This window comes from Alosa sapidissima, chromosome 17 (assembly GCF_018492685.1).
Source record: "Alosa sapidissima isolate fAloSap1 chromosome 17, fAloSap1.pri, whole genome shotgun sequence".
Classification (NCBI taxonomy): Eukaryota; Metazoa; Chordata; class Actinopteri; order Clupeiformes; family Clupeidae; genus Alosa; species Alosa sapidissima.
In genome coordinates this window covers 310,330-382,418 of record NC_055973.1, presented here as the reverse complement: position 1 = coordinate 382,418, position 72,089 = coordinate 310,330, and the positions used below count along the sequence as shown (strand labels likewise).

Genomic DNA, 72,089 nt, shown 5'->3' with positions numbered 1-72,089 from the left:
ACTCCTCTGGATGGTGAATTCTTGATAGGGCAGTATTACCCTAGTATTACGTGATCCAGGTCTGTAGCTGATAGTGAAATCGAAGCGAGTGAAAAAGAGGGCCCATCTGGCTTGGCGGGGGTTGAGTCGCTTTGCTTCTTTAAGGTATTGGAGATTCTTGTGGTCAGTAAGGACTGAGAATGGGTGTTTCGATCCCTCAAGCCAGTGTCTCCACTCCTCCAGGGCTAGCTTGATGGCAAGTAATTCACGATTACCGATGTCATAATTACGTTCCGCTGGGCTAAGCTTCCTAGAGAAGTAGGCACAGGGATGAAGACGAGGAGGATCACCTTGGTACTGAGAAAGGACGGCGCCAACTCCAGTGGTGGATGCATCCACCTCAACGATGAACTTCTTCTCAGGGTCTGGGTGGCGAAGGACTGGTGCAGATGCAAAGGCCCGTTTCAACTTCTGGAAGGCCTCTGAAGCTTCAGGAGTCCAGGATAGGCTTTTGGGTTTGTTCCGGAGTAGAGAGGTGAGGGGTGCTACGGTCAGACTGAAGCCGTGGATGAAGCGCCTGTAGAAATTTGCAAACCCTAAGACGCGTTGGAGTCCTTTGACTGTGTGTGGAGCATCCCAGGAGTGGAGCGCCTTCACCTTCTCGTCATCCATACTGATTCCGTGGCTGCTGATGTTATAGCCCAGGAATTGCACGGAGGTTTGGTGGAAGAGGCACTTCTCAGACTTCGCGAAGAGCCGGAACTCCCGCAACTTCATCAGGACCAGGGAGACGTGCTTGACATGATCTGTGGGGTTGGCTGAATATATGAGTATGTCATCAATGAAAACCATGACAAACAGATTGAGATATTCTCTGAACACTTCATTGATAAACCCCTGGAAAACTGAGGGTGCATTAGACAAACCGTAGGGCATTACCAGGGATTCGTAGTGACCAGTGGGGGTGACAAAAGTAGTCTTCCATTCGTCGCCTGGGCGAATACGGACTAGATTGTAGGCACTTCTCAGATCCAGTTTGGAGAATACCTTGGCATCACGCAGTTGCTCAAGAGCTGCCGGAACAAGTGGAACGGGATATCTGAACTTCACTGTGATCTTATTCAGTGCACGGTAATCGATGCAGGGTCTAAGTCCACCATCCTTCTTAGCCACGAAGAAGGAAGAAGCCACTGGTGATTTTGACGGGCGTATGTATCCCAATTGTAGAGCTTCCTCAATGTAGTTCTTCATTGCCTCTTGCTCAGGGACGGAGAGTGGGTAGACCTTTCCTCGTGGTAGGGGCTGACCAGGTTCCAGGTCGACTGCACAATCCCAGGGTCGGTGTGGAGGAAGGTGAGCTGCACGGCGTGGACAGAACACATCGCTGAAGGAGGAGTATTCAGGTGGGACAACTACTGGACGACTCTGCCCTGGACTTTCAATGGTGGTTGCATTGAGTGACAACCTTGGTGAGAGAGTACAGGGGCGAGGGAGTTTTGGGAAACAGTTGGTATGTCATTCCTTTCCCCATTGAAGGATTTCTCCAGTGGACCAGGAGATCACAGGTGCATGTTGGATAAGCCAGGGGCGTCCTAGAATCAGATCGACTGTGGAGTCTTCAAGGATATAAAAAGTTACATTCTCCACATGTAGACATCCAACACGCATCACTAGGTTATTAGTGTGATATTGGACCTGCTTGCGGGCTAAGGGCTTACCCACTATTGAGTGGACGTTGAGGGGGGCAGTGCAGCGGGTCCTCGGGAGCTGGAGACGCTGGACAAGGGACCCGGAAATGAAGCTCCCGGTTGACCCTGAATCCAGGAGAGCAACGACTGTGTAGGTGGACATAGCATGGGACAGGGCAACTTCAATGAGTAATGGTTTGTAGTGCACAAGAGGAGTACTCACGATACCGACCATGGGTCGTGGTGGGCGTGTAGGGTATCTAGTGATGTAGTGGCCCGAAGTCCCACAGTACAGACATAGACTTTGGGTCATGCGTCGCCGGCGCTCTGCTGGGGTGAGTCGCAGGGAATCTACTTGCATTGCTTCTGTTCCAGCAGCTGAATGTCCGTCATCGAATTGGGGAACAGAGGCTGAAGTGGTATGGCGGAGGTCCTTGAGGCAGCACTCTCGGCGGTTGGCTACTCGAACGGCAAGCTGAATGAATCTCTCCAGTCCTATGGCGTCATCATATGGGGACAGCTGAAGACGGAGAGAGGGTTCCAACCCTTGTCTGAAAACGGTGAGCAGTGCTGGTTCATTCCACCCACTGATAGCAGCCAAGGTTTGGAATTGGATTGCATACTCGGACACAGACCTCCTGCCCTGCCTCAGGGCATGCAGTTTTGCTTGGGTGGAGGAATCGCCCTCAGGTAGGTCGAACACTTCCTTGAAATGAACCACGAAGTTGTCCACCGAGGCTACTGTGGGGCCATTTTGTCTCCAGACGCTTTCAGCCCATTGCAAGGCACGCCCCGAGAGCAGAGAGATGATATAGGCTACTCTCGATCGGTCTGTAGGGAATCTGTGTGGCTGCATCTCCCAGGCCAATGAGCATTGCAACAGAAATCCCTTGCATGCCTCTGGAGTTCCAGAATATGGTGCTGGATTCACCACTGCGTTCCCTGGAATCATGGCTGGAGGTGCTACTGGAGCTGCTACGGTTGCAGAGTTGGGAAGTGTTAGCCGTGCATTGTCCACCATTCCCTGGAAGGGATCCACATGTTCAGCTCTTAATGGTTGAGGCTCCATTGCCTGGTCTGGCCTTCTGTCAGGGCACACAGACTCAGGAAACAAGGCTCAATCAAGTCGTTTTAATTTGAAAACAGCAACCAAGGCAGGAAAATTTAAACAAGGTCTTGAAGTGAAGTTAACGCTCAGAAGAACTTGACTTGACAAACAAGGCAGTCCTACATAAAGGCTCCAATTTTGCAAGAGGATATCGTCCAACAGAAAAAGTCCAATAGAAAATGTCCAACATAAAAGTTCTACAACCTGGGACGTAGCAGGAAATTCCAGAAACGAGGCGCTGGGCTTGGAAACAAGGAGCAGTCCGTGCGCTGGAGTAAGTGTCTCCGTTGAAGAGGCCAGACAGAGAGAGCAGAGTGACAGGGGTTTATACGGGCAATAGGAGATTGGCTACAGGTGCTGGGGAGTGGCAAACGGGAGATTGGATGATTGGGTAATCAGTAGACAGGGGAATTAGATTGGGAGATCGTTGGAGCAGAGTGACGAGGAGGAGAGACTGGTGGAGAACCTGGTGGTGTCGTGACAGGGAGGGCTTGAAAACGAAATTATTTTTCAAACGTTCCGTTCCGAACGGTTCAGGTAGGCCTATGTTTAACGTTTTCGTTCTTGCATGCGTTCCGCCACAAACATATCGGTCCTGAACCGGTTCGGAACGCAAAATATCGTTCGTTCTTAAAGTTCCGGCAGTGTTTGGCGGGCCTATCAAGTCTATTTTTGTGGACTTTACCTTAGATGAGACGTAGGGGAGAGCCGGGACGATTGAAACACGGGACGAATGAAACAATCCAGTTTTCTCCGAGTGTGATGATGATAGACAGACGTCCTTCTGTCAAAACATAGAGCATGTTAACCTCCTTCTATCAGCCAAATATCTTCCTGCTATGTGATTTTATCACGGAGTTACTGGCGATAAACGAGTTTTGATGCGCAAAAGTAAACTTCATTAGTGGTTAAATTTTTTCGATTATCAATGAGGTTAACTTAAAGGTTTGACTTAATGCTTATTCAGTAGACCATTTAGTGTTCTCCACAATCCCAGACTTTCATATCGCATGCTTGTTTACATGGAAAGCAAATCAAGCTGTAGTGACATGTGTCTGTGTCGGGACGATTGAAACACGTGTTTCAATCGTCCCGACCAGGCTGTAACTCCATGTATTTTAATTAAATGCACAAATAGGTGTGTTTAAACAATCATTTAGGGAGGTAAGACATAGAAAAACAGTTTTAGGAAGATGAAAATACATTTGGGCCCACCAGATAGGGGGTTGAGTTTCCCCATGTTATCCTATGGAGACTGACGGCTGGTGGGTCGTTAAGCCTACTTATTTGGATGTGCATTGGCCTAACCCACCTAAAAACCTAGTGAAACGACATTTTCAACAATATAAACATGATATAAATGGGAAAGCTTACCGTTCTAGCTATAAACATGGCAGAATCATCCACAGGGCATGATATTTCAAAAACCGCTTCATACACGCTTCATGATGATGGCAATGAGTTGTTAACAGACATGCACAAAGACGTATAGCCCTGCAACAATATATCTAAAATAAAACCTTTTGGGAGTACCATTCATGATATGTAGTAAAATTTCGAAGTTGTTGGACGTTTATATGGCTTAAACTGTATGTTTCATTCGTCCCCTTATGTTGTTTCAACTGTCCCGACCAGGAGGGACGAATGAAACATTACGCACATCCCACTTTTGTTGTAATAATTCCTGAACAGTTTTGTTCAAAACTGAAAATGCATCTGTATTTGACAGAGGACAGATGTAGGTTACTAGTGACCAAATATTAGCTTTCAGTGTGGTACGATCGCTATGTAAATTACGTTTAATTAAAAAGTGTTTCAACTGTCCCGGCTCTCCCCTACTCATTATTTCCCCTTGATTTAGCCTACCGTAGCTATGCCCAAAAATAATAAATCACAGGCGGCATCCAAAAACATTCAGATGGGCTATCCATCTCATAGCCAGACTTACTGTAGGCCTAACCTATGCCTATAAATAATTTCTTATCAAAAATATTTCTGGATACGTGCTAAACTCCTTACCTGATTGTAGCCTAAGTTGGAGATCTTCAAAGGCTTGCGCTATAATTCCAACCCTGTTTATAAACGAACCTGTCTGTTGCTGACAAGGCCTATCTCATATTTCCCGTTTAACTCTTCTACATAGAATAGGCTACAATTGCGCAAACATTTCAAATCCCGACTTTAAAACAACAAGGCGTGGACAGGCAAAATAGGCTATTACGCATAGGCTACAAACAATTTCCAAATCAGTTTCAGTAGCCTACGCTACGAGCTGGCCTAAGATCCGAAGTGGCAGACGGATAGGTTACATTACAACAGCAAGACAAAATATACACATTTGGACCAAAGGTCCATTTATTCATTTTTTTTTTTTTTCAAACTGCAGAAATCAAATTATTAAGCTGTTCGCCTACAGTAGTTGGCTACATAGCGGCTTGTTAGCTCACATTAACAGTGTAGATGCGGGCTTGTTTTTCGCACAACCGGAAATAGTCTCCCTGACATAGGATATGCTTTTGTGAAATTTTATAAAATATATAGAGAACAAAAAAAAACGTTATTAACCGGTTTTGTGGATTTCAGAATAATGTTTCTGTTCCGGAACAGTTGAAGACCATTTTGTTTTCGTTTCCGTTTCTGCTCCTCGTAAAATTCCGTAAAATTCCGTTCGTTTTCGGTTTTCGTTCCTTGAACCGGTTCGGAGCCCTGGTGACAGGATACACCATGGACACGGGGGCCTGCTACCTCTACTCCCATCAAGCCTGTTCATCCAAGGCCAGCTAGAAGACCTCGGGTTGATCAAGAGGAGGAGGAGGATGAAAGTGACATCTCCACAATAACACCTGATGGCTCCACCTATGGCCCAGCGCAATCAATGAGCAATGTAATGGAATCATCACAGCCAACGAATGTGTTTTGTGTGTTGTCCCTTCGGATACCCAGGACAACACAAGCCGAAACAACAACTCAGACCTTTTTCCCTAAATAATCCCAGCACCATTTTACAAAGGATCTGTAGGCCAGATGTCTGCATCGTCTGGCAAAAAGAGGACATTGTTCATTCTGTGCATAGTTTGGATGTTCTTGTTTTGTGTTTGCATTATTTTAATAGACTGCAATATTACTATTTGTCAGTGTTTCTAAAACTTTTTCAGACCAAGGACCACTTAAACAATAATAATTTAAACAAAACAAAAAAAGATCACTGACCACCTAGCAAAAAAAAAAAACAGTAGACCTACTTCAACAGTATATTACACAATAGGCCTTCTCACTAAACCACCTTGCTTATTGTCTTTGCACCATGCTTATGCTGTCAGAGGATTCATATGATTTAAACTGGCATACTGTAGGTTACATGAGTGTTGCAGAACTGTTTGGATTTACTGTACATACAAGTTGGCTCAATATTGCAAACAACTCATCTATTATATTTTACCACATCTACTTGTGGAACACTTGAGAGTTTGCGGACCACACTTTGAGTACCACTGCTGTATGTAAATATAATAAAGCTATTTATTGAAAATTGACCTGTTTTGTATATTAGTTTTAGGAGTTGCATCAGTTTTTGTCCCTTTTAGGCTAAAGGTTTATCTTACCTTTCATATCTTCTGTCTCACAGGGGGCCATAGTCGTCATAGTCGAATGTTTAGTGCATTTTGAAGGGAGTACATTATGTTAAGGCAGACTGGTTCTAATCCTGGGTACAGGGTCATACAGACAACAGGGGTACTGGTGTTGCCCATTTTTCTAACCACATGAGCAATCCCCTTATGAAAAAGTTGTATAGGAATCTTATAGTATTTTGGGACATACTGTAGAAGTACTACTAATAACTCTATAATATCCTATAACTGCTATAGTTTTTCTATAGTAGTCTTATACTATAAGATTCCTATAGTACTTTTTCCTAAGGGTCATACGTGACAGAAAACAACTTGAGTAGGCTAACCTCTGCCAATGTAGGCTATCAAAGCCATAGTTTATACTCATTACTGGAGAAGTCTTGCAGCACACGTTGTCTGCTTCTGTAGGCATTCTGGTGCAATTCCAGCGAAATATAGCTAGGAGTAGGTAAGTGTGTTTGCATTTAGATCTATATATATTGAGCTATAACCAAGTGGTCTTTCAATGATAGTATCATGGAATTCAAACCATAACTATCTATTCCGATAGCATACAATTAGCAGGCTAGGTCAGTGGCTGAACTGCATTTAGGGTGCTTATAACCTGTGTTGTGAAGTAAAATATCTACTAGGAAGATTGCAAAGACTTTTGACTGTGTAAAGAAATAGGTCTTTATTTTAAAACGTTTCCAACTGTTTATTACTTGAATGCAAGATGACAATTGCCACAAACGTTTACCTCTTTTAGGAGAAATTTTAAGCTGACATGCAATTGTTACCATTCTATTAAACCAACGTTCACTGACAAACGATCAGGAAGCGGTTCTTCTTCCTACTCGGATACTAGGATCAAACACATGAAGTTCTTTCTCCGAAGACATTTTGTGCAACAGTTTTGACTCGAGTTTTAGCCAGGTTTTAGCACTGTAAAGTTGAATATGGAGCATAGCACAGGCAGAATCGGATGAGGACGCACTGGAGGGAACGTCACAGTACTGTTAGCCAATCAGAGGCGAGGTCATTAACATGTCATGAATATTCATGAGCAAGAGGCAAATCCTGTCGTTCCTCCCCTCCCACCTTCCCCACCAAACTACACTCAAAAAAATGAAATCTCACTATTGTTCATCTTAATAAATCCTCTTTCGTAGGATTTACAAAACAAAATTAGGTTTCTAAGGTGAAATTGAGTTGGTTGTGTTATTTCAAATCAATAATGCATTTTTGCTGATTAACTTAACATGTTTGCATTGGATCTACACAACTTTCTTGAACAAAATGCATTAGATTAGATAATTTGTCCCTCTATGGTTGCCGTAGCATTATTTCACAACTTATGAGGACCATGGTGAGGACAAAGATTGTTAAGGCGGAGCAAGATACTTCGTCGTAGTTCATGTCTATGGGCGCGAAATGGGGATCGAATCCTGTCTGCATAAAGAGGCGTGTCGATGACGTATTGACGAGCGTACGTTGCAACCGGCCAACAGCAGCTGCATAAATAACCGGCGCACACCTGATATAAGGTTGATTTTCTCCAGACTGGAATGCTCAAAAATGCTAAAAATGTACCTGAAATGTTCAGAAGGGTTTGAGGATCATGAAAACGTGCCCGAAATTCACATTCCTAACTCTATAGAACCAAGACCTTAGCATATGTGGTGAAATTCTGAGCTATGCCCATAGACTTCAATGGAGCAGTCGCTGCCTCTGCTCTGCATAAAGGGGGATTTTGACCCCCCCTCGTGCGATCCGGGTTCCCGGAAGTGGCTCCTGATGAAATATCTTGCTCCGCCTTAACAATCTTTGACTTAACGTTAGCTCGCCAGCCACCATGACAGATTTAGTAGCTAACATTAGCTGCTCGAGTTTAGTAACACATTTACACTTACACATAAGATCTACTAAAATGATTATTCAAGTTGTTGTTACGACAAACTCGCTAAACTCAAAACAAAAACACTATGAACAGCAACAAATACATACCTTGCAATTACAGGATCCATGTTCCGTGAGCAAGCGAGGAAAAAATGGCGGACCTTCACTTTCTCAACGGTCTCTGGCGGAGTCCTCACCAAAGATTGTTAAGGCGGAGCAAGATGTTTCATCAGGAGCCACTTCCGGGAACCCGGATCGCACGAGGGGGGGTCAAAATCCCCCTTTATGCAGAGCAGAGGCAGCGACTGCTCCATTGAAGTCTATGGGCATAGCTCAGAATTTCACCACATATGCTAAGGTCTTGGTTCTATAGAGTTAGGAATGTGAATTTCGGGCACGTTTTCATGATCCTCAAACCCTTCTGAACATTTCAGGTACATTTTTAGCATTTTTGAGCATTCCAGTCTGGAGAAAATCAACCTTATATCAGGTGTGCACCGGTTATTTATGCAGCTGCTGTTGGCCGGTTGCAACGTACGCTCGTCAATACGTCATCGACACGCCTCTTTATGCAGACAGGATTCGATCCCCATTTCGCGCCCATAGACATGAACTACGAAGAAGTATCTTGCTCCGCCTTAACAATCTTTGGTTAAGTCATCTCAGGCTAGAATTCTATCATGTTTCCCAGGTTAGTTTTGCTCCCTACTGAAGATAGACAGGGGTGGTGCCTTGATGGGGTTATTTCATATAAATCACAATTGAATGTTCATAGAAGTGCCAAGGTCAGGATGACTTCATGTATTTAACTGCTAAGATAAGCTAGCAGCTAACGTTAGCCCCATACAAACCCTGCCTGGGTTTATGTGAATACTAATAGTTGGATCAGTATCTGAAAAATGTAATGTTTAAACGTAGGTGCATCCCACTCTGTTTGACCAAATTATCCTTCTGTGTCATGAACAATTAGCTAGGGTTGATGCAGACTCTAAAGTCCGTCAAGAAACATTTGAATCATTTTAATGTTCGTGTAGCAAACTCTGCCATCTTGCCTAGTCTCTCTGTAACATTAGCCACGTGTAGCTGCAATCTTTGAAGGACAGCAGTCGCAGGAACATCAGACTTGTCATTATTTTTGTATTGCTATCATAGGCTACTTGGCTCTCATCCGGCTTATATGTCAGTTAAAAGAGCAAAGCAAATGGCAGTTTCTTGCATGGAAACTTGCCCATTTTAAGCACACACATTTGTTGTCAACCACTATATTCAGGAGGTAAATAATTTTAAATTTTACATGCTACATGCTAAATTTTACAGGCTGCCTACTCTTCAATGTTTGAATGATTTGTTAAATCACAAACAAGTAATTAATTAAATCACAAACAAGCCAATCTAATTAAAGGTTTTCTTCCTAGTTCAATTCTATTACAATTCTGAATTGATTCTGTGATCCAATATTATTATAGTTTTACACATTTTAGTGTAAATTTGTTGAGTTTTATATACTTTCTCATCTCCCCACAGGCCTTTATGTGGCAGTGCAAATGTGGAGCGCAAGACCGGAGTGTCATCAAGGTCTCATTTATTGAAGTATTAAAGGTTAGCTCATGGTTACTTTGGTCGCAGACACCCATACCATATGCTAATTGTAATTCTTTCTGTATTTCCAAATGCTGGGTTGTATTGTTAGTTGTTCTTTCTATCTCCTCTCCCCTCATAACGTTGTCAGAATGTCAGAACTCGACATCATCTGCACAAGGCTGTCTGCTGTGTGTGCGTAGGAAGGGAGGAGATCATGGCTGCCATTGACCAGGTTAGTGAGAAGTTGTTTTGTGCCTCCCACTTTGAAAACCTGTGATCCAATATTAGGCCATGAGCTAACGGACCTTGTCATGCACCTGCTAACTTTTTTTGAAAGGTCTTACCTTGTTGACATGACATGAATTTGAAATTTAACATTGACATATTTGGGGTGCACTGCCTGTTTCAACCCCATGAATAGATTTACATTGAAGATCAGTGCGTTCTAAAAATCTCTTTTAACATTTAACAAAGGGGGTTGCATGGTAAGGCATGGTAAACGTTAAGATGCTTAATTTGTAAATGTAAGTAAAGTAGTGTTCATTTCCCTATTTTGCAGAATTATACCATTGGCTTGTTGAGAGCTTGCAACCTGAAAGCACTTGTGTACTTAAATGAAGGCTCTGAGAAACTCATAAAGGAATACCTGGTAAGTGTAAATGAATATAAAAAAAAACAGTAAAGCATTACAGCAGCGAGAGTAGCAGTGGTACGTCTAGTGGAAAATGGGTATGAATGAATATGGCTTCTTATATTATTTTAGTACCCATGGACATTTCCTTGTTCATGTTTCGGTGCTTGTAATGTTTTGTTAAGGCTGTCTATATGCATGTTAAAGCAGAACAAGTCACCATCGGTCTGTTTGACCACGCATAAACCCTTTACAGACAAAGCTTCCTAGTCTGTGTTGGTAAAATGTCACCCAAAGTTTTAATCTTTGGTTAACTAGCTTTTTAGTTAAAAGAAATCATAGATGTTAGAGGGATTTTGGAGAGCAGAGAGTCTAAAGCAATGGTTCGGAGTGAATTTCACCAGAAGTGTATCTCATAAATTACCCCACTAATAATGTCCGGAATATTACCAAACTTCTACAGTAGTACAAAAAGGGTCTGTACTCATAAACAACACCTACTGCAACGCTAGTTGACGTCACTTTGTGATTTGGTAAAAGCCCGTAAAAGTCCTGGCAGAAAGCGATGCATAAGTTTTATAAATGCTTGTATTTTCAGGTCAACACTTATTGACCTGAAAATACAATTTAAAATATCATCCAGTTATCAATATATGACTATGGAGTGTTGAATTCACTAGCTTTTCTCTTACACTTGTGAGTTTTGCAAAGGACTTTTACGAGCTTTTCACAAATCACGGAAGTGATGTCGACGTAGCGGTAGCAGCAGAGAGTAGAAGCTATCAGGCAAGTGTTATTTAAATAAGCTCCTGGTGTAGGCTACTTACAAACTTTCCAATGCCTCGTTTAATGAGTACAGACTCTTTTTTGTACTACTGTAGAAGTTTAGTGATATTCCGGACATTATTAGTGGGGTAATTTACGAGATACATTTTTGGTTTTGGCAAGCCATTGGGCTGATACATAGACTGACAGTGCAAACTCGACCAGGAAAAACTCGACCAAAGGAAAAAACCTACTGGGGGGGGGGGGGGGGTTTGGAGCTCACGATGATCATGCAATGACCCAAGGGTGAAATTCACTCAGAACCATTGCTTTAATTTAAAGGAGATGGGAGATGCGAGGTTAATCCACTGAATTCAAACATATCTAAAAACATATACTTTTGTTTGAAAAGTCATCAATTAAATGTATTTTTTTTGGTCTGTGGTAAAGGACTGATGCCCAGAGCCAGATGGAGAAAACCACCATTATAGTTGAATCACTAACAATGTAACAAAACTAAACATGCTGTGTTTAGCAGAGATATTTTTCTGTTCATTGCATTTCTATTTTACTAAAAAATGTCCCTGATGGATTGATGAGAATGGAGACAAAGGTTGCTGCTAAATAAATGCAGATTTGTTTTGAAGACCGTGTGTCTGTTTGCTATTTCAACACATTTGTTCAATTTTAGACATTTTATTTTATTTAGAAATGTTATGCAGAAAAAAATTCAACTTGTTTACTTTGGATTTACTTAAGAACTTTGTGTTTAGGATAAGTTTACTTAACAAAGTTTTGTCAAGTGTGGTTCCACGTAACTGTATCACTTAAACGTAACTTAATGTGGATGTGTGCTAGATATCTTTTTAGCTTAAATTAATTGAACATAACAATGTGACTTTGATTGAACAGGACAGTATTAAGTTGAGTCAATGTAAGAATGCTGAATTAATTGAACATAACAGCATTAAGTTGGTTGAACACAGCCATATTAAGTTGGTTCAATGTAAGAATACTAAATAAAAATAAAAGAATTCAATTACTTACCATCTACTTTATTCACTCTTGTTCAGTTAATGTTATTTATTTGAGTCAATTGTAAAGAATATAGTATCTTTAGAGTTATTTAATACAGTTTCGTGGAACCACTTGACAAAACATTTTTAATTAAATCCAACAAGATATTTTTTTGAGTGTAGAACAGCATGAAATAGACGCAGGAGAGCATTTTTTTCACCAAAACCGGCTCACAGGGCATTCATTAATACTAGAGACCATGGCAAAATTAATGAAAAAACGGTGAGATGAGACCTTTAAGATCAAGGTGGTGTCTGTAAATAGTGTTTGGACCCAAGCTGCTGTTGAATAGGCTCTTTGTATATGTTTTCTTGCATTAGTTGAGGTGCAAGCGGCCCTCTCAAAGTCCATCTTAAGGGCATTACTATCGAACGCAGCAATGTGCAGGTCGTCAAATGTCTCCATGTCTGTTGATGGTTTGAGACATTTGACCAAGAATGTGTCTGCCATTTGTGTTGCACTTTGTTAGCTGTGGACAGTTGACATTGAGAACCAGAAAAGAGTTGTCTGGTTTGTGGACAGTGTTCAGAGCTGCAAGTTTGGTTGATATTTTGCTGGTTGTACCGCACCCAGTCAGCACATGTAGTGCTGGGAGACACTGTGTAAGCTCGTCTCCCAGCGCTATGCAGATATGATGAAGTGGTAATATTGATCTTTTCACTCCTGAGTTGCGGATGAGCCAGAACAATTGTTATGTGGTATAATAGGCACACAAAGACATCTGTGTCACCTGATGACAGTGTCAGTGATGTAGATCCATAAGTTGTTCTCTCACTTTCTCCAGATCTTTTGGAATTTTGTAAAATAAGGTTTCAAATATGAGTAATTGGTATGTACCAACTTTCTTTGTGAGGAATAACTTCATAGATAGATAGATAGATAGATACTTTATTGATCCCTAGGGGAAATTCAAGAATGTCTTCATGACATGAAGACATTGTAACTTTATCAACTTGTCTGAGACAATCTGGTGATGATATTTTCCCCATTTTGCAAAAAAACACAACAAAAACACTAGCAGCTAACTAGCTAGATACAGTACACACCAAATTAATTAAAACTGATACAAATTCATTATAATTATTTAAATACACAAAACTACAACTCATGATAATGACACGTAAGAAGACACATGCCAACACAAAGAATAAAGAGTAGATTTCCTTACTTTTCTTGATCTCACAAGTCTTGCTTTACAGCCATGCGCTCTGCTATGACCTTAGGTCACTATGGCTGCCAAGTAAACTTTTGTTGGAGAAAAAAAAGTTGGAGGTGCTGGCGTGATGACAGCAATATTTAGAACAGGTAGGAAATGTAAGCTTTTAAAGTTTAGGTTGATAAATAACTGGCACTTCATGTATGTCACTAGTTCTATGCAACGTCACGAAAACATGCGTGCGCAACCAAGAGGCAGAAAGCACCATAGAACAGCATAGAGCAATGCAAAAGAGCAAAAGAATAAAATGAGTTTTTGTGCTGAAAACTGCACCAATTCGAAATCACGATGGTTAGAGAATGTTAAATATGTTCAATATCCCTAACGGAATGCATGTCTTCGCCAAAAATGACAAAATACGATGTTATATTAATAATGCAAATGAACGGCAAACTTTCAAATATAGTCTGAAATGAGATGTTATTATCATTGAGACAACAGGGGAATACAATAAAATCCGAAACAATTGTAGCTTACAGCAGCCGACTATTTAGGTTAAGTTTATAATGTTGTGGACGGCCACCAAGCGTCTTCTGCCCCACGGCTGCGCGCGCATCTAGTTTTGTTGGTAAACAGGAAACCCATGTGTAGGTTGACTGTTTTTTAGCCATTTTCTAAAATCAGAATGCTTACACTCTCTTAAGACCTTATAATTATGGTCACTGTGAACATTGTGATCACCTCAGAAAATCTGTAGCATCAGGGTGAGTAGAGCATTTTCATATGCACGTCCTTCATCTAAATTGTATACAGTGTCTACGCATATTTAATGAGATATTGCCTCATTTGCATATTTTGTTTTATTTTTTAGGCAAAGTGTAATAGGCCTACAAAAATTATTTCGCTTAATATGAAGATTAATCTGGTAGAAATGTATGGGGATATCTGTAAAGGGGACAGAAAGTCCCATTCACCTGTGGTGTGATAATAGTGTCATCTGTTGTAGATAGATAGATATATAGATAGATACTTTATTGATCCCCAAGGGGAAATTCAAGGGGAAATTGTGGTCATTTTCAGGACTTTCGTCCCGGGTAGAGATTTTGGCACACATCCAACGTTGTTCAGTGGGGTCATATAGTCTATAACAGTTGAGATATTCTCCGCTAAATGAAGTGCATACAAATCTTACCCAGGACCTCTAGGCTACTTATCTTAAGGTTATCTCCCCACGGTGCGACGGGCATATCGACGTCATGTACGAGGTAGTTGAGCCTGTTTTGTCTTGTATTGTTTAATGTAGATAATACAGAAGCTACAATGTTGGCACAGGATATATGTTATATGAAGTTATGTGATTTCAGAAAAATCCTAAATGAATGGGCGTTCTATGGGGTTAGCGAAGAGTTGATAACCGCAGCCTCCATGGGTGTTTCAACTTCCGGGAATTCCCCTGCCCCCTTGGCCTGAACGCACCATTTGGCCCTATCGCCAGTGCTTCCCATACCGTTACGATCAAATAAGAAAACGCCACGTCATATGCGCGACAATGACTTAATAGTTTAGCGCTAACGTGTACAAATATTTAGCAAGCCCTAGCTCTCTCATATTAATACAGATTCCCGAAAAAGACAGTGGAAAACATCGGCTGGTTGCGATGTCGACTGTCGAAGAACTCAAGCTCCGAGTTCGTGAACTCGAAAACGAACTGATTAAATGTAAGCAGAAAAGTTACGAAGACACAGAGCAGGCATGTTCTCGACCTAAAATCGACCAGATGAGCGCAGAAGTTGTGGACTCAAATCCATACAGGTAACGTTAACGCTAATCTTGGCTGCATCCTTGATTTAACATGTCTTTGCTGTCTAAGTTAATTTAGTGAGGTCCCTGGATTATTTTAACAGTATTTCCTGATCACCTGTACAATTTAAATTGTGTTGCTTGCATTTCAGTCGTCTTATGGCTTTGAAACGTATGGGCATTGTTGAAGATTACGAGGTGAGCAACAGCTATTGTTACTGCTATGTTAAATTCATTTCACGAAAACATTGAAGCCGTGGTTACGGATCCTCTAGGAAGTATCCTCTAGTTTACCTTCATGGTACAGCCCAAAATGTATCAGCCATACACTTGAATTACAAATGGTCCGTTCATGCCACCTGGGAATATCAGGGACCGCACGTCATTGCGTTGTTTTTCCCACTGCGAGTATTCATGTGCTTCGCCGGCGGAATGTGTGAACAACATTCCACAACAAAGGTTAAAACATGCGCTCACTAAACTGTATTTACTTAAAAATATGGTGTAAGACGCTTGTGAAAGAAGGATATGCAGCTTTCAAGTGACAAAAACGGCAAATTCCCAATTTTACATTAAAACTGTTGGGCACGAATGCCACATGGACAATGTGATGACAAACGTGATGACGAGCCCCTTACTGGGCAACTCATGGTGCATTCATGGCACTTCGGAATAAGGACCGCCCCCGTGGCTACTTTGTTTTCCCCACAGCAAGTGTTCATGTGCTTTGCCATTGGAATGTGTGACAAACACGGATGCCACAACAAAGGTTAAAACATACACTCACTAATCCTAAATAAACAACTGTATTTGCTTAAAATATAGTGTAAGACGCTTGTGAAAGAAAGTGATGACGAGCCCCTAACGGCCTCTACACACAGCTGCGTGCGTTGCAGTGCTGGAGACGCATCCCATTCACTTTATATGGGCTCACGTCATCCGTTGCCGAACTGAATTGTGGGTCCATTGCGTCGCGTTTCTCCCGTCGCTCACGTTGCTGCACCGACAGACGGCACCGGCCAATCAAGCCAATCGACGGACGGCACCAACCAATCAAATTACGGTTATACTTCAAGTAATTTGCATCTACCGTCGGTAACACCCACTGGCATGCGTTGACGGAACGCAACTGTGTGTAGGAGCCGTAACTGGGCAACTCTGTTAGCAAAATCTAGCCCCAGTTTCCGACCTCTGACTCACACATTACGTGAAGTGGAATGAGGATGTTTTCACTGGGAAAAAGGTTTTTCCGAAGCTCATGAACGCTAGGTCAGGCAGCACAATCTTCCCCCAGTTTCCCACCTCTTATTCCCACATATGAAGTGACGTGAATGATGATGTTTTCACTGGAAAAAATGTTTTTCCCATGCGCATGTACGCACCGTAATACCCAATGTGTTATGAATGGCCAGCAAAGTAAAGAGGAGGATGGGACATGTCAAAACCCATATTCGATATCATCCTGAGGTTATATGCTTTCAGAATAATATGGTTTGGGTGGTTGAACTAGTTTTCTCTTAGGGCCTGGACACACCAACCCGATTATCGGCCGTCGGACGTCATCGGACAGTTGGGCGAGGTGTGACTCGAGTCGGTTCGGTGTGTCCCGTGCCGTCAGCTTTTGTGTTCATTTTGGCCGATTACACATGTTGAATCGGCCAGTGGCCGTCGGCCTCAATGACCAATCTGATTGGTGGAGTGCTAGAACCCTTGATTAGCCTAAACAGTATCTCAGATTAGTATTGGCCTATGACCATTAGCCCTACATTCAGCGATGTACAACCCCCCAAAATAGAAAAAGTTGGGACATTGTGTAAAACGTGAATGAAAACAGAATGTAATAATCTGCAAATCTCTTAAACTCCTATTTAGTTGCAAAAAGGACACAGACAACATATCAAATGTTGAAAATGACAAATTTGACTATTTTGTGGAAAATGTATGCTAATTTCGAATTTGATACCAGCAACAAGTTGGGACGGGGTAATAAAATGCTGGAAAAGTTGTGTAATGATAAAGAAAACAAAGGAAGAATGTTTCACAACTAATTAGGGTAAGTGGCAACACGATTGGGTATGAAAAAGAGCATCCCAGAGAGGCAGGGACTCCTAGAAGTAAAGATGTAGGGGTATTTATCACTCATGTCATTTTAATGCTTCTTAACATGAAATTGTGAAGTATTTGGGGAGTTAATCATCTACAGGACATGATATTATTAAAACATTCAGATAATCCAGAGAAATCTTTGCAAACAAGGGAAAGAGCTGAAAAACACATTGGATGGCCTTGGTCTTTTAGACCTCAGATGGCACTGCATCAATACCATACCTGTTTCCAGACCTGTCATTGTGTGGGCTCAGGAAAACCTCTGATAAACATTGTATATGTGCACAGTTTAATATCCATTCAAAAACTGCAGCCAACATTGTAACAGCTAAAATTGTATTGAGACATGATACAGAAAATACCACCCTCTTCTGGGCCTGAGCTTGTTTAAAATGGACTGAGGTAACGTGGAAAAAGGTCCTGTGGTTAGACCAATCAAAGTTTGCCATTCTTTTTGGAAATCATGGACTCATTTGGGCTAAAGAGGAGTGGGCCTATCCAAGTATCCAACCTATCCAACTTGTTTTAGTGCTCAGTTCCAAACCCAACATGTATGACGGTGTGGAGGAGCATTAGTGCCTGCAGCATGGGCATCTTGCACATTTGGCAAAGCACAATCAATTCTGAATGATGTATACAGGTTTTGAGCAAGATATACTGCCAATGTCTTTTCCAGGGACAACCTTCAATATTTCAGGAAAACAATGGCAAAATGAATTCTGCACATATTTAAATAGTATTTCTCCATTAAGGAAGAGTCCAGGTGCTAAGATGGCCTGTCTGCAGTCCAGATTTGTCAAATTAGGTGCATAATGGAATGAAAAACATGACTAAGAATACCCCATACTGTTGAGCAACTGAAATCCTATATTGGGGATTAATGGGACAAAATGTCATTCTCAGAACTGTAGCCAATGGTCTCCACGGTTCCTAAACATTTACAGAATTTTGTTAAATGAAAGGTGAAGCAGCACAGTGATAAACATGCTCCCGTCCAAACTTTTTTTGAAACATGTTGCTGGCATTAAATTCAAAAGTAACATATATTTCCATGAAATAGTCCAAATTTTCATTTTCAACATTTGATATGTTGTCTGTCCTTTTTGCTGCTAAATATGGGTTTACGAGACTTGTATATTATCACATTCTGTTTTTATTTGCATTTTACACAACGTCCCAACCTTTTCTGTTTGGGGTTGTAAGTTATGAACCCATTTTGATAAACTATCCTAACATATTTTTGCTAGAACTAGTAGACTACCACACAATTGCTGAACGTATGTTATTTCAGGTTAGTTTGCAACAACATACAAGTTTAACCAAAGTCCTTACTACCTAGCTCGCGAACATTCCCATTCACTTTTCGTTTACTGCTCACATTAGCTAGCTTGCTAGTTAGCTCGGTTAACGGGCACAAATTATTTATTCCGTATTCAAAAGAGTGTTTCATTGGCATCTAGTGTTGTCACGATACCAAAATTATGACTTTGATACGATACCTGCCATAAATATCTCGATGCTTGATACTGAAACGATACCACGGTGAAATCCTAAAATATCTGGAAAAGAAAGGATGCAGACCTCCTTCAAGTGTATTGAGTCATTTGTGTTGAATTTGGTGCACTTTTGTAGTGTGCAGGTCAATTCTGGGTTCTAAACTTCTAAACTTCCTACATAATTATTATTTTTTATAGTCAGTAATTTGTGTGTGATTAAGTCCTTTATTGTTTGTTATAGTTTATTTACATTGTGTTGTGTTTTGGCAATAAAGATAGCGAGGTGTTAAGACCCACAACGACGTTTCATTGGCAACAGTAGCCTATAAACCAACCAACAATATTAAATATTAATAAGAGCTCTTTAATTTCGTTGTGTTAAATCAAAACAATATATTTTAGTGCTTGTGGACTGATAGGCCTACCCGTATATCCTCAAATTATGGCCGGGATGATAATTGCCTATGTGATATGCCTCCGAATCGTGTGATGCGTCCGAACAGCAGCATATGGTGCTTGAATGTCATCGTTCGCCAAACATTCTAATTCAAAATTGTAAATCTTATAATCTAAACTTCATTCACTATCCATGTATATATCAGGATCGACTGCAGAAACAGGCTGCAGGGCAACAGTCTGACAGCCTGCATGAAAATAAGCATAAATGGTCTGCACTTGTAAAAGAGTGCAATTACCAAAGGGCCCTTGAATTGTTCCTTTTAAAACCAAGGAGGATAGATAGCCTGTAGCGATGCTACAGTATTTCAGCTCTGCCATAAGCAGTGACTGTGATCACATTTTGAAAATGTTGTTTTACAAACATGTTTTTGTATAGTATTTGTTAAAATTGCACTAGGGCTGGGACAACGCGTCGACGTAATCGATGACGTCGACGCAAAATATGCGCGTCGATTCGTCAAGCATAACGTGTGCTGCTAAATATTTTAATTTTACACCTTCAGTGTTTCCCATACGTTGACTAATCTGTGGCTGGGCGCCACGAAATCGAAACCGGCCACCACACATTGATGTTTTATGTTGTACTGTTTAAATTAAAGATAAGATAAAATCATTTCATTGAGCTGCACCTTTTACTCACGCAGCCTTTCCTCGCCCCGCCCGCTCTCTCTCGTAATGAGCCCGCTGCTCCTCCTCTGCATGTACATTTAACAAAAGATTCACGATTGTTGAAGGATTGTTGTTGCCACCAGGCTTGGAATTTCACCATTCTGGGGGCAAGGCCACTTGACCTTCAGTTGGGCATATTTGGTGGGGGGCACAAAGGCCACATGTCAGGGCACCAAGGCCAAAGTTAACTATTAGTAGTAGGCTATACAAATGATCAAAGTTGTATTTAGCCTATTCACTGCAGTAGACCTGCATCACTGTATGAAACATTACAAAAACATGAAATGAAAACATGACATATTACATAGAACTGTAAATCATCTGACTATCTAATATTTACAGATATCTAGGCTATATATAACATTTATTTTATATTTGGCCTGCTATGAAATCATGTATTGAACAATTTAAGCACAGCTCAGCTTTAAGAAACTCAAATAGCCTAGATGCATGCTTAGCATTTTGTGATCATTAAGGCTACTTTTACAAACTCTTAGTCAGCTGTCCTCCGGTTTACCAATATCTAGGTGATATTTGTAACATTTATTTTGTATTTGGCCCGTTATGAAATTATGTGGAACAATTTAAACACATTGTAAAACTTAAAGCCCAAATTTGGAGACATCCATGTATGTCGAACTTTACTGCAAATTCAAAACTGGATTACTCTGGAACGGCTAACTGTACAGGGGACTGCTTTACACCTTTGTGTTCGGTAAGGTCTCCTGTTTATTCTGATATATGGGTTGTCATGTTTTAAAAGAAGGGTTCGTAAAGTATTACACCGAGATGAATGGGTATGGAGATCATGGGACGCAACACCTTCAGTAGAATGTATGATTAAATTGAATTATATTATTTACTTTTCTCGCGAACCGTTCAACACAGCAATTATCGGCTAACATCGTTTAAAAGCTGAGAAAAAGCTCTTTCATGTGATACGTGGTGTCTGTGTGATGAATAGGCTACTTTGCGAGTAGTTCAACATGAGTGGGTGAATTTGGACGCACTTTCTTTCTTGCGCTGCCACTTTCTCCACTGCGTAAATGACTAAATTAATTTGCGCTGTGAATGCTAAGATTATTTTGACAGGCCACAGGCTAAATAAAAATCGCTATTAGTAGGACGCAAAGCAGAATATTGAAAGAAGGGGGCACCAAGGCCACCGTGGCCTGTAAACCTCTGATTTTCAAAGGGGCCTCACGGCCAACGCAAGGGGCTACGACGGCCATGGCCGTCGTGGCTGCCGTGAAATTCCTACCCTGGTTGCCACATAGAAGCACTGCATAGAACACAGCGGGCTAAATTGCTATTAAATCCGCTTAGCATCGTGACCATGCTGCGAAAATTTGTTCAAAACTGCTGCATTAAAGTTAAAGTAAACTGCTAATGTCTTATCACAACATAGTTTAGTCTCCTCAATGTACTAAGTTAAGTTATGCAATCAAGCAGTATCTCAAAGCTAACGTTATACTATACTATACGAATATTGTTTGGATGTCATATCACATATATGTTTAGCATGCTTACTTACAGCTGCTTGTATTTCGTTACTCATGCAGGGCTCATTTTATTGACTCTGAATGCAAAATCCCGATGTAAATGGAAAAGTGTTTTCCAAGACAAAAAAAAAGTGCTTGTCCCAAGGAGAAGTACGAACCGTTATTTGAACTAACTATGTTATGAATTGCATCCACACTCAGCCTTTTAACTGTGTTAATGTTAATTGCAAGGATTCCCTCACGAACTCTTAGTGACAGGCACTCAATTAGACCTATACACTACTGAACTTTATTGAATGCTACCTCTGACTAAGAATGCATTACTTTGCACTTAAGTCTCTTAAGAGCAATAAACAAATATTGCAATGTTAAAGAATTCATATTTTTTCATTCAGATATGTAAATCAACATGTTTAAGTTGCTATCAGTCAATTAATGGGGAGATAATCGATAATCGAATCGAAATCGAATCGGACTGAAAAAATTAATCGTTAGATTAATCGATGCATCGAAAAAATAATCGCTAGATTAATCATTTAAAAAATAATCGTTTATCCCAGCCCTAAATTGCACACATTAATTCACTGTTCTTATAATAATAATAATAATAAAGCTTTATTTGTATAGCACCTTTCATACACAGAATGCAGCTCAAAGTGCTTTACATTTGAAGCATGTAACACAATAGTAGTCAGTCAGTCATTATCAATCACTTTTCTTTGCTGTTTATGATATGCTCAGCAACATATCAAAAATATAGAAAATGACGTCATAAGACTGGCAGCCTTAACCCTCTTACCCCCCACAAGCACGCCATATGGCAACTGTGGCAAGGAAAAACTCCCATATTCCAGGAAGAAACCTTGAGCAGAACCTGACTTAATAGGGGGAGCCCATCTGCTTCTGGCTGGCTGCGCCCTCCAATAGTAGCAGATGTAGAATAATCTGAAAATGTAGTCTACAGGATAAGATGAGTTAACTAAAAGCTTTCCTGTACAGGTATGTTTTCAGATCTTTTTTAAAAATATTTACTGAACTCGCCTGCTTGATGTACAGAGGCAGGGTGTTCCATAGTTTGGGGGCATAATGGATAAACGCAGCTTCTCCACTTTGTTTGTGGAGCACTTTGGGTACGATTAAAAGATTAGAATTGGATGATCTAAGTTTCCTTTGTGGTTGATAAGATATTAAAAGCTCAGAGATATATGAAGGTGCTATGCCATTCAGAGCTTTGTAAGTAATTAACATAACCTTAAAATCAATTCTATAGGAAATAGGGAGCCAGTGCAGTTCAGCCAACACAGGGGTGATGTGTTCTCTCTTCTTAGTCTTAGTTAAAAGTCTAGCCGCAGAGTTCTGTATGAGTGCCAATTTCTTTAGATGTTTTTTGGGAAGACCAGTGAAAAGTGCATTGCAGTAGTCTAACCTGCTAGTGATAAAGGCGTGAATTAGTTTTTCTGCATCTTGTTGAGTTAAAAAGGGCCGCACTTTGGCAATGTTTCTCAAGTGGAAATAGGCTGTCTGAGTAACTTTACTGATATGGGGCTTAAAACTTAACTCTGCATCTAAGATGACACCGAGGCTTGTTACTTTTGGTTTGACCTGGTGTGCCAAGTTCCCCAGATTACTAAGAATAATATCTCGCTTTAGTTTTGGTCCAACCAGAAGTACCTCTGTTTTGTCATCATTTAGTTTCAAAAAGTTTTTGCTCATCCACTGATTAATGGAGGTTAGGCATGCAGTGAGGGAGCAAAGGCCATCTGGGTTAGTTGGCTCAACAGAAAGATACAATTGGGTATCATCTGCGTAGCTGTGGAAGTTTACATTATGTTGACTTATGACGTTTCCCAATGGAAGCATATATAGAGAAAATAGCAGGGGACCAAGGCAGCTCCCCTGGGCCACACCAAAAGGCAAGTCATGTTTTTCAGATACATGATCTCCTAGACTGATATAAAAATCTCTGCCAGTAATGTAGGTTTGAAACCAGTTTAGAGCATTATCAGAGAGACCCACCCACTTCGCAAGGCGGTGAATTAGGATGCTATGATCAATGGTGTCAAATGCCGCACTCAAATCCAGAAGAATAAGGATTGAGACTTTGTTTGAGTCGGTAGCTAGTCTGAGATCATTGACTATTTTTACTAGAGCCGTTTCTGTGCTGTGATTTGATCTAAAACCTGATTGGAATTTTTCAAGGATACTGTTTTCGTTGAGGAAGGTATTTAACTGATTACAAACAACTTTTTCAAGTACTTTGCTCAAAAACGATAGATTTGATATAGGCCTGTAGTTGCTCAGATTGGTATGGTCAAGATTTGACTTTTTAAGTAAAGGTTTCACAACAGCGGTTTTAAAAGCAGTTGGAAATATACCTGTTTCTAATGAGGTATTTATTACCTTGAGAAAAAAGGGAGCTAAGCCATCATATACTTTTTTGAGGAATGTAGTAGGGATTGGATCTAAAACACATGTTGAGGAGCCGGTTTGAGTTAAAATTTTACCAAGCTCAGATTGAGTAATAGTGCTAAAGGACCTTAATTTTGGGGGGCTGTTTTTGGGTGTACTATCAAACATATTACTTGTGTTACCAATAGCCTCCCTTATAGAAATGACTTTGTTTTTGAAGAAGTCTGCAAATTCTTCGCATCTTAGAGAGGATGCCTGACTGAGTGTATCAAAAGGTGTTTGATGCAATAGCCTATCAATGGTAGAGAACAACACCCTAGAGTTTCCACTGTTTTCAGCAATTACCTTAGAGAAGTGGTTCCTCCTCTCATTCCGAATAGCTCTATTATAATTTGCAATTTTTTCTTTTAGAATGGCACGGTGAACCTGTAACTTAGTTTTTCTCCATGTTCTCTCAGCTTTCCTACATGATCTTTTTAGATCATGGATATTTTCGTTCATCCAAGGTGTCAGTTTGCTACAGGGCCTTTTTTTAGTCTTTAAGGGTGCCACTCTGTCAAGCAGAGCGCCTAATTCACGATTGAGAGCCTCTACCATTTGATCAATGGGATGATGTAAAATATCTAAATTTATGGAGTCTATAAGAGCTATGAACTGCTGTTCTGCTCTAATGTCCAAGAGTCGCGATTTGATTGCAATTTCGGGATGAATTTTTGGAGTATGTAGTACAATATTAAAAGATACACAATGATGATCAGACATATTTATATCATTTACTGATAAGTCTGTGACTTCTATCCCTCTGGAAATGACTAGATCGAGGGTGTTGCCAAGGTTGTGGGTGGGTCCTGTAACATGCTGCTTTAGCTCTAAACTGTCCAACACATTAAGGAACTTACTGGCTTTAGCATCAGTTGTCTTATTGACATGAATATTGAAGTCGCCATTTACAATTATCCGATCATAGCTAGTGATGATGAGCGACATAAGTTCAGAAAACTGGTCGAGAAAGCCAGTCCATAGTTTAGGAGGGCGGTATAAGGTTAATAGAAGTACAGCTGGGTCAGCCTTCAGAGTGAGGGCAATATACTCAAAGGAAGCGAATTCGCCAAAGTTGACTCGTGTGCAACTATATTTGTTTGAGAGAATGGAGGCAATTCCACCACCTCGTTTGCCTTGTCTAATTGAGTGGAAGAAATTATAATTTGGGGGACAAGTCTCAACAAGAACAGCTTCGCTGTCTGAAGTCAGCCAGGTTTCAACAAGAAACAGAAAATCCAAATTTTTTTCACTAATAAAATCATTGATTGCAAAGGTTTTGGTAGTAAGTGCACCTATATTTAGTAAACCCATGTTAGCTGAAAATGCCTCTGGCTTTTGAGGAATATGCTGAGGTATGGAAAGAATATTTGTTAGGTTTCTAGTTTTAAATTTGTCTTTTCTTTTTACTATACGTTGGGTAGAAATCAACGTTGGAATAGAACTATAAGCATAAGTCATGCTATTGCATGACACAGCTTGATCTATGGTAGTAGTATTGTATGTTACCCTGCAGAAAACATTCTCAGACTCATCCACATGTATAATGCCATTCGAATCAATACCTGGGGGGCGTGAATCTGTAATATTTTCTACAGAATGTCAATGTCTCAGTGTGGACGCTATGTTGTCAGAGAGTAGCCTGGCTCCATGTTGGTTTGGGTGGAGACCATCACGCTTCAGCATACTGGGCCTCTCCCAGAACAAGCCCCAGTTGTTGACATAGGGGATGCTTAGGGAAGCGCAGTAGCGTTTGAGCCAGGTGTGGAGATCGAACAGTCTGGACCATCTCTCAGCACCTTTTCTGTAGGTAGGGAGAGGCCCAGAGATGACAAAGCGTTTTTCTGTGCCCATCAGAGTGGTGATGAGAGTTTTGTAGTTTTCCTGCAGTGCTACTGACTGCTTATCTCTGATGTCGTTCGTGCCCACGTGTACGATGATGTTGTTGACCTTGGTGTGGCGGGCCAGGATGCTTGGGAGTTTCTGCTGGATGTCAAGGACCTTGGCACCAGGGAAGCAGTAGACCTTGGAGGGACCGCTACATGATGGGGGAATGCAGAGGTCTCTAACCATGGAACTGCCGATGACCAGGGTGGAGGTTGATGAGGTCCGGGGAGGAGGGGGTCGGGGGGGCGCCGACTTTGAGGAGGGACCAGGATGGTTGTCTCGGGGCTGGAGGGGCTCCTCATCCTCGGTCAGAATGGCATAGCGATTTTCCAGTCGTATAGGTTGGGCTGGGCCTGGGTGCCGTCCGGACCGTCTGCCGTGCTTGTGATGCTTGCTTCTACGCCATGGCTCAGGCTGGTGTGGAGTGGAGCTGGCCAGCAGAGCAGGCTTGGTTCTCAGCAGAGGCCGGGGAGAGGCAACAGGGACAGAAGTTGCATTAGTGCATGGCATGGTTAAAGTATTGGAGGACAGAGTGAAATCAGGGCATCTGGCATTTGTGTGTGTAAGAGAGGTAACGTTACTTACGGAGAGAATGGTGTCGAGGAACTGTTCATCCTTCTCAATCTGATGGAGGGTCGCTATTCTGGCTTCGAGTTCCACTATCTTTTCGCTGAGAAGGACGCATGAGTCGCAGCCTGGTGCACAGCTGAGGGGAGGCATCGTGTCGCGGCGAGGGCTCGCCGGTGTCAACTGTTTTTTAAACGTTTGTTTGCTAGTTGACTAGCAACAGCGATATCGTGCAGTTCCTTGATAACTCGAACACAGGTAGCGGGTAAGTAATCTGAGAAGATCTCACTTTTATATTGAGTCACTAGTTTTGAGAGACGTTAGAAGGAATTTGATGCTTTCTTCTTCCAGATATCGTTTCCTTGGCCCGGTATTATTTGCAGCCCACGTTTAACGTTAACGTTTGACAGAAAAGTTTGACGATCAAGGTTATAGAGTCCGATAATCCAAAGCCTCGAGCAACAACAGTTTATGCAAGAGTTTGTTCACGAGATATAATCGGTAGCCAGTAAATCCGTAGAAAGTAGATGGTAACAAGGAGATTTAAGATGGTGATGGTGGTCAGTTGTTATGTTGTTTAGCACTTTTTAACACAAATTGTTGTTTCTTTGTCAAATGTAGGCCTATTGTGTTGAACACATAGTGTTTGCTTCACATAACTTTCATTTTGTTGGCGGTTGATTAATAGTAAAGTGTTTTGACGTATTGATGTAACGTATCAGCAGATCAATTGGGCAAATACTGATACCGTAGCATTTTTCGCCATATAAGACAATTTCATATTTTGTAGCAAACTTTGTCAGGGACCCCCTGACAATGTGCTGCGGACCCCACTTTGAGAACCAGTGGCATAGACAAACAAAATAAAACAAGTTTGGTGCCATCTTGTGGCACCGACTTCTCCGCTGGCATATGGACTAATAGGGAGGGAAAGTGAAAACCAGCGCCCCAAGTGGTTGCGTTCCTATCGAAGAGCAGCTCCAATGTTAAGTCCCATAGACCTATTTTTAAAAAAATATTGTGAAGCCAAATCAGTGAAGTTATCCACCAAAAATATTTTTCAGTGTCTATACAGTAATAATCTATTAAAAAAAATCCCATCCACTCCGCTAAACTCTAGGAACGCACCACTAGGTGGCGATGAGATTACGTTCCCTTCCTATTTACATGTATTCATTCGGCAAACACATTATTTTGTCCAATTGATTGATTGATTGATTGATTGATTGATTGATAGATAGATAGATACCCAAGGGGAAATTCAAGGTCTCGGTAGCATACAGACATCACACACAACATGCACTTACAGCAAAAAAAGTAATAAAAGTATATAAATATAGAAAAAACACCACTGCACAATAAAGACAGTAGAAAATAAAAAAAAATACTAAGATACTAAAATACTAAATATACTAAATAGAACTAAATTAAATATCCACATAGCGTGCTTAAGGATGATCAAGCATGAGGCACTTGCAGTGACAGGGCAGGGACTGAGCCTGTGATTCTGTATGCATGGTAAGGTGCTCTATGAGAGTGTCATGGTGATGGTGCAAATAAGTAAGTGCAACAGTGCAAGAATGAAGTCTAGAGACCAGCATAAAATAAATATATACAATTGCTGTGTAGGGTTAGGTACGGTCTGATTGTCCTCGGCATACATAATGCAAATACTAATACAAATACTTCCATTTTTGGTTGCTTTGGTTGTAGACCAGGCTTGGAATTTCACCATTCTGGGGGCAAGGCCACTTGGCCTTCAGTTGGGCATATTTGGTGGGGGGCACAAAGGCCACATGTCAGGGCACCAAGGCCAAAGTTACCTATACAGTAGCATATAAAAATGATCAAAGTTGTATTTAGCCTATTCACTGCAGTAGACCTGCATCACTGTATGAAACGTTACAAAAACATGAAACATGACATATTACATAGAACTGTAAATCATCTGATCATCTAATAATTACAGATATCTAGGCTATATGTAACATTTATTTTATATTTGGCCTGCTATGAAATCATGTATTGAACAATTTAAGCACAGCTCAGCTTTAAGAAACTCAAATAGCCTAGATGCATGCTTAGCATTTTGTGATCATTAAGGCTACTTTTACCAAAAGGCGATATTTGTAACATTTATTTTGTATTTGGCCTGTTATGAAATCATGTGGAACAATTTAAACACATTGTAAAACTTCAAGCCCAAATTTGGAGACATCCATGCATGTCGAAATTTACTGCAAATTCAAAACTGGATTACTCTGGAACGGCTAACTGTACAGGGGACTGCTTTACACCTTTGTATTCGGTAAGGTCTGCTGTTTATTCTGATATATGGTTTGTCGTGTTAAAAGAAGGGTTCGTGAAGTACTCCACCGAGATGAATGGGTAGGGAGATCATGGACGCAAAACCTTCGGTAGAATGTATGATTAAATTGAATTATATTATTTACTTTTCTCGCGAACCGTTCAACACAGCAATTATCGGCTAACATCATTTAAAAGCTGAGAAAAAGCTCTTTCATGTGATACTTGTGATGTCTGTGTGATGATGAGTAGGCTAGGCTACTTCGCGAGTAGTTCAACTGAGAAGAATGGTGGACGCACTTTCTTTCTTGCCTGTCACTTTCTCCACTGCTAAAAGACTAAATTAATTTGCGCTGTGAATGCTAAGATTATTTTGACAGGCCACAGGCTAAATAAAAATCGCTATTAGTAGGACGGAAAGCAGAATATTGAAAGAAGGGGGCGCCAAGGCCACCGTGGCCTGTAAACCTCTGATTTTCAAAGGGGCATCACGGCCAACGCAAGGGGCTACGATGGCCATGGCCGTCGTGGCCGCCGTGAAATTCCTACCCTGTTGTAGACTGTTATTTACTTGCTCACTGGTGGCCATGATCATTCAGTTAAACTAGAAACATATAATCAGAATAAAACTGGAATGGTTGAGGGACCGTGTCAAAGGTCTGAAAACAGGGCATCTGCGCAAAATACAGATATTGCATTAAAGTCTATGGACCCCATAAATATAATAATGGCATAGGCCAAAGAAAAAGGTGTCAGGTAGTGTGATGTAGGTGGCCAGGATACTGTTTCATGCAGCCAGTTTACATTTTTCACCAGAAAATACGGTTGTATGCTGTTGCTGTGGTCGGAGTTGGAGGTGTCGGTAGTGTCACTGCTGAAATGCTAACGAGGTGTGGCATTGGAAAGGTAAGAAAAATAAATTAAAGCCTGTTTTGTATATTACTCTATGTAATTTCTCCTCAGTCTGATAACATTATGCTGTTGATGCATGATGTTTGTTGCATCATCTTCTATTAATCTTTGGCACTGTTTATTCTGTATACATATTTGCAAATAAATTCTCAATTCATTTGAGAAATTCTTCTGTTCGGTTCTGTATCAGCACAACCCTACACATGCATCAACTACTTTATACTGTTCATGAGTACATCTATGGTAAAAGTGCTGATCTGGCAATGACTGCCAATTTTGTTATACTGCATACTCTCTGAATGGCAAACCCCTTTCAGTTACAAACTGTGTTCCAATTTGTGTACATTTGAACGCCTAATTTGATTGCATCAGTGTGTTCACACTGATTATTATGACAAGATTAAGTGTGCTGCAAGTACCTGGATGGTGCACTCATTTATGTGAAGTGCACAGAGTTGGTGTTTGATTTGAGATGACACTATCCTGTTGAAATTCATGCACTATACGAGTAAGCACACTGTGCACAGCCTACTGCATTAAAGAGTACGGATGAAAGTACACAGATTTAAACAGTGATACCATACCTAGAGATTGGCATGGTTTTATTTTTATGCTCTTTGAGCTCAATGCAAATCAAACCAGCTAATAGGCTAACTGATATAAACCCATGCCAATCTCTAGGTATGGTGAAGGGTATGTGATGATGTGGGGCCATTTTAATTCCAAAGGCCAAGGGAACTTTATCAGGGTGCATAGTATCCTGGATCCATGAAATAACTGGCCTTAAAAAATAAAAATCTGCCTGCCTGTATGGGAATTTAACATAGGGGTGTCAATACCCCTGTATGGCCCCTGTATTTTAAGGAAGAGCATATATTTATTTATGATACATTATTCATTCACAAAGAAAATTGGTGTCCTTAAAGGTTGGATATTTCCTCATTTTTTTTTTCCCTTAAGGCATGATAAATTTCCAAAAGATATTTAATATTCCTCTTTTTAGTCAACTTTAGCAGAGGTGCCAATAATTCTGGAGGGTACTGTATCGGTGCATCACTAGTATTTATTCAAAATTTTGAAGTAGGTTATTAGTCAGATTCAGTCAGAAGTTCTATTACTTGTGTATTTATAGTGTGGAGTTGATCCCCCCTCATTTTGTATGCGGCCGAGCATTTTTGCACATTCTGGTTCGTAAGAAAAAATCCTTACGAGAGAAAGATGGAGCTCATTATCCCTATTCCCCAAATCATAAAAAGTTATGCTCCAGTTATTATTAATCAATTAATTAATTGTCAGTTAACTGCTTGAGCCACCCCCACATTTTTTTCCTTTCAATAACATCAGTGTATATGTTGTCTCTGTGTGGACTTTAGACCTGTTACATCTTTATAACATGACTGTTGCTACGCCTCTGTTACGAACAAAAAAAAATTAACTACAAGCTGTCTCCTAGCTAAATGAGTCACAAGGTACACAATGGGGGACGCTGAAGGCCCTTGAGATGAATCAGGAGAGGCATGCACACAGCAAACAAATTAAACTAACCAAGTGTTATTAATGTTATATTAAGATCAAAAAATCACTTGATAAAAAATGTTTTAGAATAAAGAGACTTACCTAGCGCTCTCTCGTAAGATCATTTTGACTCATTTTGCTTAACGCACTGGCAGCCAAATTTGCTTGTTTTCATGTTGAACTTCTTCAAATAAGTCAAACTCTTATTAAATCAAGCCACATGATTTTACGAGAAGGTGGAAGTCTCTATATACTGAACAATAATATAATAATAATAATAATAATAATAATAATAATAATAATAATAATAAGCTTTATTTGTATAGCACCTTTCATACACAGAATGCAGCACAAAGTGCTTTACATTTGAAGCATGTAACACAATAATAGTCAGTCAGTCATTATCAATCACTTTAACAAATACTGTTTGCAGTGCAACATCTCTGCTGAAGTTGGATTTGATTTGGTATATGTTTGTTATTTACTTCTTCACTTGACAGTTGCTGCTTTTTGATTATGACACTGTGGAGCTTGCAAATATGAACCGGCTCTTCTTCCAACCACACCAAGCTGGTTTCAGTAAAGTGAAAGCTGCTGAGCACACACTGAGGTAAGTTCATTAATTTAATGTCATTTTTATTACCAGGGCTCTCAATTCTCAATAGGAAGCGCCAGAACAGACTCAAAAGTACTCGGAAAGAATTTTATGTGTGCGAGCGGCAGAGATTCATGATGGCAAAATAGGTTCGTAATTCAAAGACCGTAACTGTGGTAGGTTTAGTACCTGTGGAATATATGTAAGTGAAGGACATAAAATCATTTGTGTTATTTTTTTGTTAAATAACAAATCAGTTTTACAGTTACCAATCCTGATACACACACACACAGTACATATGAGATGCTTCTCATCCTTAAGGTGGTGTAAAAGTCTGTGCACCTGCAGAAAAGATTTGTAACTGTAGGACAACTTTTTGTGCGTAGAGTATTGATTTGTAATTGTAGAATATTTTTGTAATTGTAAAATATTTGTAACTAGGATGATTTGTAGCTCTAAAACCAGTCCATACCCGTAGAATAGATTTGTAAGTGTAGGGTATATTTGTAATATCGACAATTACTTGTACAGATCATTTTTACAGTTAGAAATAATTTCTAGTTTCAAAATGTGATTCACACTTACAAAACATTTGAGTCTAATATTCTTCCATACAATATCCATGACTAATCCCACTCTCACTCGTGCTATATTGCTTAACTATCAAGATCAAAATTCCAGTTGGTATTGTTTTCAGTATAAAGAGATTTACCTAGCGCTTTCTCGTAAATCATTTGATTAGTGCTGGGCGGTATACCGGTTCACACCGTATACCGGTGTATATTTTCGTTATGATATGAATTTTTAATATACCGCCATACCGGTGTATTTGATTACACAATGTTTGGAACGCTGCGCCGCGCGACAGTGTTTCAGACGGGACTTTTTCACACGCACGCATGGTGCCACTGCGAGGCATAGTGAGGATAAACACAAAACACCTTAAGTTTTTCCCCTGAAGTATGACCCTTAAGGCTTAATTTCTCCTTAGGTAAGGGGTTTATTTAAGGGTGTTGCACAGAATAATACCTTAAATTGTTTCTTTAGTTAAGGAAAAACGTTAAGGGATACTGCATTGAAAAGGATTTACCATCACCAAAATTCTATTGAGATTGTTCAACAGCTGTAACTAACTGGCTAGTAGGTGATGTCGTTAGTTAGCAACCCACCGAACACAGTGAAGTTTAATGATCTTATCATTCATCTCACCTTAAGAATATTCGCTGAAATTATCCAGGTAGCAAGTAAAGCGTGTTATAGGCATGCACTGAGCAATACTAGCTGGCTAGTTAGAAATGATCCTGACTGTCATCAGTGCACCAAAACAAACTTTTTTGTTAATGTTTTGCCTACCGAACCGAAGCTCATGGCAGGCTAACAAGACATCCACATCCACATGAAGTTAACGTTAGCCTACCACTAACGTCATGTAAACCACACAATAACAATACATTTCTGATAGGCCCATTTGACAGAGTAAGCATATTAACAGAGAGCTTTTATTTTAAATGGTATCATTTTCAAAAAAGTATAATTATTGCAAGTTGCACTACTTTTTGTATTGGTTTTATACAAGATGTTTGTGAAATTTGCACAGTAAAAGTTCTGTATTTTGACTGCAATTGTCTTTGCACTCTCAGCATCATTTTCTGGGGCCATGCAAAACTGCATTACCACTAGTGTGGAGTTATTCTACATCATGACAGTAAAATAGACCATCCTTAGTCAATGTACTGCAGCAATTCCTCTCTCAACCTGTAGAAAATGCTGTGAACATTTGATTATGCATGGTAAAAAAAAAAACGTCATATACCGTGAAACCGTAAAAATTTTGAAAAATACCGTGATATACATTTTTGGTCATACCGCCCAGCACTACATTTGATTTAAAAAGAGTTTGACTTATTTTAAGATGTTTCATCTAGAAAACAAGCACATTTGGCTGCTAGTTCGTTGAGCAGATTTGTCTTCATAATACTCCTTAAAATAAGTCAAACTCTTATTTAATTAAGTCTAAACTATCTTTCAAGAGAGCGCCTGAATTAACTCTCTCTATACTAAAAAATCTTATTACACTTGATTTTGATATTTGATTTTAGGAGACAGTGCTAGGTTAGTGTCTTTATACTGAAAACAATTCCAAATATATTTTTTTATCTTGATATTAGATTTTATTTTATTTTATTTTCACTTGGTTAGATTTTATTAGATAAGCAGTTTTTGCAGTGCATTCTGTCGAGTGCAGTATACAATTTTTGGTCAATATAACCTTGTCCTCATACTTGTGATCTGAGCGATGGTCGACATAAATATTGGAGACCTAAAACGTGATTAAAAAAAATATTTTGTACAAGTTCATGTCAATTGTTTCGAGACTTCAGATTATGTGTTAGCATAAATGTGACTTGCCATGCCCCAAAACACTGTAGGTAACCATGAATCAATGATGAACTCTTGACTGAACTTTTTTTTCTTTTTTTAAATAGGAACATCAATCCAGATGTCATATTTGAAATTCACAACTACAACATCACCACAGTGGACAATTTCACACATTTTATGGATCGCATAAGGTATGACCTGCCTAATTGAGAATAGGATTCATGCCTATTATATATAGCCATGTGTACATTGTGCAGTTGTGCTAATGTCATCTCATGTATTTTTCAGTCATGGGGGGCTTCAAGTGGGCAAGCCGGTAGATTTAGTCCTGAGTTGTGTGGATAACTTTGAGGCTCGCATGGCCATCAATACTGTGAGTGGACTGTTAATGTCATAATGATCTTCTCATAGTCAGGATGGGTTTTTTTATCCAATGCATTGTTTGTGTAGAAATTTGTTCATATTTCTCTACTTACCCAGGCATGTAATGAATTGGGTCAGACCTGGATGGAATCGGGTGTTAGTGAGAATGCTGTATCTGGTCACATTCAGTTGATTGCCCCAGGAGAAACGGCCTGTTTTGCTGTAAGTCTTAACTATATACCTGCACATATATATATATATATATTTTTTTTTTCTATAAACACATTTTAACTGTATAGTAAAAACACCACCAACTGTTTGTCTTCAGCCTTAGATGTGGTTCAGAGTGTTACATGTGAAAGGTGCAGTCAGGGATTTTACACCACTTCAAGCCAATAACATTTTTGGTCACATTTAGCAATCATCTCCTCACGACTGCTAGCTGCCCATTTCCGTGAATAATACACTGTAAAAAAAAACGGTGTCCATAGGCAGCCCAGGCTATGAAAAAATGGAAAACAAACAAAGTTGGGACAGCCTGCCCCTAAGCAAATATTGGAATTTCTCTGTGAATACTGAAAGTAGTGGGGAGTTTGGTCCTTGGTTAAAATATAATGTATGTTTTTTTTTTTTTGCACAAAAGCATCTGATAATAAATGTAAACATAAACAAATATGACTTCTTGCGAAATCCCTGACTGGGGCTTTAATCTGAACATTCACCCTACTCCATTTTCTAAATTTTATCTCTAAATAACTCTTAATTGCAATGTTATACTGAAAAAATTTCAAATTTAACCAATTCAATTGCTAATTGTTTATATAAACAAGTGTTATTAGTCTTATATCAAAGGTAAACTATGCAGTATTGGCAATTTCCTTACTGTTTTCTCGGTTCTTGCTTCTTTTTCGCTGGCTCTGTCATGACGAATGTCTGAGAAACTCCATCGCTACCTTTTTCTAGCCGGTGCCTGGCGTGTATGTGTATTTGAATGCAGTAAAGCAATTCGTAACACTCGTTATACTTCCTGACACTGAGGCCGTCGGCCCGCCGGCCCACAGTTGCAAGGGTGTTTTTTCTGCTCACAGGCGCTAGGGGGAAGCGAGATGGCCACCATTCAACCCGAAAAAAAGTCATATAACTAGTGATGGGCAAATTAAGCTTTGGTGAACCACTGAACCACAGCAGTGTGAACCTAGCGGCACTAGCTGAAAAGCAAAAAGATGGCCGCCACACATACATTTTTCATAATAAAAGTCCTTAGCAAACCAATATTTTTGGTTACATATACTGGTTTGGGTAAGGACTTTTAAGTTGAAAAATCTACATGTGGCAGCCATATTGGATTTTTTCATTAGTGTTGCTAGCTTCACACTGCTGTGGTTTAGTGGTTCACCAAAGCTTAATTTGCCCATCACTACATATAACCATTCCAATGACTCTGAAACTGTTAAATGAAGGTAAATTAAGCTAAAAAACCTGCATAGTTTACCTTTTAAGATAAAAAAAAAAAAATCCTATTTTTTATTGTTTTTAGTATAAAGACCTAACATTCTCTCTTAAGATCATTTTGACTTAATTAAGAGTTTGACTTATTTTAAGGCGTCTTATCAAGACAAGTTTGCTTAACACACTTGCAGCTAAATTTGCTTGTTTTCACGGTTCAAAACATCTAAGCTTAGTTGGTATTGTTTTCAGTATAAAGAGACTTCCATAGCCCTTTCTTGTAAAATCATTTGTATTTATATTTTATATTTTACAGGTTTTGGTTATGTAACCTAAACATTGCGTAGACAAACGGACAAATCGGAGTCGGTGCTGCAACCATTTTTCTGGTTTTTGTCTGATTTGACACGGAATGACCCATACAAAGTATAGACAGGTGGTACATGGACAGGACTATATATAGTGCAGTGTAGACAGCAGTATACAGTCGGTTTACAGTAATCTAAATGAACCCTTACGTGCCTGACCATTGTAATTTCGTTAAAATTTTAACGATGACATGGTCTTATACCTCAGCTGTCCAATGACTGATTTTAATTCTGAAATCTTCCCCGTAATGCTGACAACATAGGTTTTCAATTTGACATGATTGGTTAAGAGGATTATGGCGCGAAATGTTTTGGATACTCGACGATGAGTCATGAAAAAAATAATGTCACTTCAGTCGCTACATTTGATGTGGACAGCCGGATTACATCGACTTATACCCATACAACTGGATAAACTGAGGTAAGATATATTTTAAATCGGTTCTAGTTATATGGTTAATCTTAATTTATAGTCCTAAACTCATGTTATTTGACAGTAATATACTTTCTCATTAGCGTCAACATTATGGCTCACGTTAGTGTACCGGCATGAAAACTTTAGCTAGCTGCATTACTCTGAACTGTTCGTAATATTTTTGTTTGCTTTTGATGTCAGTTGTTTTCATTTAACAATTAATTTAAAAACCTGGAAGTAGCCTTTATATAACATGTAAGTAAGTTTGTTTTCTAGTACCAATTTGCATGTTAGCTAAGCGTAAATGTTGACAGGTAAGTACAGCATATCAAAGCTGAATAAATTTGTGGGCTGCGTGTTTCTACCGTCTACGGTAGACATGAAATAAGTTGATCAATATTTTTTACTCCTCGCAATATGTATTTGTTTTTATTGCCTTTTGTCAGGTTGTCACCTCACTAGGCAGTTATATCAGTAGTGAACTAGCTTGCTTGCTAACCTCTGACTAAATGACACATCAGATGTGCTTGGTCTAACTTTTCTAAGATGCATGACATGAAATAGACTAAGCTATTTTTACTCCTCAATGTGTAGTCATAGAAATCATGATGTGAAATCATATTCTGTCAGAAATGTCATCATTGCATTTCATCAGTCAGTCACTAGGTGAAATGTAATCTTTTTCTTGATGCCAGCCAGGCAATCAGATTTAGGGTAGCTAAACCCTTGTGTAATGTATGTAATAGTTACTTTGCATTTTCAGGTTGTGCTATTTTGAGGCACCCAGAATGTGTCAATAGTTTAGTCTACCTCTTTGTGTGTGTGTGTGTGCATACATGCGTACGTGCGTGCGTGCTTATGCATGCATCTGTAGTTTTGGGATTTTTTTCTGTATTACATTTATGGTTTTGCTGTTGTTTCAGATGGAGGATGACCAGTCCTATGCAGAACACCTTGTCAGCCTGAAGAGAAGGAGGCAGCTGACAGCTGATGAGCTTGAGCTCATAGCAGCTCATCAAGTTGAAAACCATGAGTGGATGGAAGAAGATGAAGACCTTCTTGACCAGGAGCTGCTGAGTGAGGGGGGGAGGAGGAGGAGAGTGGCCTGCCATCATCCTCAGTTTGGTAAGTAGCATGTATTTGATTGCATGTATTATATATAAGATAGATTGATAGATAGATACTTTATTAATCCCCAAGGGGAAATTCAAGGTCTCAGTAGCATACAGACATCATATAATACTTCATATGTAAAATATGGCAACATTTCTATTAATTCATTTTATTTGGTGGGTTTGGGGTTGATTTGTCATTCTCCCGTAGGTCCTTGTTTTAGGGAGGAAGCTTCTCTGACCCTTTTCCTTCGTACGCTGATAGGGACACAGAAGCACAAGTTCCGATACCTTTTAGTCCACGTCGTCCCTTAGGTATCCACCTCCAATTATCACCCATTTTGTTCGTAGACCGAGAATTCTCGTCGCAAATCAAAATTCCACTGGAGCTCCAAGCGGATTTGTACACGCAGCCTTACAACACTGTTTACAGCTCTTAGAGTCACGGTAAAATGTAATTTTTGGTACATAGCTAATTTAGATACACTTGGTGTGAGTGCTTGCGTTTCTTTAGGAATCCGCCGTCTTGGTTTGTATAGAAATGAATATTAAGTGACACATACACGCAAGAGAACGGAAATACGGAACTGGTGGTAATAGGTAGCGTTCCGATAGCTTGCTAACCTGACAAATGACACATCAGATGTGCTTCATCTAACGTTTTCTAAGATGCATGACATGAAATAGACTAAGCTATTTTTACTCCTCAATATGTAGTTATAGAAAATATGATGTGAAATCATATATTCTGTCAGAAATGTCACCATTGCATTTCATCAGTCAGTCACTAGGTGAAAACCATAAATGTAATACACACATGCATCTGTAGTTTTGGGATTTTTTTTTGTATGTGTACGCACGCACGCACACACGCACACACACAAGAAGAGGTAGACTAAACTATTGATGCATTCTGGGTGACTCAAAATAGCACAACCTGAAAATGCAAAGTAACTTTACACACATTACACAAGGGTTTAGCTACCCTAAATCTGATTGCCTGGCTGGCATCAAGAAAAAGATTACATTTCACATATGATTACATTTCACCTAGTGACTGACTGATGGTTCCGTAGCCTCTTTGACAGCTCAGGGATATCAATGCATGTAACCTACATATTTATGTTTTTGCAAGCTAACTTTTAGCATGATCTTCATATTCATTGTGATGCTATATGGGCCTCATACACATGAAAGATTAATATCATGTCATTATGTTGTTCGGAAGACGCCGTGAAAAAAAAGTTTTCACATTACAACTTTGCTGATAACATTTCAAATAAATGCCATTTAGCGCATTAGCAAGGTGATTGTGTAAAGTATAGCCTACTGTTGTTGTTTCATAGCCTTTTGCTACTGCTAGATTTTAACAGGAGCTTGTGATATTGGTTTAAAGTAAGCTATTTGGCATGGGCTCAGCCAAGCTGTCAAACACTGTCCACTATAGCCTATGTGGTGCACCCCTCTGCTTTAAGCTTATACATCTAGTGTTTATGTTAGCTAACTGTATCTGGATGTGTTCAGAGAAAGACGTTAGCGATGGCGCTTGACATGCAATGAACAAAAAAAACGGCAGAGATTTAGGGCCCGTCCCATTTCTCCCCCCTTAAAACTTCTACTTGGTTTTGATTGCCCTCAACATTAAAGCCCCCTCGACAAGGGAAGTGGAGGTGAAGATCTTTCCCTATGAATTGGGACACCACTATATGCAACTAGCGTAGCGAACGTGCTCACCTACGTCACGTGCAGCGTCGACGTGTCTACCGGTAGTAGCCTGCTACTATTTTCATTCAGGAACATGTCCATTCCAGCGGTCATTGTTGTGTGGGCTGTGCTGGTTTATCTACGTCTGGTTAATCAACCAAGATATTCGTGTTCATGTGAACGCCAGAACACACACCTTAAATATTGACGAAACTACCCAGATCAGATATATAACGTTATTTGATGGGCAGACTCTCTCAAAGCATCATGAGCTTAGTCAGATAGCTTCGTGAGATATTTCTAACGTTAGTGTTCAAAACTCAACAGTCCATCGGCCATCAGATGTGCATCAAACTAACATATTCCAACATATTTTGAAATTTTAATATGCTTATTTGCGAAAATATATGAAACATTTGGCCGGCTCGCTGAGCTCGCACGGTATCCTGGGTAATTTCATCTCCCACTTCGTTTTAAGCCCGTGTCCAACCCTAGTGTTCAATCTTCAGGTTGTCTGCCCCCCTCTGTGTAAGTTTGTGTGTGTACATGTTTTCTCCACAGGCTTGTTTTACTATGTAATCTACTTTCATATGTTTAGACCACATTCATTGTTGAGTTGATTGTATTCCTAGCTTTTCATTAAATAATAATATTTATAATAATAATAATAATAATAATAATAATAATACATTCTATTATCTTATATGTACATAGTTTTCATATTATACTGATTTATATAAGACATATATAAGTTGTATCTGTTGAATCACATGTATTTTATGTCTATTCCTAAATGTTCTTAGATAAATACATATTTACTTCCTGTACTACTGGTAATGTTATGCTTTTTTTTGGTCATTCTTATTGACTGTATCATTTGCTTCTATACAAATAAATGGTTTATTCTTATAGAGCAAATAAATCTAAACCATTGTGTCGGACTTCATTATTCGTTTTTATGCATATTTTTATGTTGTTGGTGAGAAGGAGAATGTGAATTCTGTCATCATTCTAAATGTGAATTCTGTCAAGTCAAGTTTATTTATATAGCGCATTTCATACACAGAGGTCATTCAATGTGCTTTACATAAACAAAAACAAACAGTAATAACAAATAAAAGCATAGAAGGACAATATAGTCAAATAATAGTTCAAAAGGTAAATATCATAATAAAGAGAAAACATAAAATGCACAAGGTAAAATCATAAAAAAAAAGAATAATAAGAAAAAAGGCAAAAGTAGTAAAAAAGTAATACAAGACAAGGTAGAATAATTTTCATGGCAGATTCAGAATTTGTGACTTTGTGCATCTGAGAACAGTTTGGTCTTAAGTCTAGATTTAAAACTGGCTACACTTGGTGCCTTTTTGATGTCATCCGGATGTTGGTTCCAGAGCTTAGCCGCATAGCAGCTAAAAGCTGCTTCACCATGTTTAGTTCTAACAGTAGGTTTTACTAACCGGTTTTTCACCTGGGACCTGAGAGGACGAGAAAGTGTGTACTGCTGAAGTATGTCTGATAGGTATTTAGGTCCTGCTCCATTTATTGATTTATAAACAAGCAATAGTGCTTTAAAGTTAATTATGTGACTTACTGGAAGCCAGTGCAGGGATTTAAGAATTAGAGTAATGTGGTCAGTTCTTTTAGTTTTTGTTAGAATCCTAGCTGCTGCATTTTGTATCACCTGAAGCTGTTTAACCCTTAGAACCCTAAGCTGTTTTTAGGGCATTTTCACTACCTTTATTCATAAGGATTTATTCTGGTCATTGTAAGTGCCACACACACATATTATATATTGTTTTTTTCAGCAGAGTCTAGGCTATCATTTCATGTATTAGTACTAGCATTGATTTTATTTAGATTTTTAAAGAATTAAAATATAAAAATCATATTATAAAAATTCTTATATTTTGACCTATATCTCACCACAGCAAGCTCATAGCTCTACATGCATTTCATGTGTGTGTAGGGCAGACTGTCCTGAAACGGGCAATATAATTGCCATGTTGGAGGGATACTCTGGGGCTGAGCAATTTACAGAAATATGTGGTGTGTGATTTACGGAAATAAATGCCATTTTTTATTTAGCGATGAAAAATAACCATTCTGCACTCCATATCTGTGACACGAACTGATCTGACCTGACTTGACCCAAGTTTGCCTGTTAGCATGTGTGACTATGGTGTATGCACTCATGATGATTCTCAACTTTTTACTGCATTGCCATGAACAAAGTAAAGGCAAAAAAGGTGTTTCTTTGTTGAACAAATTGGGATGCAATGTGAGCCTTGAATTGGATGCCATGCAGGAATTTGCTAGGATCTCAAAACCGGATTATGAACATGTTTTGCCATAGAGAAACACACGATAGCGTTGGATTATAAATATGCTTTGCCACAAAAACAGACAAAAACGTGGGGTAAGTCCAGCTATATGAAGTTATTATTTTGCTGTCATTTCGTCTGTTTTATAACCCAGAAGGATGTATTTGGTATCAAATGATGGCTCTGTGTCTCCTCTTTCATCTAACATACGTGGCATATATATCCGATCACGGGTCCGCGAGTAATTACTCCGAGAGTAATGGGTGTGCAGCGTTGGTTTGTGTACATGACGTTAATATTTTGCAGTCACTTCGTCTGTTTTTATAAGCCAGAAAGATCGATATCCATGGTACCAATGGATAGCCCTGTTTCTCCTCTTTCATCTGATATGCTTGCCATATCTATGCGATCACGGGTTCGCGAGTAATTCAAACGAGAGTAATGGGTGTGCAGGTGAACGCAGAGAAGTATAGACTTTAAATATGATGCAATTTTATTTAATTTCATGATTTTTTTTTAATTTTCATACTTGATCGTACAGACAAGTGCGTAGTCTCTTTGGAAAGCCCCACTTCTTCTCTGTCATAAAATAAAGGTTTTATCTTGTTGTGATGAACAGTCGCGGAGCAATGTAACAGAGAAGAAAGGGTGTGTTTTTTGACGCACTTTGCGTCAATCGGGTTCTAAGGGTTAATAGTCTTTTTAGGAAGGCCTGTGAACAGTCCATTGCAGTAATCAACCCTGCTGGAGATAAATGCATGAATGAGTTTTTCTAAGTCATGTTTTGACATCAGTCCTCTAAGTTTGGCAAAGTTTTTGAGATGGTAAAAAGCTGATCTATGTGGCTGTTGAAATTTAGATCACTGTGAATTATTACACCAAGATTTTTAACAGTATCCTTTGCCTTCAACCCTTTTGTGACAAGGAGAGTGGCAACCCTAAGTCTTTCCTCCTTTTTACCAAATATAATTACTTCAGTTTTTTCTTTGTTCAGCTGAAGAAAATGTTGAGACATCCAGGTGTTGATTTGTTCTATACACTGACACATAGATTCAAGGGGACCATAGTCGTTTGGTACAGAGCTAAGTACATTTCTGTCATCTGCATAGCTAATTTATGAAATTAAATTATTTTGGATGATTTGTCCAAGAGGGAGCATATACAGGTTGAATAATAATGGCCCCAAGATCGACCCCTGGGGAACACCACAGGTCAAGGACGTTGGTGTTGAGGTACAGTTTCCGATGGCAACAAAAAAGCTCCTCTCTTGTAGATATGATTTTAGCCAGTTGATAACTATGCTTGTATATCTAACCCAGTGTTCTAGTCTGTGTAGTAAAATATTGTGATCAACAGTGTCAAATGTCAAATTTATCATAACTTTTGAAAGGTTAAGGATATTCCATTTCAGATTTTTCTGTTAAATAGCCCACTGAACATGCTGAACATGTTATACATATCGTGTAGCGAAATATGATAAAATACATTTTTATGTGAATGAAATTAAATTTTGACAAATTTTGGATATGCATGGGCACGGGCACAAAAAGGTTAAACATAAATATGTGCAGTGTGTTAGGTATGTATAAATAGCAGAATAAATATGGCTATGATGTATGAACAATGTATGAACATCATGTATGGGGGGGGGGGGCCTTAGTTGGTGGTTTGTCACTGGGATGCCGAGCTAGAGTTCAGTAGGGTGACAGCCGCAGGAAAGAAGCTTCTTCTGAACCTACTGGTTTTGGTGCGGAGAGACCTGTAACATCTCCCAGAGGGGAGTGGGGTGAACAGTCTTTGATGATGCTGTGCACCTTATGCAAGCATCACTTGCCCTGGATGGCCTCGATGAAGGGGAGTGAGGAACCAGTGATGCATTGGGCAGTTTTCGCAGAGCAGTTGCCATAGAATACTGTGACAAAAGTTGATGAGGATGCTATCGATGGTGCAGTGGTAGAAGTTCACCAGGATCTGAGGAGACAGGTGGACCTTCTTTAGTCTTCTCAGGAAGAAAGGATGCTGGTGAGCCTTCTTGATCAGGGTAGAGGTGTTGAGGGTCCAAGAGAGGTCAGAGATGTTAAAATCATGATATTGCAGTCCATAATTATTCTGTGTGTGGTGATCTGCAGCTGCAGTTCATCCATTTTGTTCGCCAGGGAGCGAATATTGCCGAGGAAAAGGCTTGGAAGAGCGAGTTGAGCTTTAACCTTGCTCGGATTCCACAGCAAGAGGCCCTGTGTTGTTTATGTTTGCGTGCCCGTTTGAAGATGCTTCCGGTCGGTGCGGCAATGTTCGGAGTTCTCGCTGATTTAGCAATCTCTGGGATTACGCTAGTAACAATGTCAAAATTGCAGGAACCGATGTCCAAAAGTTCCTGTTGGGTGTACGATATGTACGCTAAACTGTATTTACCGAAAATACTTGAGATAAACAAGCATATTACCACTAATTCGCAAAATCTGACACGGAGCGTCGCGATGCGTTCGCCCTGCGTTCGCGCTGCCATCTTGGGACATAACAGTTTTACTTATTTTAAGACATCTTATCAAGACAAATTTGTTAAACACACTGACAGCCAAATTTGCTTGTTAAGACAAATTAAGGTTATCTAATGTACATTTTTTATGATGTTTCTGACTTTCATGTCTTCTACTGGAAATGTATGGACACATGATTACGACCCTACAACAGCTCTGCTCAACACATTCTGATCACAGCTTTGCTTAATATTGTTTTCATGGCAGTGCGCTCCCCCATTAGTTGTGGCAGCAAACATTGATGAGAAGACATTGAAGAGAGATGGTGTCTGTGCAGCCAGCCTGCCTACAACCATGGGTGTGGTTGCTGGGATGCTAGTGCAAAATGTTCTTAAGTAAGTGAAAATACAGCTCTTGTATTTATAAACCAATATTTGTGACCAAGCATGGCAAAACCAGGAACATGTCTCCCCAGAGACATTTTGAGTTATTCACAGATTCTGAAAGTGTAGTTTTAAAGCTATCCAATGATGTCTCACTCATGGAGATCATGATCATATTTGAATAAGTTGTAGCCATTTTAAAGTATACACATCTCAAAGCTACAAGCTGAGAAATCAGGCTTTTCAATTTGACTACTTTCTCCCTCAATCCATGGGAGGGGAACACAATGGTCCTCATTTACATGACATTAAGATCAACCCTCCCCCTGTCACGGTCACTGATCTGTCAGCCTGCAGTGCTAATGACCCATCGAAACTATCTGTAATGGGTTACAGAACCAGCTAGTAGCAATGGATAAAGTAGTCTAAAACAAACATGAGATCATAAACCCGTTTGCAAACCATGTTATTTTGAATGAACACCCAGTGCAAGGCACCAGGTTGGCAATGGATTTAGCAGGTTTAGCAATGGAAAAAATAGTCTAAAACGCGAACTAAACAAACATGAGTGCATTTGAATGCACACACGATGCAAGGCACCCTGCCATCAGTCAAAACAAGACATTCTCGCATTATTCAAATTAATTGCCCACCGAAACGATCTGTAATGGGTTTTGGTAATGGTGCCAATAGCTAACGACAGTAGGCCTACGTTAGCTAGTAGCAATGGATAAAGTTTCTTACACACAAACTTTATTCCCGTCAAATGTAACTGTGGAAAAAGCATCTGATATCTTACGATCTTCCTCGTTGTAATTATCTTCGGCTAAGGTCAGCTTTAGATTAGGGATGTTCTCCAATGTAATGAAGTCGCCTTCATCATCAGATTCAGGTCATCTGCAATCCGCTGTGCTTTGTCCATCTCCATTCCAATTGTAAACAAACAGCATACTGGTTCAGTAAGTAGCCATGAGGTTACTTCTAGCATACAGCTGATTGGCCGACAAAACAAAAGAGCACTAATAGTCACGCCCAATTCAAACGCTGGTTTACTTCCTGAAACTTAACCATTTTCAAAGACAAAATATACACTTTTAAAGCAACCAATGCTGTTATCTGAAACATGGAATTGCTTCTTTAGGACTTCAACTTGCACATTCTGCAAAAAAACTAAAATAACTAATTTTGAAAAAAAAAAACTTCAAAGTCGTTTTTCGCGACTTGCGTCTCTGCGACTTGAGCCTGGTTTTGCCATGCCTCATAATCATATAAATATGAATAAAGTTGTTCTGACATTCTGATTAAATGTTTGCTTGTGACTGAACGGGGTTCACTATATGTGCACTTGTCTTAATGTCTCCTTTTTGACAGGTTCCTGCTTGGTTTTGGGACAGTAAGTCACTACCTAGGTTATAATGCTATGCAGGATTTCTTCCCCACCATGTCGATGAAACCTAATCCCTACTGTAGTGATGTCCACTGCACGAGACAACAACAGGAATATAAGGTAAGGCACAAATCATATTTTTGGATTAAAGGAAGTGTGTCAATTTATAATGTATTTTAACCCTCTGGAGTTAGATTTAGGGGCAAGATTCAAGGAAAGATTAAATTTTGGCATTTGTTTGCATATCTCAGACGGTGGATGGAACATTTATCTGGAATAGCATACTCCTGTATTATTGTATCGAAAAATTGATCCCAATGCAGTAACGGAGGCATTGTGCTGTAGGAGATACTGTCCTTGGATGAGATGCTAAATCAAGGTCCTAGCACTTATTGCAGAGCAGTGGATTCCCCAATGTCCTGGTTAAATTCCCAAGATGGCTCATTAAATCTGGCCCCCTAATCATCCCCCAGTGTAATTGGCTCATTTGTTCATTCCCTCACTCTCCACCTCAAGCTGGTGTGTGGTGAGCCTTCTGGCACTTAATAGCCTTATTTATAGTGTGGGTCATCACCCCAGAAATTTAAACAAGATGTCACTGTCGGGCGGAAACCTTGTATGTCCAAATCCATTAGTTTTCAGGGAATTGAAAAAACCTTGTAATTTTTAAATAATTCAACATTGTGTTATCAAAGTTCGTATGATGACTTAGCATATTATCATACTTATAAGTTTTATTATTTTAAAGCCATTTTTCCAAAATCACATTTAAATGGATGTACGAGGATTTTGACCTGCAAATGTGGAGATACGTGTTTGTTCTACCATTGATTAGAATCCATTGACTGAGTCGGCTTTGTAGTCCATTTACAGACTAGGCTACTACTAAAGCCCATAGCTGTCAACATTGAGCATTGAAAATAAGGGACATTTCCCAGGTTTCTTACCCAAAACGGGAACATTTCAACATTTGGTCTTTCTGTTGCTATCCCTCTACTGACAGCAAGAATTCAGGCTACACAACTGCTCCACTAACTAAACGAGGTGAGAAGCTAGGTCTAACATGACATTGCTGACAGATTTGGCGTCAAATCGTGCTCTCACAACAAACACGCTGTTATTATGACCGCCGCGCAGCGAAGCGGCGGTCATATAGGTTTAGTCATATTTTATTTATTTATTTTTATTTTTTTATTTTTTTCGCATGCCCAAATTTCCGTCAATGAGTCCCAGGACACTGAAAGACCGGGGTACATGAAACTTGGTGGGCATGTAACCCCACATGGATAGCATGGAACCATCGTTTTTCGTTTTGATCTGTAACCCCCCCGCTTGACTGGACCCCCCGAAAGGAGGGTAGGGCAGACACAGTTTTCTGTGAATATCTCGAAAACCGTGGGGTTTAGGAGGACCATTTTTTTTTTAGTATGTTGATCTCAAGGGGCCATGTCAACCCATTCCATAACCACTCATTTCATGTATGCCACCTAGTTAAACACAAAAAAGTAAAAATGAGTTGTTGTAATTGAAGGTATCTGTGACCTAACATAGTCAAAACTGCACGAAATTGGAAGTGTATGATCATTATGACACCATCTGTATGTACGCCAAGTTTTGTGGAATTCCGTTCATGGGGGGCCACACAATAAATTAATTTATGTTACTATACACCAACTGGCCTGTAGGTGGCCGGAGACAGTTTTCTGTGAATATCTCGAGAACCGTAGGGTCTAGGAGGTCCATCTTTTTTATGTATGTTGGTCTTAAGGGGGCATGTCAACCCATCCCATTACCACTTATTTCATGTATAGCGCCACCTAGTTAAAAATTAAAAAGCAAAAAATTTGGTGTTTTCATCACAATATCTCTGGCTGACAAGGTCAAAACTGCACGAAATTAAAAGTGTAGGATCATTATGACACCCTCCGAATGCATGCCAAGTTTTGTGTACTTTCGTTCATGGGGGCCTTACAATAAAATAATTTATGTGTACATTTAGTGACGTACACCAACAAGGATTCCCGGGACACTGAAAGACCGGGGTACACGAAACTTGGTGGGCATGTACCCCCACATGGATAGCATGGAACCGTCATTTTTCGTTTTGATCTGTATCATAACAGACAAGTGCTTGCATGCTAGCTAGCACCTACATGCCGCTAGCATAGTATATATAGCATGTATATATGGATAACAGCGACACATTAAAAAAGACCAGACCAAATAACAATGTGTGCTTTTTTAAATCAGCTTTGCCATTTTCAATCAAATAGGCTACAACTCACATGATCTTTACAGCTAACAATAACGTTAGCCTGTTGCACAAAATGACAAACTTTGCTGCTAGTCCTAATATTAAACGTCATTATAATCAATATACATGATGATTATAAAACCACAAAGGCCAATGTTTACTGTGAATGTCGCAATATATCAATAAATATCACTTACTCGAGAGGGTTCAGCACAGCCGTGTCCCAGCAAAGAAAATATCCACTGATCTGATTCTCGTCTCGGCTCTTGGTGTACTGTCAAGTTCAACCATTACTAATAATAATAATATAATAATAATAATAAATATAGCTGCAAGCAGCAATGAGGGGGCCAAGCAGGCAGATCAGCAGGCCAGATTTGCCATGTAACTCAAGGACGTTGTATCAGACATATAGCATTAAGCAGTGACAGCAAGTTCAATGCCAAACAACCCAAGATTGGCTGAGTTACAAGTTTAAGTTTCACATCAAAACATAGCTGATTTTGTGGGGCTGAACCAGGGCTGAGTGTCGGCGCCCCCTCCCCCAGCCAGCCCACCACCACAACCGCCCGTGCCCATCCCACCCTGCCCCACCCTTGCACGCACGCATTAGAATGAACTCGATAGAACTTGCTGTAATCAGTTTCATATCAATAATAAAAGATCGACTGAGATATGATCACACTTGCTGTGATTTAAACATAGAGGTCAAAGATTGACGTCATAGGGTGTGTTGAACTTGGCTTGACCCAAGAATTCCAATGATACCTCATTTTGACATTCTGGTCAACTGGTCAAAAGTTACGTCCGTGAACACACGTCCAACTTTGGCCTGTTTGTGGCGCTAGAGCGCTTGAGGTGCCGCTATGAAACTTGGTGAAATTAATTATTTGACTGTCCCGAATCAGTGTGCAAAGTTGTATAACTTTTTACCAGACGGTTCTATGGGCTGCCATTGACTTCCATTGCAGAATAATGCACATCAGCAACTACTGGCCAAAATGCATTATTGCCAATTACAGAGCCCCCTGGAGGTCAAAGGTCACCAAATTTCTTGAGCGTTCTCCCGATGGGGTCTGAGGTACATGTACTAAGTTTGGTTTTGATACATGAAAACGTTGCTGAGATATGAAATCACTTCCTGTTTGGCGGCTTCGCCGCATATTTTGATTGGCTTTTACAGGCCAAAGCTTCTGTCAATTGTTCCAGAAAGCAATGCACTGATAAGTCATGGTCTGAAGATGGTCTCTGCCAATTTTGGTGAGGATCTGCTGAAATTTGTGACCTGCGAAAGTTTGTATGTGTTTTTGATTAAATCCAATATGGCGGCCGAATCAATTACGATGACATCACAAGTTGGCTTGGGTCGGCCTAAGGACCTCCAACAGTATTACCAAACACCACTAGTGTGTTTTAATTCTAAGCACAACAGCAGCTACAGGCCAAAAGGCATGTTTCTAAATTACAGCACCCCCTAGAGGTCAAAGGTCACCAGATTTCTTGAGCGTCCCCCTGATTGGGTCCTGAGTCCATGCACGAAGTTTGGCTTTGATACATGCAAGGGTTGCTGAGATATGACCTCACTTCCTGTTTGGCTGCTTCGCCGCAAGTTTCGATTGGATGTTACAGCCGAATGCTACTGTCAATTTTTCCAAAAAGCAATGCACTGATAAGTCATGGTCTGAAGATGGTCTCTGCCAATTTTGGTGAGAATCCGCTGAAATTTGTGACCTGCGAAAACTTGTACGTGTTTTTGATTAAATCCAATATGGCGGCCGAATCAATTATGATGACATCACAAGTTGACTTGGGTCGGCCTAAGGACCTCCAACAGTATTACCAGACACCACTATTGCATTTTAATTCTAAGCACAACTGCAGGTACAGGCCAAAAGGCATGTTTCTTAATTACAGCGCCCCCTAGAGGTCAAAGGTCACCAGATTTTTTGAGCGTCCCCCTGATTGGGTCCTGAGTCCATGTACTAAGATTGGTTATGATAGATGAATGGGTTGCTGAGATATGAACTCACTTCCTGTTTGGCGGCTTCGCCGCATATTTCAATTGGCTGTTATGGGCGAACGGTTTGAGTTCCGAAGACGAAAAGGGATAACTTTTGTGAGGATTGATGTGAAGATCAAGTGTGTCAAGTTTGGTGTTGATCGGACAAAATTTGTGACCTGTGAAGTTTTAGTTTCACTTTCACTAAAATCCAATATGGCGGAAAATCCATCATGGCGTAAATTGACGTCATAGGGTGCGTTGAACTCGGCTTGGTCCAAGGATTCCAACGATAACTCATTTTTGACAATCGGCCATACGGGTCAAAAGTTACGTGCGTGAACGCACATCCAACTTTGGCCTGTTGGTGGCGCTAGAGTGCTCTAGGTGCCATCATGAAACTTGGTGACATTAATCATGGGACTGTCCCTAATCAGTGTGCCAAATTTCAAAACTTTTCACCAGACGGTTCTATGGGCTGCCATAGACTTCCATGGCGGAATAATAATAAATATAGCTGCAAGCAGCAATGTGGGGGCCAAGCAGTGGAGCATGTTGTCATGGCAACCCAATGTTGTTACATTATACACACACCCAATTAACCCCCTATCCCACACACACACATATACACAGATAAACCTCCTCTCCCACACACCCCAATAGCCCCCCACACATACGCATGCCTCAAACATCACCAAATGTATTGTGCGTCCTCAGGTTGTAGTCACAAGTCCACATACCAAGTTTGGTGTCGATACGAGAAAGTGTTGATTATTATAGTGCCTCTAGTGGTCAAATGTCACTAAATATATTGAGCGTCTTCAGGATGTGGTCCCGAGTCCTTGTACCAAGTTTGGTGTCGATACGAGAAAGTGTCGTAAATTATAGCACCCCTAGTGGTCAAAGGTCACAAAATTGATTGTGCATCCTCAGGATGTTGTCACAAGTCCACATACCAAGTTTGGTGTCTATACGAGAAAGTGTTGATAATTATAGCACCCCTAGTGGTCAAAAGTCACCAAATTTATTGTGCATCCTCAGGTTGTAGTCACGAGTCCACATACCAAGTTTGGTGTTAATACGAGAAAGTTTTGCAAATTATAGCACCCCTACTGGTCAAAGGTTGCTAAAATTATTGTCTGTCCTCAGGATGAGGTCCCAAGTCCATATACTAAGTTTGGTTTCAATATGTGAAAGCATTGCTGAAATATGAGCCCACTTCTTGTGATTATAGCGCCACCTATAGGTCAAAAGTCACCAAATTTATTGAGCCTCCTCCTAATTGGGTCCTGAGACCCTATACTGAGTTTGGTGTTGATACGCGAAAGCCTTGCTGAGATCACTTCACTTCCTGTTTGGCGGCTTCGCTGCCAAACTTGATTGGTCGTGACGGGCGACGGGTTTTGAATATGGCTCCTAAAAGCAATGCATTTATGAGTCATGGTCTGAAGATCATCTGCGTCAAGTTTCGTGAAAATCGGACAAACTTTGCCAACTTTGATGCCTTTTAGCTGTTTTTGATTAAATCCAATATGGCAGCCTGATCAATTACGTTTACCTCATAAATTCACATCTGCGTTGAGTTCGGTCTCATCCAAGGATTCCAAATATACCTTAATGTTCAAAATGTGGTGTACCGTTCAAACGTTATGTGCATAGATGTAATAAAAAATTTGAAATGTTGGTGGCGCTAGAGCACTCAAAGTGCAGACTTGAAACTTTGATAAATTAAAGATATGACTGAACCGAATCAATGTGCCGAATATCCCAACTTTTTACTGTATGGTTTAATGGCAAATTAGCGTTTTGTTATAATAATAATAATAAATATAGCTGCAAGCAGCAATGTGGGGGCCAAGCAAATGAGCAGAAGTTGGGATTGGACTGGACTAGACTAAGCTAGACTAGACAAGGCTGGACTGGACTGGACTGGACTGGACTGGATTGGATTGGATTGGACTGGATTGGGATTGGGATTGCAGAGATATGAGCCTACTTCATGTGATTGTTGATTGGATTGGATTGGATTTAATTGGACTGGATTGGATTGGACTGGATTGGATTTGATTGGACTGGATTGGGATTGCTGAGATATGAGCCTACTTGATGTGATTGTTGATTGGATTGGATTGAATTGGACTGGATTGGATTGGATTGGGATTGGACTGGACTGAATTGGACAGGACTGGACTGGATTGGATTGGAATGGACTGGATTGGATTGGATTGGGATTGCTGAGATATGAGCCTACTTGATGTGATTGTTGATTGGATTGGATTGAATTGGACTGGATTGGATTGGGATTGGACTGGACTGAATTGGACAGGATTGGATTGGAATGGAATGGACTGGATTGGATTGGATTTGGATTGCTGAGATATGAGCCTACTTCATGTGATTGTTGATTGGATTGGATTGAATTGGATTGGATTGGACTGGACTGGATTGGGATTGGGATTGCAGAGATATGAGCCTACTTCATGTGATTGTTGATTGGATTGGATTTAATTGGACTGCGTTGGATTGGACTGGACTGGATTGGATTTGATTGGACTGGATTGGGATTGCTGAGATATGAGACTACTTCATGTGATTGTTGATTGGATTGGATTGAATTGGACTGGACTGGACTGGATTGTACTGGACTGGACTGGACTGGATTGGATTGGATTGGATTGGACTGGATTGGACTGGACTGGATTAGATTTGATTGGACTGGATTGGGATTGCTGAAATATGAACCTACTTCATGTGATTGTTGATTGGATTGGATTGAATTGGACTGGATTGGATTGGGATTGGACTGGACAGGATTGGATTGGATTGGATTGGATTGGATCGGATTGGAATGGACTGGACTGGACTGGATTGGATTGGATTGGGATTGCTGAGATATGAGCCTACTTCATGTGATTGTTGATTGGATTGGATTGAATTGGACTGGACTGGATTGGATTGTACTGGACTGGATTGGATTGAATTGGACTGGACTGGATTGGATTGGGATTGGACTGGACTGAATAGGACAGGACTGGATTGGATTGGAATGGACTGGATTGGATTGGCATTGCTGAGATATGAGCCTACTTCAAGTGATTGTTGATTGGATTGGATTGAATTGGACTGGACTGGACTAGATTGGATTGTACTGGACTGGATTGGATTGGATTGGACTGGATTGGACTGGACTGGATTAGATTTGATTGGACTGGATTGGGATTGCTGAGGTATGAGCCTACTTCATGTGATTGTTGATTGTATGGGATTGAATTGGACTGGATTGGATTGGATTGGGATTGGATTTGGATTGTTGAGATATGAGCCTACTTCATGTGATTGTTGATTGGATTGGATTGAATTGGATTGGGATTGGGTCTTGAGTCCATGTACAAAGTTTGGTTTCAATCCATGAAAGCGTTAGTAAGATATGAGCCTAATTCAAGTCATAGTTTTCCCTAGTGGTCAAAAGACACCAAATGTATTGTAGCTATTCAGGATGTGTTCATGAGTCCACGTCCCAAGTTTGGTGTTGATATGAGAAAGTCTTGCTAATTATAGCACCCCTAGTGGTCAAAAGTCACCAAATTTATTGTGCGTCCTCAGGTTGTGACCACTAGTCCACGTACTAAGTTTGAGGTTGATGCGAGAAAGTATTGCTAATTATAGCGCCCCTAGTGGTCGTCAAAGTACACTAAATGTTTTGTGTGTCCTCAGGATGGGGTCCCAAGTCTATGAACCAAGTTTGGTTTTGATATGTGAAAGTTTTGCTGAGATCTGAGTTCACTTCCTGTTTGACGGCTTCGCCGGCAATTTTGATTGGTCGTGACTGGTGACCAGTTTTGAGTATGGGTGTCAAAGGCAATGCAATTATGAGACATGGTCTGAAGATCATCTGTGTCAAGTTTCGTGAAAATTGGATGAATTTTGTTACCTGTGAAAACTTTTAAGTGTTTTTGATGAAATCCAATATGGCGGTCCAATCAATTATGTTAATGTGAAAAGTTGATATTTGACAGCCTAAGGACCTCCCAAAGTATTGATAGAGATCACTAATATGTTTTAATTTCAAACACATCACCCCATACAGGCCAAAACGTAGTTTTGTTAATTATAGCGCCACCTGTAGGTCAAAAGTCATGAAATTTATTGAGCCTCCTCTTAATTGGGTCCTGAGCCCATGTAGTGAGTTTGGTTTTGATATGTGAAAGCCTTGCCGAGATCTGAGTTCACTTCCTGTTTGGCGGCTTCGCCGCCAATTTTGATTGGTCGTGACTGGCGACCAGTTTCGAGTATGGGTGTCAAAGGCAATGCAATTATGAGACATGGTCTGAAGATCATCTGTGTCAAGTTTCGTGAAAATTGGATGAAGTTTGTGACCTGTGAAAACTTTTAAGTGTTTTTGATGAAATCCAATATGGCGGTCCAATGAATTATGTTAATGTCAAAAGTTGATATGTGTCAGCTTAAGGACCTCCCAAAGTATTAACAGAGATCACTAATATGTTTTAATTTCAAACACATCACCCCATAGAGGCCAAAATGTAGTTTTGTTAATTATAGCGCCACCTGTAGGTCAAAAGTCATGAAATTTATTGAGCCTCCTCTTAATTGGGTCCTGAGCCCATGTAGTGAGTTTGGTTTTGATATGTGAAAGCCTTGCCGAGATCTGAGTTCACTTCCTGTTTGGCGGCTTCGCCGCCAATTTTGATTGGTCGTGGCTGGCGACCAGCTTTGAGTATGGGTGTCAAAGGCAATGTAATTATGAGACATGGTCTGAAGATCATCTGTGTCAAGTTTCGTGAAAATTGGATGAAGTTTGTGACCTATGAAAACTTTTAAGTGGTTTTGATGAAATCCAATATGGCGGAGGTCCAATATGGCGGAAAGTAACGTAATAGGAGTCATTGAACTCAGGTCCGTCAAGGGGTTCCAACTATATATGGATATTCAAAATTGGACATACGGTTCAAAAGTTAAGTGCATGGATGCAACGCCAACTTTGACACATTGGTGGCGCTAGACTGCCTGGGGTTCAGACTTGAAAATTTGTGAAATGGAATATGGGAATGTATGGAATGAATGTGCCAAATTTCACAACTTTTTACTGTACGGTTCTATGGGCTGCCATAGACTTCCAGAGGAGAGGAATTATAATAATAATAAGAAGAAAAGGTACAAAAACTATGGGTTGCCGCGCAGCTTCGCTGCTTGGCCCCCAATAAGAATATGTAGAATCACTATGGGTTGCCTCGCAGCTTCGCTGCTTGGCCCCCAAATATAGCTGCAAGCAGCAATGTGGGGGCCAAGCAGTTGAGCAGGAGTTGTCATGGCAACCCAATGTTGTTACATTATACACACACCCAATTAACCCCCCATCCCACACACACACATATACACAGATAAACCTCCTTTCCCACACACCCCAATAACCCCCAACACATACGCATACCTCAAACATCACCAAATTTATTGTGCGTAGTCAGGTTGTAGTCATTTGTCCACATACCAAGTTTGGTGTCGATACGAGAAAGTGTTGATAATTATAGCACCCCTAGTGGTCAAAAGTTACCAAATTTATTGTGCGTCCTCAGGTTGTAGTCACGAGTCCACATACCAAGTTTGGTGTTGATACGAGAAAGTATTGCAAATTATAGCACCCCTAGTGGTCAAAGGTTGCTAAAATTATTGTCTGTCCTCAGGATGAGGTCCCAAGTCCATATACTAAGTTTGGTTTCAATATGGGAAAGCATTGCTGAAATATGAGCCCACTTCATGTGATTATAGCGCCACCTATAGGTCAAAAGTCATCAAATGTATTGAGCCTCCTCCTAATTGGGTCCTGAGACCCTCTACTGAGTTTGGTGTTGATACGCAAAAGCCTTGCTGAGATCACTTCACTTCCTGTTTGGCGGCTTCGCCGCCAAACTTGATTGGTCGTCACAGGCAACCGGTTTTGAATATGTCTCCAAAAAGCAATGTGTTTATGAGTCATGGTCTGACGATCATCTGCGTCAAGTTTCGTGAAAATCGGAGAAACTTTGTGACCTTTGATGCCTTTTAAGTGTTTTTGATGACATCCAATATGGCGGTCGAATCAATTATGTTGACGTCACATGTTGGCATGTGGCGGCCTAAGGACCTCTAAAGGTATTAACAGATATCACTAATATGCTTTAATTCCAAACACATGACCCGTTACAGGCTAAAACGTAATTTTGGTAATTATAGCGCCACCTATAGGTCAAAAGTCACCAAATTTATTGAGCCTCCTCCTAATTGGGTCCTGAGACCCTATACTGAGTTTGGTGTTGATACGCGAAAGCCTTGCTGAGATCACTTAACTTCCTGTTTGGTGGCTTCGCTGCCAAACTTGATTGGTCGTGACGGGCGACGGGTTTTGAATATGGCTCCTAAAAGCAATGCATTTATGAGTCATGGTCTGAAGATCATCTACGTCAAGTTTCGTGAAAATCAGACAAACTTTGCCAACTTTGATGCCTTTTAGGTGTTTTTGATTAAATCCAATATGGCAGCCTGATCAATTATGTTTTCCTCATAAATTCACATCTGCGTTGAGTTCGGTCTCATCCAAGGATTCCAAATATACCTTAATGTTCAAAATGTGGTGTACCGTTCAAACGTTATGTGCATAGATGTAATAAAAAATTTGAAATGTTGGTGGCGCTAGAGCACTCAAAGTGCAGACTTGAAACTTTGATAAATTGAAGATATGACCTGAACCGAATCAATGTGCCGAATATCCCAACTTTTTACTGTATGGTTTAATGGCAAATTAGCGTTTTGTTATAATAATAATAATAAGAAGAATATGTAGAATCGCTATGGGTTGCCTCGCAGCTTCGCTGCTTGGCCCCCAATAATAAGAAGAAGAATACGTAGAATCACTATGGGTTGCCTCGCAGCTTCGCTGCTTGGCCCCCAATAAGAACAAATAGAATCACTATGGGTTGCCTCGCAGCTTCGCTGCTTGGCCCCCAAATAGAATCACTATGGGTTGCCTCGCAGCTTCGCTGCTTGGCCCCCAATAAGAACAAATAGAATCACTATGGGTTGCCTCGCAGCTTCGCTGCTTGGCCCCCAATATTAAGAACAAATAGAATCACTATGGGTTGCCTCGCAGCTTTGCTGCTTGGCTCCCAATCACTATGGGTTGCCTCGCAGCTTCGCTGCTTAGCCCCCAATAATAATAAGAAATCATAGAAACACAATGGGTGCCTTCGCAGCTTCGCTGCTCGGCCCCCAATCATAGAAACACAATGGGTGCCTTCGCAGCTTCACTGCTTGGCCCCCAACAAATAGAAACACAATGGGTGCCGGCCCCCAATAAGAGAAACACAATGGGTGCCGGCCCCCAATAAGAAACAATAGAAACACAATGGGTGCCTTCGCAGCTTCGCTGCTTGGCCCCCAATAATAGGAAAAGCTTGAAACACAATGGGTGCCTTCGCTGCTTGGCCCCCAATAATAATAATAATAATAATAATAGTAATAATTACAGTAAAGGCGCTCCGCTGATCGGACATGGGTCCATTCAGGATCTGCTGTTTGACAGTAGAATTTACGGCACCGCCCGGAGGCAGAGCTGATCCTCTGTGGTGCCAAAACAAATGTGACAGTCACGCGGGTTTGGCGACTTGAAGGCGGATCCACCTAGGAGTCAACTGCTGTGTGGGAAACACCATATATACCCCAACAACACCCTAGCAACCATCTTAATGACCTTAGCAACACCCTAGCAACCATCTTAATTACCCTAGCAACAACCTAGCAACCACCACTATAATGTGACATAAGCAACCACCATATTAACCAACATGAGTACCGTAGCAACCAGCATAGCAACCGCCATAGGTACCATAGCAACACCCTAGCAACCATACTAATTACCCTTATTTAAGAGGGTTAAGGCTGCCAGTCTTATGACATGTCATTTTCTATATTTTTGATATGTTGCTGAGTTGATCATAAACGGCCCCTAGCAATGAAGAAAAGTGATTGATAATGACTGACCGACTATTATTGTGTTACATGCTTCAAATGTAAAGCACTTTGAGCTGCATTCTGTGTATGAAAGGTGCTATACAAATAAAGCGTATTATTATTATTATTATTATTACCCTAGCAACTATCTTAATTACCCTAGCAACAACCATGCAACCATCACTATGTGACCCTAGCATCCACCATAGCAACCAGCATGATTACCCTAGAAACCACTTTATTTATGTGTTCTTGCTTACTGGATGTTGCGTTAATGCAGATAACTTTTGATCCATGTGCCTGATTTTCAAAAATGAGGTACTATTGCAATCCTTTTGGCAAACTGCACCTGACCAAGCCCACTTCTAGTTTATAATTGAATTTCCTCATTTTCTCACAAAAAATGAAAATTATTATAAGTGTGATCTCACAGAATATGAACCATAAATTATGTCTACATCATTGGTAATTGAGCTAAAGTAAACATCTGTTAAGTATTTTTACATAAATTGTTATGGCTGTATTGATTTAAAAGCCTAATAATGTGGTGGGAACATTGGCTGAGTAACATAAATATCTTACAAGGGTTAAGCGTGTTGCACAGAATACCTTCAATGGTTTCCTAAGGAAAAATGTTAAGGGATTTACTTCACTGAAAGGGGTTTTACAGCAGAAAAAATCTACAGTTTCCACAGAGATTGTTTATTTGCTAATTCACGCCTGCTTTTCCGAGGGTGGACATTTTTGCCAAATATGGAACTGTCCAAAATAGCAATGAGGGGGCCAAGCAGGTAGCAGTGAATGTGAATAATTTTGACCTGTTGGTGGCGCTAGAGGATTAGACCTAGGGGCATGGAAATTGGTGTGCGTGGTCAGGGCCATGCCCTGATGCCTTGTACTAAATTTGGTTTCGATTTATGAAAGGGTTACTGACGTGAGTTCACTTCCTGTTTCTCTAGCGCTGCCCGAGTGGTCAAAAATCTGACAAATAACTTATGTTGGGCTTTGTCTAAAGATCAAATGTGCCAAGTCTTGTCCAGATTGGTCAAAGTTTGTGGTCTCTGAGGCTTTTCTTGCATTTAAAATGTTTAACTGATGGTGGCACTAGATGGTGAGACATAGTGGCATGTGATGCTGCCTACAGAGACTACAGAAACCATGGTTTTTACATTGTAATTATGAAATTGGCAGCTAGTGGTCGTGAGGAGATTATTGCTGAATGTGACAAAAAAATTTATGGGCTTGAAATCGCGTAGAATGCACCTTTAATATATGAAATAAGACTACGTTTCCCATTGATTTTGGCCGCACCCATACAATTTCATATTCCAGAGGGTTAAGTGCAATAATGTGAAGATACACAATACTTGACATACGTTATGTAAGGGATAATGGACGACACGGTGGTCTGTTAACAGAAATTAATGCACGGTTGAGGTTGTAATACGGCCCGACGCGCCGCGTAAGTGCATTAAATTCTGTTAACAGACCACCGTGGAGTCCATTATCTCGCTTATTCCACTGTTGCCACTTGCGGTGTGTTCATCTGTTATAATTTAATCGTTTTAATCGCTAGAACTGTCTTGTTTGTAGAACTACTTTTTCCTGACACATTTCATCAAATAACATAATGTTATTGGTTGTTCTAAATTACGTAGGGCAATGGGAAATTCAACCAAGCAGTGAAATAATAATAATTAACAAATGCACTTCCAATTAGAAAAATGAGGCACAGAGACCCAGGGAAGATGTGGCTGAAGTCAAAGACGAAGTGGTGCATGAAGACAATGAATGGGGTGAGTATGGTACCTTAAAGTCTTGATACACTGCAAACTGCAAAAACTGTTATCTAAGCAAGTGTTAATAATGTGATATTAAGATAAAATAAAATCAAACTGACTTAATTTAATCCTTTGGTGCCTGTACCGAACTTTCCATTTTCAGTGCTGAATGACCACCTCACAAACAAAATACATATTTCTCTAAAATATTATATTCTACCAATAAAATATAAAAATAATTTTACTAAGAAAGATTAGTTTTATAAAATTATGTAAAATAGGGTAATACAGTAGAGTGAAGTAATGTCTATCCGTAAATCATCAAAATCTCATTTAATTCACATATAAACGCATTTTTGACATATTTGTCTACAAGAGAGAGACATGTAGAGTGTATGAAACAATTAATTTTGTGGGTGATTTAACAAAACCTTATTTGAACAAATATATGTATCTGTTCAAAAGTTATACACTACAAAAACGGCTTATCTAATAAAATCTAACCTAGTGTTATTAATCTTAAATCAAGGTCAAAGTTAACATTGTTTTCAGTATAAAAAGACTTACCTAGCACTTTCACTTCAATCATACTTAATTTAAGAAGAGTTTAACTCCTTTTAAGATGTTTCATCCTGAAAACAAGCAAATGTGTCTGCCAGTGTGTTATTTTAAATTTGTCTTATCAAGACAAATTTACTTAAGTCAAAGTCTTCATAAGTTAAGTATAAATTATCTTTCAAGAGAGTGCAAGGTAAGTCTCCTCATATTAAAAACAATCCCAAATAGATTTTATTTTTTGCAGTGTGATAAATATAGTCATAAAAATGTGATTTAGAATGTTGTCAAAGCTCCCATTGAAACAAGTTCTTTTTTGCGGAAATACATACAATATGCACTAGTGTGTTAGGCCCTCATAACAACAAACACAATTGTTTGAATGCATTTAGTTTATATGCATTTATTTGTATAAGAATCATTCAAAAAGTTATATATTATTGATTTTGTATATTAATCATTCGTAAATAGGCTACATGTCAGTCAGTAGGCTAATATGTGTTGGTCTGTTTGTCTGTCTCATGAAGGTCTGTGCAGTGGAATAACATCATTATTGACCATAATGAGACAAAACGTATTTATGTAATCACTGCATTGCACTGAGTATGTATTATTAAATTGATTTATTGCAACCACGATGATCCTGGGTTGAAAGCAAAGCGAGTAAAATCGCCAAAGTAGCCTAGTGCCTCTCTTGCAATTTAGCAGTAAGTGTATTTATTATGTTCCTTTCTTTGTGCTGATTTCTGAAATTGTGTTCCTAAACATCTCTAGCATGTGAAATAAGACCTACTACAGTAGGCCAACAGTAGGCATATTACAGTAAGTTCTGACGTCGTATAGGGTGGGCAGTGGCATGATCTGCCCACCCGACCTTCTACTAACCGCGCTCTAGCTGCAGTTCCATTATCGGTCGACAGATTTACATAGACAAACAGCAGGCGCTGTTCAATTATTTCAGGGCAGTGACGTCACTGCCCTACCAGAAATTAAATGTAACGTTACAGTAGGCCTACAACAACTACGGATATGATCAACAAAATCTTTGCGATATTTTCGAAATTTCTTTGCAAATCATACAAAAATGTAACATGATTGAGTACTTTGCCACTGATTACAATAATAAACAAACAACATTTTATTTAAAAAAATATATTTTGTGGATCTACTTTTCTAGTGGATGAATCTTTAGGAGGGCTCTGCCCCTCCTGCCCTAGTGAACGAGCCGTGTCTGAGTGTATATGAATATTTAAATGATTTTTGGACACTCTTCTCTCTGACAGGTATCGAGTTAGTGTCTGAGATCACTGAAGAGGAGCTGAAGGTGGCATCTGGACCTGCGCTTACCTTGCCAGATGGCATTACTTTAGCTTATACTATTCCAGTGGAGGTGAGTAATCAGCAGTAAACAGAGGTATCATTCCTGCAAACCAGTTGCTTTTCAGCAAAATTCGACTTATTCAAAATATGTCATTCATGTGAATATTGTAGATCTGAAGAGCTTTTTTGGTTGGGGGGGGGCAATTTGTGAAACTATTGGCGATTTCATACAAGTGATCAAGGGAGAAAGTGACCAGACATAGACAGAGAATGACAGGCATGATTGGCCTCTCTTTGTGCTATTTTTGCAGACCTACCTAGTTGTTTGCGGGCTTTAGCTCTCTCACTTTCTGTGACGCAAAGCCTGCTTGCAGCAGCGATATGACTGAGGAAAAGAAGAAACTGTTGTCTAACAAACTAATGCCCCATGCTACACTAAAGTGTATCTCTGACTATAGACTCAAAATAAAACATCACATTGTTAGGCTACTCTTCTTCTGCCCTCGGTGGGTTTAAATTAAAAACTTGCTGCTTAACAAGTGTTACTTGCACATTCACATTCCCGCAGCGAAACAAAAAAAATCTGCACTGAGCCTAATAGTTTGCACCTCAGCCTAATAGTTTAATGTTGTCTTGGAAAGTTATTGTTTGTTCACATATTATTTCAGTTTCAGTTAGCATTATATTTTCCATGTGTCGCAGATGGTTAGACATTTTCAGGGTTAGCCTATATATCATAATTCTTGATTGTTAGCGTGCAAACAAGCGAGACCTAGGGCCCTATTTTGCACCCTGGCCCATGGCATAAAACTTGTTTTCTACCCGGCGCAAAGTTTATTTTGTTATTTTGCATGTGTATTTTTAGCAGAGTCTAGGCTATCCAGATTTGTCATCATTTAATGTATTAGTACTAGCATTTATTTTGATTTTTAAAGAATTAAAATATAAAAAGCCTATTATAAAAATGGTATATTTTGACATGTATCTCACCACAGCAAGCTCATAGCTCTACATGCATTTCATGTGTGTGTAGGGCAGACTGTCCTGAATCTGTTGGAGGGATACTCTGGGGCTGAGCAATTTACAGAAATATGTGGTGTGTGATTTACGGAAATAAATGCCATTTTTTATTTAGTGATGAAAAATGACCTTTCTGGGCTCCATATCTGTGACAGGAACTGATCTGACCTGACTTGACCCGAGTTTGTGTGTTAGCTTGTGTGTTCCTATGGTGAATGCACTCATAATGAGTCTCAACTTTTTACTGCATTGCCATGAACAAAGGAAAGGGACAAAGGTGTTTCTTTGTTGAACTAATTGGGATGCAATGTGAGCCTTGAATTGGATGCCATGCAGCAATTTGCTAGGATCTCAAAACCAGATTATGAACATGCTTTGCCGTTGAGAAACACACGATAGCGTTGGATTATAAACATGCTTTGCCACAAAAACAGACAAACACATGGGGTAAGTCAAGCTATATGAAGTTATTATTTTGCTGTCTGTTTTATAACCCAGAAGGGTGTACTTGGTATCAAATGATAGCTATGTGTCTCCTCTTTCATCTGACATGCGTGGCATATCTATCCGAACACGGGTCCACGAGTAATTCAAACGAGAGTAATGGGTGTGCAGCGTTGGTTTGTGTATGTGCGTTACTATTTTGCAGTCACTTCATCTGTCTTTATAAGCCAGAAGGATCGATATACATGGTACCAATGGATAGCCCTGTGTCTCCTCTTTCATCTGATATGCTTGCCATATCTATGCGATCACGGGTTCGCGAGTAATTCAAACGAGAGTAATGGGTGCGCAGGTGAACGCAGAGAAGTATAGACTGTAATATAATGATGCAATTTGATACTTGATCGTACAGACAAGTGTGTTGTCTCGTTGGAAAGCCCCACTTCTGCTCTGTCACGCAATAAAGGTTTCATCTCGCTGCAATGAACAGTTCCGGAGCAATCTAACAGAGAAGAAAGGGTGTGTTTTTTCGGGTTCTAAGGGTTAAACAATGCACCCAGGGGTGTGGCAATTAACAACCTAGGGAGTGGCCTAGCGCATTGTCTAAAAATCGCTATTGTACACCACCTAAAACGCATTACGCCACTGACCAAGAGAAACCTGGTCAGAAGTCTATGGCGAGTTTATATGTTATTTTAAGAGCGCATTGTGCACAACACCATCCATCTATCCTCCATGACCTCCCACTCCACAGTACATAACATTATAACGCCAGACTATCAATGTTATTGTCTGTGTTGATAGTTTTATTTCTATAATTATTCTATCCTTGCATTTCAATGACCGCATTACATTTTGAGGGACTAGTTTGAGGGACGGAATTATACTTCCTCCGGTTAGTAGTACTGCGCCGAAAAGTAAACAGAGAAGTGCACTCCAATGGGGATACCTAGTAGTATTGGTAATATCAGTCCGCCGCTGCGCTGCTTATATGCCTACTACCAACTTCAGGGAACAAAGTATAACTATTGCAACGCGATGCGAGGGTAGTGTTGTATTTCTAACACTATTCTATCAACACAGACATTTACATCGATTGTCTGGAATTTGCCTCAGGTGTACTTTGGAGTGGGTAAGACTGTTTTTAGTGGCAGGCTAACACATACTGATGACTTGCGCTAGCCTAGCACCTGCAAACTCTGCAATTAGAAGGACTGGATGAAACGTGTTGAAAACGGTCTCCACTGATAAATATCACACTTGCTTACTTGAAAATGAGGTCCTATGTCCAAAATCCTGAACCACCCCTTTAAGTGTCCCTAAAGAACTCGCGTATCTAACAGTAGTTCCGCATTACATTAACCCTTAGAACCCAATTGACGCAAAGTGCGTCAAAAAACACACCCTTTCTTCTCTGTTACATTGCTGCGGAACTGTCAGGTGTGGACCTGACTGAATTGCGTGACAGAGCAGAAGTGGGGCTTTCCAACGAGACTACGCACTTGTCTGTACGATCAAGTATGAAAATTTAAAAAATCGTGAAATGAAATCAAATTGCATCATATTTACAGTCTATACTTCTCTGCATTCACCTGCGCACCCATTACTCTCGTTTGAATTACTCGTAAACCTGTGATCGCATAGATATGGCAAGCATATCGGATGAAAGAGTAGACACAGGGCTATCCATTGGTACCAAGTATATCGATCCTTCTGGGTTATAAAAACAGACGAAGTGACTACAAAATAATAACGTCATGTACAAAAGAGGAGACACAGAGCTATCATTTGATACCAAGTATATCCTTCCGGGTTATAAAACAGACAAAGTGACAGGAAAATGATAACTTCATATAGCTTGTTTTTGTGTGTTTTTGTGGTAAAGCATGTTCATAATCCACTGCTATCATGCGTTTATCTATGGCAAAGCATGTTCATAATCCGGTTTTGAGATCCTAGCAAATTCCTGCATGGCATCCAATTCAAGGCTCATTGCATCCCAATTTGTTCGACAAAGAAATACCTTTTTGTCTTTACTTTGTTCATGGCAATGCAGTAAAAAGTTGTTGTAGAGAATTATCATGAGTGCACACACAGGCTAACACGCAAACTCAGGTCAAGTCAGATCTGTTCGTGTCACAGATATGGAGCAGAAAGGTCATTTTTCATCACTAAATGAAAAAATGAAGAAAAAAAAAGCCATTTATTTCTGTAAGGTGCACACCACATATGTCTTGCTCAGCACCAAAGTCTCCCTCCACCATGGTTCTTATATTGCCAAATTTAGGACAGTCTGGTCTACACATACATGAAAGTCATGTCCAGCTGGCAGCTTGCTGTGGTGAGATACATTTCAAAATGTAAGAATTGTATAATACACGTTTTGTCTTTGTATTTTTTAAAAATCAAAATCAAATCAATGCAAGTATTAATATATGAAATGGTGGCAGATCTGGGTAGCCTGGACTGTGCTGAAAAAAATGTAGCATGTGTAAATGGCACTTACAATGACCAGGACCAGCTTATAACTAAAGGTAGTGAGAATGGCCAAAAATAGAGTAGGGCTCATAGGGCTAAATAAAAAATGTCATTTATTTCCGTAAGGCACACACCACATATTTTTCACATTTGCTCAGCCCCAGAGAATCCCTCCACCATGGCAATAATATTGCAAGATTCAGGACAGTCTGCCACACACATGAAAGGCAAGTCGAGCTGCCAGCTTGCAGTGCTGAGATACATGTCAAAATATAAGATTTTTTATAATACGCTTTTTGTATTTTATTTATCAAAATTAAATCGATGCAAGTATTAATACATGAATTGTGGCAGATCTGGGTATTAAGGTTAAGTGCTTTGTTGTATGTGAGGATGAGTATTTTGAAGTTGATTCTGTGTTTGACTGTGAGCCAGTGGGGGTTGTGGAGGACAGGGGTGATGTGGTCTTGGTGGCGGGTGGACGTGATAAGGCGGGCAGCTGAGTTCTGGACATATTGAAGTTTGTTGGTGATTTTGTTTGCTAGTCCGTAAAGTAGTAGTCCAGTCTGGAGGTGATGGATGAGTGTTTCAGCGTTTCAGCTGCAGTGGTGGACAGAGATGATGGGTGGAGGCGTGCAATGTTACAGAGGTGAAAGAAGGCGGTTTTGGGGACGTAGTTGACATGCGGTACAAAGGAGAGGGTGGAATCGAAGATGGTTCCAAGGTTGCGGATGCAGGTGGAGGGGGTGACGTTGGAGCTATCCATGTTGAGGGAAAAGGTCTGGGCATGTCGGGTGAGGGGGTTTGGACCAATTATGAGATTTATTTTAAATTAATTCTAAAAGTAAAACGATCATTGTTTCATTTTGCACTCAATCGTTTGGCCATACTGTATATCGTAGGTCCTATATGGAATTTTTCCAAAAATCGCTATTTTGCGAACGTTAACAGCACATCATAATTGTTGTTTGCACGAAAGTCATGCATTTTACATACTTCCATGTTAGGTGCCTCGCGAATTGACAGCATAGGCTAGCATATCCGCATTTAACTCATGTCCAGCAGCAGCAGCAGCGAAATGTGCTACTAATTGCATCAGTAGGCCTAGTGCGATATTTCCCGCTCCCCTGCTCCAGGGAGAAGGTGATCGGCTGCCCCTCCTCATTACCTTCTCATCTTCTGTGTGCGAGACCTAATGAAAGGTTTTTTTTTTTTTGTTTTTTTTGTGAGTGCTCGTGCCACTCTCAGCGACTGCCCATTTGCCTAGGCTACTGCCCGTATAAAAAACCGCCTCTGGTTTAGGATATTGCAAAATATCGAAGTTGTAGAACATTTACATAGGTTAAACTACGTATGTTTAGCTTAAACTGTGGCCTATGTTTATTTTGTCCCCTATGCTTGTTTCATTCATCCGGCTTATGAAGGAGTAATTAAACATTATGTCGTCAACCTTTCCCAATTGGAATCACTTTTTCTCTAATAGGCTACTCTAATGTAGCAACACTAAGGATAAGAAAATAAACCACATCCAACATGAATTTGAACTTTGAATTGAAACCAAATATATGAACAATGTCAAACGTATTAGGCCTATAGCTCATCCTGAGCATCAACAGTTTCTTGATAGCCACAGTAACGTTAGGCTACTGTTGTCGGGAACCCTGAATTGGCTGATATTCCAAACACAGTTCTCTCACCTTCGGGATCCTTCTGAAATATGTATCCAGGACCCCCCTGTCCATGTGTGGCACAAAGCTATGGTGCTCTACATACTGCCTTTTCCTCAGCCGATTTTGTGAGAGCATTGACACCACCAGTCCGCCCCAGCACAAGCCTGGCTCTGTCTGACATTCGAGAGCGCAGACCTCTGCGAAGACAAAATGGCCTATCCCGCAATATTAATAACAATGAAAACTCATCTGTGAATCCATTCATACTCAAACCTGTTGCAATTTGCAAAGTTTAATAATTGAAATCAACAAATGAATAAAAAAGTTTATTTCCAGCGATTGCGAGGTAGAAGTGCTTATCTGACGAAATGGCAAGAATATTATGTCTTTATCATCTGTAATAATTAATAACAAAACAAAAACAGTAGTGGCAGAGCGTGGCAGTGGCTAGGCTGAGACCGTGGCAGAATTATTGGTCAGTCTGCAAGTAGGTGACAGGGTTCGCATAACTGGGTTGAATGCATTTGGACCATGACAACATAACTGCATTTATTAAAAAATCATTAAATAAATCGTGTCCAAGTACCACGCATCGTGCACCCGAATGGAATGAACTCAGTTGATCCTCGCCACAACATTACGATTTCTGGATCATATCCCTATATTTGCACACAAGTGTGACAATAATGCAAATGCTTACTCAAGGAAAGTCAAAGTAGCCATGCAGTCAATCAGGGAAATATCTTATATTCACACTTATTAGTCAGCCTTTCTATTCACATGCATGATCCTGTCCCATATGTATTTCTTTTAAAATGAAAACTATCGGAGATATGAAGGGAAAACACTCGGCAAATGTTAAGGCATGGGCAAATGCGTGAAGCCGACCCCATTTATCACAGGTTTTGTGGAAAGCTCTTCAGAATCTGAAATGTTTGATAACCAGTCATCAACAATCGCGTAACCAAATATCGGGGCTGTGTAGGCTATGTTTCACATTCCCTTTTAATTCTTATCCTCTAATAAGTCTACAGTTGTCATCGTAGATAGGTTGTTGCATAACTTAGTAGAATTTGCGCATGTTGCATGTCCAAATTTAGAAACATAGGCCTATTTTCGAAGTGTTATCATTTTTAATAACCCACGTTTCACAATATACTGTGCAAATAAAGGCCTAGACTCGCGATCATATAATGTTGTTGCGCTGCATTGCCTCTAAGTGTTGCCAACTGACGATACACATTAGAAATGTGCGTACGCCAGACATGAAGTTTGCGTGGAGGACCGCACATTCTCACGTTCAAGTCAGTCTTCGTACATCCGGACGTGAGCGTGAGAAATGGGGTACGCAGCATTTTTGTGCGTACGCAAGCTTTGTACATGAGGCCCCAGATCTTCAAAATCCCCTTTTGCCAAAACTACCTTCCGCCATTGTTGCTAATCCCGATGCAGTGAGCTGCCTGCAACAACAGCGGCGCTCGGGGAGCAGGGAGGGGTTAGGTACCTTGCTCAAGGGCGCTTCAGCCATGCCTACTGGTCGGGTTTCGAACCGGCAACCCTCCGGTTACAAGTCCGAAGCACTAACCAGTAGACCACGGCTGCCCAACACACATACAGATATCTCTCGTCTCAGCGGAACATGAGGGAGGGAAGCACGGTCATTCGAAAATACTACCAGGTTTCTATAGCCTGGCGGGCCAACCTATATCATTGAAATGTATAGTCTGGAATCGAACCAGAATCAGAAATGTATAGTCTGGAATCGATTTACCTCGCTTAATTCAAGGGGCGGGCAGAGAATTGTCTTTCAAACTGCCTAGGCATGCAATAGGCCAGTGCTACGACCATATCCGTATCCGGTCGGCAAAACGGCAAATACATCCTTCTTCGAAAGGAATTACTTAAGTGCATTGTGTTGCTCAACTTTCAAAGAAAAGCACAAGTCCAACTCCTCCAAAGTTGACACCAACGCCGATTCAAACAACCGCTCTTCGTTAGCCATAGCCACCTTCCTTGTTGTTCACCGACTGTCATTATCCTGTTAAGCCCGCCTTAAGACTCTCTAACAAAATAGAGCGCTGTGATTGGATGAAGTCCACGGCGTCAGCCAATAGAAATCCCTATGGTTTGATACTAGACGTACAGGCTGAGCAAATTAATTTGCCACCGTTAGGGTGCGTCTAGATTTCTAGGCTAAGGTTTCTACTGATACAAAGCTTAATTCTAATCTGTGAAGTATCCCTTTAAGTGGTTGCGGTTAGCCATACTTTGTCTTTTCAATGCTCATCTATTCTTTTCCCACTCTAAAGAAATGTCAAAGAATCATTTATTATATAGTAGGTCATGGGAATTCAGTTTTTTTGTTAAAGAAAGTCAGGGAAAAGTCATGGAATTTTACATTTGACTTAAAGTACGAACACTGTTTTGGTTTTGGAGTCAGTACATTTGTCTCAGCAGACAAAATGAAGTTCTTAACATTCAAGCTACTGTTGCTATTGATTTCAGGGTGGAGATGCTGCCTCTTCAGCTGCAACAGTGGGTGATACAGATTGCAGTCTTGAGGAACTTATGGCTCAGATGAAGAAGATCTGAAAAAAAAGGAAGAGCATTTCACACCGACAGATAGAGAAGCCACACATCATAGCAGTGGAAATTCCTTACAAACTTAACTCTTCAATCTTTTGCAACTCCTTACATCTGACAGTAATCAGCATGGTATTAATATGGGTTCATTTTGTAATTGCAGTTTGCTATAAGTAGAACTGGCCCAAATTAATTGCAATCGCCAATCTTAAAAAAGATGAGACGAAGCGCACATTTGAGTCCCTTTCATTTTGCTTATATCTTACTTGTGTAATTATGTAAGTGAAACTCTTTTAAAATTCAAAACATCTGTTAAACTCCTTTGTTAATTATTATCAAGCTAGTGTTATGAACACTTGTTTCCTAATGTAACTGACCAAGATGCCACTGAAATAGACTTAAGACCAATGAAAATACAGAGGATCTATCCTGTTATCAATCACCCTACATGGACACTTCTTGATGGAAGTGAATTCAGCAACCAAACCAAGAGTCAACATCAGGTTCTTTTTCTACCCACACTTTGCATTTGTAAATGTTCGTGTTGTTATATAATAACATTTGTACAAATAAGATCTCAAAATATTAGTGATCTGTCTCTAGTCTCTCAAGATAGTGACACTAAGGTGGAGAGGGGGAAGGATCAATGATGGGTGGACTAGAAATTATCCCACTTGTTATAAGACTACTTTGTTGTGATTTATTAAACAGACACTTTTATCCAAAAGGAGTTGCAACATATTGACGATGAAGTGCATCAATTATAGTAAAGCAACTATTAATTAATACATGGATTCATGAATAACTCACATTCAGGAGTCTAACAAAAACAGCAACAGGGTTGTTTTTCTCACTTTTTGGCAAGGAAATGGCAAGAATCAGTCTCACACCCTGACAAAGAGTTATGCATGAACTGCAACAAAAAGCCAATAAAAATTAGCTTCCCCATTTCTGGTACTGGAAGTGGGGCATTTATGTTCCTGTTTCATTACACCTACCAATACATGAACTTGACCCATGAACTTGACCCTTGAACTGTTCTAGTATACCTTGTATGTGCAATATGGATTAACACCAATAAAAAAGGCAATAAAATGTATTTTTCCATTTTTGCTATTTTTTCATAGGTTTGTGTCTAATTAAACAAAAATGTTCATTCCACACCTACAGTACCCTCCACAATTATTGGCGCCTCTGCTAAAGTTGACTAAACACACATATGTTGATTTAACATGTTTCAATGACGGACTGCTATCTGGGTACATTTTTAATCCATTTGACATTTAATAATAATGAAATTTGCAAGAAGATTTTAATCAATTGTTAAAATAATGAGGCAGTCCAGGCCTCATTTATAGAAATGTTGCATAGAAACCATCTTTTGGTAATCTCAGGTAATTTGTCAAATAATTGTACGTGTGATTCAGAGAAAATGAACATACACACAAAAAAATGAGCATACACTACTCTTCCAGATGTGCCTTTTACAAATCACAAATGATCATGATTTTGTGCGCAACTGAATGGTTTTAGGTCTCCGCCTTGTAAACACCCCTTCATCAATATCATTAGCATATTAATACTTTAACCATCAACCATATAAATGCAATTACCTAACTAAACTTTGTTAAATTTACCCGGTTAAAAAGAAACTAACTTGTTCAGTTTGTTGTACAACCTTCTTTGGCTCTATAACAGTGATAGCATGGACAGTTAGCTTGTTTACAGTTGATTCCATTGATGCGAAGCCTGCTTCCAGGCTCAACCGATGTCCTACTATGGTTGTTTCCATTCATAAACATTGATATGGAACAGTGATTAAACTTTTTTTTACCAGATCTACTTCATAGGTGTCCCGTTATTCAGAA

The 72,089-nt window shown here is 40.0% G+C and overlaps 1 protein-coding gene across 1 annotated transcript; it reads left to right on the top strand.

Annotated features, from left to right (window-relative positions):
* Nucleotides 1-15,044: 15,044 nt before the first annotated feature.
* On the top strand, nucleotides 15,045-71,320 carry uba5 (ubiquitin-like modifier activating enzyme 5). The gene is made up of 12 exons (XM_042067581.1): nucleotides 15,045-15,304; nucleotides 15,445-15,490; nucleotides 29,550-29,639; nucleotides 31,661-31,770; nucleotides 34,242-34,328; nucleotides 34,426-34,510; nucleotides 34,618-34,722; nucleotides 44,614-44,741; nucleotides 46,101-46,236; nucleotides 60,091-60,166; nucleotides 61,990-62,096; nucleotides 70,144-71,320. Exons 1-12 carry the CDS (start codon nucleotides 15,150-15,152, stop codon nucleotides 70,228-70,230), a joined length of 1,212 nt encoding a protein of 403 aa, XP_041923515.1. The 5' UTR covers nucleotides 15,045-15,149; the 3' UTR covers nucleotides 70,231-71,320.
* Nucleotides 71,321-72,089: the final 769 nt, after the last annotated feature.

Excerpts from the sequence above, each read along its gene's own strand:
- uba5 (XM_042067581.1), top strand. The coding sequence starts at position 15,150 with ATGTCGACTGTCGAAGAACTCAAGCTCCGAGTTCGTGAACTCGAAAAC. Across the intron at positions 31,771-34,241 it reads GCTGCTGAGCACACACTGAG|GAACATCAATCCAGATGTCA; the intron begins GTAAGTTCATTA and ends TTTTTTAAATAG. Across the intron at positions 60,167-61,989 it reads GCATGAAGACAATGAATGGG|GTATCGAGTTAGTGTCTGAG; the intron begins GTGAGTATGGTA and ends TCTCTCTGACAG.